Genomic DNA, 59,200 nt, shown 5'->3' on the forward strand with positions numbered 1-59,200 from the left:
CCCACTGTGGGAAGATGACATCTCGGAGCTGCGAACCAGGCTCCGCTACCTTCAAAAAAGGGGGCGGAGTCCCGTTGCTGCTGCCCCCCGGCGATCTGGAGCTTGTTCAGGCAGCCAACAGAGCAAGAACCACTTCCAGCAGCAGCATGGGCGGTTTGAGGATTACAGTGGTGGCAAACCCCTGCAGAGAACCAACCCTCTGTGCTTCCTTCCCGGGCCTATAGGCATTCGTCTGGTGTAACCGGTAGTGCTTATATGGCTTGCGGGGAAGCTTCTATACGCTATGGTGTTACTGCAGGTGCACCAGGCCAAGGCACTGAAGGACCTGCAACTGAGGGTGGTCAGGGCCAGGTGGAGAATCTGGAAATCTCGACGAGACAGCGGCGCTTTTTCTATTTCTGGGTCCCAGGAGGGCACGGAGAGTTGCGGACAGCTAATCATCAGACCTCACTCATCCTTCGCCTTTGCCAGTAGTCAGCATCAGGCGTTCGAGAGCATCAACAAAGGCCCTAATCACGCACCCTCTGCCAACCTATGGAACCCCACATTCACACCACACTCCGGCCTGCTCACAAGCCGCCCGATTTGGTTCCCTGTGTTCCACCTCGCTGCCCCACTGCGGGTACGGCTGTGGTTCTGCTGGTCCCTCTTGTTCAGTTTCTAAGCGCCTGGTCAGCGCTACCCAGCCTGTCTCGCCAGCTTCTGCGGACCATTAGCCTTGGCTATGCGATTCAGTTCGCCCCGCGTACCCCCAAGTTCAGCGGTATCCGCTTCACCACACTTAAATCAACCGAACCCAATAAACTCCGTACAGAGATCACAGTCCTACAGGCAAAAGGACGCGATAGAGCCGGTCTCCCCAGCCGATATGAGGACGGGGTTTTACAGCCCTTACTTCATTGTACCCAAGAAAGGCGGTGGGTTATGGTCAATCTTGGACCTGCGAGTCTTGAACCGGGCCCTTCATCAGTTACCGTTCAAGCTGTTGACGCAGAAACACATCTTCAGATGCACCCGTCCCCGAGATTAGTTTGCAGCGATTGACCTGAAGGATGTGAACTTTCGTGTGTTGATCCTTCCACACCACAGACCTTTTCTGCTGTTCGCTTTCGAAGGACGGGCGTATCTGTACAAGGTCCTGCCCTTCAGGCTGTCCCTGTCTCCCCATGTCTTCACAAAAGTCACGGAGGCAGCTCTTGCTCCCCTCAGAGAGCAGGGTGTTCGCATTTCTCAATCATCTAGATGACTGACTTATACTAGCACAGTCTCTGGATCAGTTGTGTGAGCACAGGGACTTGGTGCTCCTGTACCTCAGCCTGTTGGGCCTTCGGGTCAACTCGGAAAAGAGCAAACTCTCCCCGATGCAGAGGATCTCTTTTTTTCCGTATGCAGTGGATTCGATCGAACAGACAGCCATGCCTCACTTGAATATGTTCAAGGGCAGGACAGCGGCTGCAGCAGCACTTACAAACCGCTCGGACTGTTACATATGAGACCGCTCCAGCACTGGCTTTATGGCCCGAGTCCCGAGGTGGGCGTGGAAGCGCTGCACCTCACCAGTCCAAGTCACACCGGCCTGTTGCCAAACCCTCATCCCATGGTCAGATATTGCATTTCTCTGGGCAGGGGGGTGCCCCCTAGAGCAGATCTCCAGGCATGCAGTGGTTTACATGGATGCCTCCACCACCGGCTGGGGGGCCACGTACAACGGGCATGCAGTCTCAGGAGTTTGGACGGACCTGCAGCTGCAGTGGCACATCAATTGCCCAGAGTTGTTAGCAGTGCGCCTTGCCTTGAACCGAATACGAGGCAAGCATGTGCTGGTCCGAATGGACAAGACAGCGACCGTTGCGTACATCAACCGATAAGGTGGTCTGCACTCCTGACGCATGTCGCAACTCGCCCGCCACCTCCTCTTTTGGAGTCAGAAGGTTCTAAGGTCACTTTGTGCTGTTCACATTCCGGGCCTGCTCAACCGTTCAGCCGACGAGCTGTCTCGAGCAATGCTCCCGGGAGAATGGCAATTCCCCATACCCTGGCGGTCCAGCTGATTTGGAGTCGTTTTGGAGTCGCTCAGGTAGACCTGATTGCTTCTTCAGAGACCTCTCACTGCCAGTTGTTCTCCCTGACCGAGGGAACTCTTGGCACGGACGCACTGGCACACAGCTGGCCACGGGGCCTACGCAAATATAAGTTTCCCCCAGTGAGCCTTCTTGCTCAAACACTGTGCAAAGTCCGGGAGGACGAGGAGCAAGGTCTTGCTAGTGGTGCCGTATTGGAGCACCTCGGACCTGGTTCCCTGAACTAGTGCTCCTTGCGACAGCCCCTTATTGGCCGATTCCTCTGAGGAAGGATCTACTGACTCAGAGACAGGGCACCGTTTGGCACCCGCGTCCAGACCTTTGGAAACTACATGTCTGGTCCCTGGATGGGACGCGGAGGTTCTAGGTGACTTACCCCAGGAGGCAGTGAACACCATCACTTCGGCAAGAGCACTGTCTACGAGACATGCTTACGCCTTGAAGTGGAACCTGTTCGTTGAGTGGTGTTCTTCTCGCCAAGAAGACCCCCGAAGATGCCCGATTGCGGTCATTCTTTCCTTTCTGCAGCAAGGCTGGAGCGAAGGCTGTCTCCCTCCACCTTCAAAGTCCAGGTTACCGCTATTGCTGTGTACCATGACCCTGTGAATGGGAAGTCTTTAAGTAAGCATGCCATCGTCATCAGGTTCCTTAGAGGGGCCAGGAGGTTAAATCCTTCCCAGCCCCCCTCTATACCCTCTTGGGACCTGACTCTAGTGCTAAAATCACTACAGCAGGGCCCATTCGAGCATTTGCATTCAGTTGAGCTAAAGGTTCTTTCATTGAAAACTCTGCTCCTGCTTGCACTTGCCTCCATCAAGATGGTAGGGGACCTACATGCAATTAGTCGATCAACGACATGACGTCTCCATTCCCTCCTTCAGGGAACGAGGGTTACCATACGTAACTGAGATGTTTTCTGTTTACGTTCACTTAAGACGTGCAGAGTATGCCAGGCATATGGCCCCCAGACGCTATAGAGGGCCCCAAATCACAACTTCAACACAAACACGTTAATTAATAATATTGAAGTAAAATACAAATAAGAATCTGTAAATTATAGAAAGGCAAGAGTGAAGGAGAGCATGCTCTAGTTAGAAATATGTCACATAACTTTAAATGCAAAAAAAAAAAAAAAAAAAAAAAAAACATGAAAAGAATTTTACATTTATGCATTTAGCAGACACTTTCATCCAAAGCGACTTACAGTGCACATTCAGGCTAAAAAAATTTTTACCTAACATGTGTTCCCTGGGAATCGTACCCACAACCTTTTGCGTTGCTAATGGAATGCTCTACCACTGAGCCACAGGAAATATCAGGGGCACACAAAATCTCAATAACTATTATATATGACAATCAAACAAATGGTCGTGCATGCACTGAAAGCTGTGAAGTAAACTGACCTTGAAACAGAACCTGTCCCAGAGCAGGTCATGGTCAGAGAATCACCTGGTTTCTGGAAAACACCCAGCTCTGCAGTGAGCTAAATGCAAAAACCGGGGTGTGACTCCTGAGGCTCTCACTCAGGTGTTCACTGACATGATCGAGCGAGAGTATCTGAGGTGGAATGTGACATTTAATATGTGCTGCTGCCAGATGAACTGAATATCATTTGATCATCTCGCCTTGACTCTGTTTTGATCTGAGTATTACAGCAGAGAGAGCAGAGAGTCTGACAAAAGACTCAAGTGAAAACTTATTTATTTTAACGTTTCTGAACTCATAAGTGTAGTGACACAAGGGTTTATTTGTGTTTCCTATTTTCTACTATTCTTTGTGTTTTCTCTGTTTAATTAAAACACTGGGGAAATAAATCCAAACTTGTGTACATCATGTTCTGGAGCTTTATTTATCAGTCACTGCTACAAAAGAGTATAAGCTTAATTATCACGGCAAATAAAACATAGGCCTGCTTAAATAAGTACATGAATCAGTTCTACCAACTGAGGACCAAGATCCTGTCATTTTCCTAGTCGCCAAAGATATTTAAAAGCAGAAAGCTGCATCTAAATTGTAGTATTTGTATTTGACGTATTGATGTAACTTTGCAAATTATTCATGTTAAGTTATGTGCCATATTTCTAACTAGAGCATGCTCTACACTTTTATAGATAGATAGTTTTTATGAATCAATTTCTTTGACAAGTGAATTTACTGAAGACTAGCAGGTATGTAGTCTATTCAGTTAATTCAAAATATGTGCACATTTAAGCAATTAATCTTTCTGAAAACACAGTTCAGTTAATGTTTCTCTTGTCTCATTACATTGACAATTATGAATAAAATAAATCACGCCAGTCAAAGCCAACAAATTCAATACAAAAAGGTTCAGTTAGACAGAAGTTGGTTTGCAATGGAGGCCACGGTTCCAGTAAATCACTGAGGGTGCTTCTGAAATTACTGAGGGTTCTTTAGCCTAAATACACAATTATATTTTTGTCCCATCTTTTGCTAAGTTTATCACTATAATAATCATTGCTATTTTGAGAGTAAATCCCCAAAAATAGGTGTGTGAATGGGGCCAAAACACATAATGAAACATACATACACACAGACAACAAATTAAATAATGAGCGCTCATTTTATCATTAACAAGCTGTCACTTGTAACGAGGAGTCAAAGACATTTGGATCCATGTGCAATGTTTATTATGAACTCGTAGTGAAAACAGGCAGGGTTCATACTACAGCGTCAGAGATTTCAGAGACAGTCAATATCAAGGTCGGTTACCAGGCTTGAATAGGGGCAGGCGGCAGACAGGAGACAGGTCGTAGACAAAGCAGAGGGTCAGTAAGGCAGGCGGCAAAGGATCGTCAGAATCAGAACAGTTCAAGGTAATACACGGAAAGGCAGACAGGGATAAACGCTCAGAATTGCAAGTCAGGCTAAACAAGACTTCACAATGAGTGAGTGTTTGTCTTCAGCTTAAATAGGGCATGGAATGAGGAACACCTGGTGGTGATTAGTCTGAGGTACGGGGCCGCTGGGTAATGTAGTCCATGAGAATGTCAGTACTCAGGTGAAGGTGCCCTCCGGTGGCTGTCGGAGAGAGCCACAGAGGCCTGGGTCGTAACATCACTCATCTCAGTTAATCGCAGTCTCACAAAGTTATGGTATAATCTATAAAGATTATTTTTACATCATGTCTGCACTGAATATCGTTTGAATTTTATCAATTCCGATTCCAAATCGTTTGAATTTTATCAATTCCGATTCCAATTTTTATTTGTATTTTTCCCACTGTTTCGATTCCAATGTCATTAAAAAAATAAAGTCAAACATTAACGATCTAAAACGCAAAAGTGTAAAGCGCACGGCACAGGTGCACTCAGGGCGTGTCCAAATGCACTTTTTGCTATTTTAACGATGGAAAAACGGTTGGCGCGCCCAGGCGCATGGTCTAAACGGGTTGTCCCTATTCTCTTAATGAGTAATGGGTGTTTTTTGGGCGTAACGTGCAATAAACCAATCAGAGTCTCATCTTCCATTCCCTTTAAGAGCCAGTTGGGCTCTTGCCATGACGGATTTGCTATTTACACGGCGGAATTTGGCAAGCGCAAAGACAGGACGCATCTCCGAGATGAAACGGAGCTGTTTGTGTGCAAGCAAATAGATAGCCTAATTCTGATACATGCGATGACTATCCATTATGACATGTAGGCATTTTTATATTTAATTAGCCTTAAAAAAAAATCTTATGCATTGCAATCCTTTAATTTTTTATATTTGGCATGTTTGTGTGCTGCTGTGCGTCCCTGTGTTTAATAAGCACCGTGTACGCGCGTTGTGGATCCGCCTATACTAACACGCTCTTTAAATAACAAAGAAAAAGCATTGCGCCAGACTTTAGACCGGGTTTGAGTTGGTCTATTGCGCAGTCTATTTTCAGCTCCTTAAAATAGCAATGCGCCAGCAATGAGCCTGAACACACCTCTTTTTTAGACCAGCACTCCCATGGGCGCACAAATGGGCACAAATGCATTTGCTAATTAAACGACGTGGAGCTGGACGGGAAAATGCGAACGGCACCGGACTGAAACTAGCAAACACACTTGCGCTGCGCCTTGCGTCGCTTTGCGCCGGGTGTATGATAGGGCCCATAATGTTGTGTATTAAGACTAGAGCACCCTTAATTTTTTTTTTTTTTCTTAACAGATGTGGTCGTTGTGGTTTCTCTCATGGTTCTGAAAAAAAATAAAAAATAAAAAAAAATAAAACAAACAAAAAAAAATAAACAAACTTTTATAAAATGAACACTGGATGAATCAGTGTTTCTGAACGAATCTCTTGAATAATTCAAAGATAACACATCCCTCAGGTGCTTAAGCTGATGCACCCAAACACAAAACTTTGAATTTGGATGTACAATGAATGACATTGCAAAATAGCTACAAAAGTAAAACTGAATAAGTCTGTTTTCAAAGTCAAAAAGCAGACACACTAGAGCATTTGTTTAACGTTCATTTATGGAAGTGGTATTTACAAACTGAATAAATTACTGAAGAAAAAAAATACTGCATCCTCAATAAAAAAAAAAAGAGAGATTACCGGTCAAATGTTTGGACACATTACAATTTTTTATGTTTTTGAAAGAAGTTGCTTATGCTCATCAAGACTGCATTTATTTGATTAAAAAATACATAAATGAAAATTATGTTGTGAAATAGAAAAGTTAAATGAATGAATGAACAAATGAATGAATGAATGAATGAATGAATGAATGAAAGAACAAAATAATGAATTAATGAACAAATGAAATAACGAACGAATGAATGAATGAATGAATGAATTAATTAATGAAATAACAAATGACTGCATGAATGCATGAATGAATGAATGAATGAATGAATGAACGAACGAACTAACAAATTAATGAATGAATAGTAATCTTTTGTAACAATACAATTCAAAAGGCTGTAATTCAATAGAAGACATTTTAAGAAACCAATAGTTTCATTCATAAAGTGGTAGTAAACACTTATAAACACCCATCAACACTAAAACTTCAGTTGTGATCATTTTAAACTGCATCCCTACAGACTTCACTCTAACTGAAAAAAAATATATATATATTCTTATATAGCACGTGCATTGCTCAGAAAATATAAAATGCTTCAAAAACCTGTGCTTCTCCTGTTGGATAACAAAGATGATAAACCCAGCTCATTAAATATTCTGCTGTCAAAGCTTCAACGTGCTGATCAAGCTGACCATCCTGCATTCATCATTATCAGTGCTGTTATCATGAGAGCTGCTCCAGCAAAAGTTGATGTGAAGCTTAAAATGGAGCTCTTACCAGAGGAGAAGAAGAGGTTTGCTCAGAAAAGGCTTGAAATGGAACAAAGGAAAATGCCACCAAAGTTTCATGCCTTTAACATAATGCAGGGAGGTTTCAAGAAAGAGGATGCTGAGAAACTGATCACACAAGCAATGGTAAAATATGTTGAAAATCACAAGGAGTCCAGCAGCACAAGACTTCTCAGTTTTTTGGCTTTGATAAATTCATATGTCCAAGGTTCACACTTGTCAAAGCTTTTCTGCAAGGAATTCATGGATCAAACAAAACAGCCAACCAATGAGGAAAACCCCAAACTGAAAATGGATCTCATAGTCATTTTCTCAAAAGAAGAACAGAAAGGCAAAGGCATACGCTTGGCACATCCAATGATTGCTGATGCCTGTCTAAAAATGTTCACTGAGCACAAACTGAGAAGATCTGACATCGCTCAGGACTTCTTGAACAGTTTGGTAAAAGGAAAGCAGAGTGATTTTAACACAATTTGCAGTATAATGTTATCTGCACGACCTGAGGGACTGATGGAAAAACAGTTGTTTTCCAGACTGATTCTTGACATCATAAGAGAAAATAATACTAACCAGTGCATTCGTTTGTTGGAGCTGGCCTCAGATTTTTTCAACAGAAACCCTTATTATCCTCAAACACTTGCACGTGTGTATTACACTGAAGTGGAAGAGGACAACAAATATGAGGAGGCAAGAAAATGGGCAGAAGAGGCCAAAAATTCTAACGTAAAGGACACTTTGGGACAAGTTTACAAAAAACAGCTTATTCGGTCTAAATAAACTTTCCAAGACATAAAAGCGTGTTTTCCCGTTAATGCATTTAAAGATGAAGAGAAAGCAGCTGAAAATGACTCAGAAGACAACACCACATTCAATAGCAAGGGTCTTTTTGGGTTCCTCCAGGTTTACAAGATCATACATCCAAAAACACCTCTTGAAAACTATGATCAAGCATACAGTAAGTTCATCAGTGGTCTCAAAGGCGATGTGGAGACGAAATATGATTTCTTTGAATGGTACCTGGCATTCTCAAAACCAAGTATTGAAAAAGACAACCCAGAATTCATTCAGAAAGATGCTGAGGAGTGCTACATGCAATACAGGTACATCTAAAAAAGTAGAATATCATCGAAAAGTTCTTTATTTTTTGTAATTTAATTCAAAAAAGCAAACTTTCTTGTATTCTAGATTCATTGCACATAAACCTGAAATATTTCAAGAGTTTTTTTTTTTTTTTTTTTTTTTTTTTCTGATGGATACGACTTTATTAAATTTAAAAATCAGTATCTCAAAAAATTGAATAATTTTCTCAAAGATCAATCAAAAAAAAAAAAAAATTACAAAACAGAAATGTTCACAGTAGGTTTAATTATGCACTCAATACTTGGTTGGGGCTCTTTTTGCAGGAATCACCGCTTCAGTGCGGCGTGGCATGAAGGTGATCAGTCTGTGGCACTGCTGAAGTGTTACTGAAGCTTTGAATACAGAGGAGCTGAAGGTTTAGCGGCCTTCAGCTCCTCTGTATTGTTTGTCAGATGTTACTATCTTCATCTTCACAATACTGTTTTTTATTAATGGTCAATCTTCACATAATTATGTCCTTAACTCCAGCTCTGCTTCAATGCTATATTTGAACACTCTGTAGTATGAAACACATGAACACTGAGCAGTGTGGGGACTATTACATAATCTTACCTGTTTCAAAATTTGTATGTAATTGAAACATGACTGCATAAAGTTTAAATTTAGACCAAAACACTTTTTTTTTCTTTTTTTCTTTTTTTTTTTTTTTTTTTTTTTGAGTGTATTATTCATTCTTGCATCATGTCTTGTGCTTTCTCCAGTTCTCTTCGTGAATGATTTCAGTCACGTGTGCCATGAGCCCTCCAAAATGCATCTTGCTGTCATATGGTAAAATAACTCCCACAAATATGCAAAATAACATATGCAAATGTTTTATAGACAGGTAAAGAACTTAATCAAGCATTAAATCAATAGCTTACTTGTGATGGTTTTGTACTCAAAGTAAAAATTTCTGTGTAAAAATCCCAGTGAATCAGAGCTCTGCTGCAGATGTCATTGCGGATATCAAAGTCTTTCTTTTTCTTTCTTTCTTTCTTTCTTTCTTTCTTTCTTTCTTTCTTTCTTTCTTTCTTTCTTTCTTTCTTTCTTTCGCACTTAGTCTTGCTCTTCAAATCTTTGACATAAAAATCAGTTAGATCTAGCACAGTTTAATTCAAATACAGTGGGTTGCAAGACCCAAAATGGGACAGTGACTGCTGAAAATATACCTTAAGTTATTGTTTGTTTTTAATCGTTTCTAACAACACGCTTATTACTTGCCTTTATGTGTTTTAAACAGTTTAGGAAGAAGGCTAAAATGCAGCAAAAATCACGTTTTAAACTGTTTTTGAACACACAGAGGATGCGTTCCCTATTTTATTGGCTTTTGCGATGCCTGATGCTCGCCTTGGATTTGATCTGAAGGTGGCAGAATAAACATTTCTCTGTTGTGTATTTTAATCTCCAAATGACCAGAGCCTCTTCTTGGTGTTGACCTTGTTTTTACCACGTATGCTGCAGCTGCTAAGAAAGCGACGAAGAGCCCCAAGAAGGTGAAGACTGCCAAACCCAAGACAGCAAAGCCTAAAAAGGCACCTCAGGAAATAAAAATAAAAAATCTACTGTTTTAATTACCAATGGCTCTTTTCAGAGCCCCTCACTAATCGAATGAAAGAGATATAAACTAATCACAATAATCAAAACTCTTGGGCTGTGTTTCCCAAAAGCATTGTAAACCTAAGTTAAAACCATTGTTACCAACGGAGCTAAGATAAACTTGTTTACTTGTTTACCTTGGTCCTCTTAGTGTCTATTTATACGAATTTGAAGACCATTGCTTTATTGAAAAATCTGTGCAACTGTCTTATTACTTTTTTTTTTTTTTATTCAGTCTATTTAAGATCTAACGACTTTATTTCCCAAATGTTTTAAATGTTTCTTTTATCTCATTTGGCTTTAAAGTTTTGATTATTTCTGTCAAAGTTATAATAGATATACTCGGTTCACTAGAACAAAACACTATTTTAATACTACTTTAAATATATATATTTTTTTATGACAAAATATTTGTATTTTAATCAAGCAAAACAAAGCAGTTGTATTTTGAAATACTTTAATAATTATTGCTGCAACTAACAATTATTTTGGTAATCATGTAATCTACTGATTATTTTGACAATGGACTAATATTTTTAGTATGACTTACAATTATATATAAACTAATGATGAGACAAAAATAATTGTTTCAAATAAAGTTTTAAAAACAAGTTTTTGCATGGTTTTATTGAACAACACTTAAAATTCATAACATAATATTCATAATATGAACGTAACCAACTTAATACATTATGTATTATAACAAATACCTGCAGAGGGCGCCAACGGCCTGGTGATGTATTTTAAAATTGCGACGTACTACAAATTGCAAATTTAGAAATAAGTTGATTCATCCTGTGTAGGCATAGGTTTATAAATGATTTACACTACAATCTAGTGAGATAACAGTTTTCCCAGATGAACGTTAAGCATCCCAAACTCACAGCATATGCAGAAGAAGAGTTTGTGTACCAAGCTGCTGAGATGGAGACACATAATAACAGTGCAACAAAAAACACGTCCGACTTTAAACCCGAAAAACAGTGCATGCTATAAAAGATCGAACAATATAATGCAAGCACTATCAAAGGTTTTACCACAAACTCAACTTTATACTACTTTATATCGCGAGACCGCTTTTCACCTCGAGGAGTAATATCACAAGATGTCATGAGCTGCTGAAAGCTGGGCGAAACGGGTCTTTATTTATATCAGAAGCACTGCATCGTTAATTTTAGCAAGAAAAGATTGATTTTATTGAAAACACAAATGACCACTAATTTCAAATCTACTCCCTTTTACACATTCAAGTTGTTTTCATGTACCTTTGCATTGATATGGCTTCTTTAAAGGGCTTTCCAGGACTTCAATTTCAAAAAGTCAAATTCAAGTATTTCAAGCACCTTGTACGAACCCTGAATACATAATTTCAGAATGCTGAAAATTAGCATTTGTAGTAACTCATAATGTAATAACTGTACATAATGTAAAAACTGCACACAATGTAATAAATATTGCATTATTATTGTAATAAAATGTTCATAATGTAGTAATTTTCTTAAAATGTAATAAAATCTTGAGCTCATAATGCAATAACAATTATTACATTATGAGAAATGTATAACATTATAAACTGACCAAAAATGTCGTAATATTGTTATAATTATATAATTATACTTACAATAAAGTATAAGCAGCCCAGTATAGGGACAGTCAATATATATATATATATTAGTGGTGGGCCGTTATCGGCGTTAACGTGCTGTTACGTATGACAGAAACAGGATGTAATTGCAAGGCGTCTTTATTGTACACGGCAAGCCAGACAAGGAAACAGAGTCACAGGGAAACACAGGCGGCCGGACACAAGGCTGGTGGTATGGTGACGCAGGGACCTCGGTGGGCAACAGAAGGTGGTGCTCAATCCCGTGATGATCCCTCGAATCCCGGTGCGTGCAATCCTCGTGACAGTGCTATAATCCAGTGCAGCGTGAAGATCCCGGAACAACCGACGACGACGACAAGAAGACTCAGGCAGGGACTAACGGACACAGGAACAGGTACGGGAGCACACCAGGGAGAACAACGATCTGACAACATGAAACAACGGTTACTGAACTTATAAAAGGGAACAAACAATTGAGCCCAGCTGGCGCTGCTGATCATCGCTGATCAGTGACCACGCCCACAGACACACACAACAGCATGCTAGACGAGAGAGAGAGAACGAATCCATGAACCGTGACAGTACCCCCTCCCCTAAGAACGCCTCCTGGCGTTCCCAGGCGGACCTACCTGACGATTGTAATCATCGATCAGAGAGTGATCCAGAATGTCTCTAGCAGGCACCCAACTTCTCTCCTCCGGACCGTAACCTTCCCAGTCCACCAAGTACTGAAATCCGCGTCCCCTCCTTCTCGAGTCCAGAATACGACTAACCAAATAAGTAGGTTCCCCATCTACGAGACGCGGCGGGGGAGGAACCGGGACAGGCGGATTAATGGGTGCCCAAAACACGGGTTTAATCTTAGATACATGGAAGGCGGGGTGAATCCTCCTGTACGCTGGAGGTAGTTTGAGGCGGACTGCCACCGGACTCATGATCTTGGTGACAGGAAATTTAAGTAAAAGTTTAGGGAGCAAGTTTTATTAGAGACGGAGCGGAGAGGAAGGTTCTTGGTAGAAAGCCACACTTTTTGACCCACGACGTATACGGGAGGCTTTGACCGGTGGCGATCGGCCTTGGCCTTGGTGCGCGCCCCCACTTGGAGAAGAGTCTCACGGGCTCTAGTCCAAGTGTGGTGACACCTCTGGACGAAGGCGTGAGCGGAGGGGACCGCGACTTTGGATTCTGTACTGGCAAAAACTGGTGGCTGGTAACCTAAACTACATTCAAACAGAGTAAGACCTGTGGCTGATACTGGTAACGAGTTGTGGGCGTACTCCACCATAGAAAGTTGTTGGCTCCACGAGGAAGGATTCTTGGAAACCAGACATCGCAATACTCTCTTCAGATCTTGGTTGGCCCTCTCTGATTGACCATTGCTTTGGGGATGAAACCCCGAAGAGAGAGACTAACCGTTGCCCCCAACAATCTACAAAACTCTTGCCAAAATTTGGACACAAATTGGGGACCCCTGTCGGAAACCACGTCCATCGGGAGGCCATGTAACCGAAAGACGTGATCTACGACAGCCACCGCTGTCTCCGTGGCTGACGGTAATTTGGGCAAGGCGATAAAATGAGCCGCCTTCGAGAACCGGTCCACGACCGTCAAAACGACAGTCTTACACTGGGAGGGCGGTAACAAAATCTAGCGTGATGTGGGACCAGGGTCTCGAAGGGACTGACAGCGGTTGTAGTAACCCATCTGGGGGTCGGTTAGACGTCTTACCAGTGGCACAAACAGAGCACGCCAAAACAAAACTACAGATATCACGAGCCATTGACGGCCACCAGAATCGTTGCATAACCAAAAAATTGGTACGATTAACTCCTGGATGACAAGCTATACTGGAGCAATGACCCCACTGAATGACTTCAGACCGATACTCCTCAGGCACAAATAACCGGTTCGGTGGGCAATCGGGCGGAGGCGTTACCCCTTCTAAGGCCTTCATGACCTTCGATTCAACCTCCCATCTGAGAGTGGAGACCACTAATGTCTCGGGTAAAATACACTCAAGAGTGGACGGGCGTTCGGAATGGTCAAAAATACGAGACAAGGAATCGGGTTTGATGTTTTTGGACCCCGGGCGGTACGAAAGAGAAAAGTCAAAACGACCAAAAAAAAGTGCCCACCGAGCCTGCCTAGAGTTGAGTCTTTTAGCAGTTCTAATGAATTCTAGGTTCTTGTGATCGGTCCAAACGATAAAAGGTACCCCTGACCCTTCTAACCAGTGCCGCCATTCCTCCAGTGCTAACTTGACTGCCAACAACTCTCTGTTACCAATGTCATAATTACGTTCGGCAGGTGAGAAACGATGAGAAAAAAACGCGCAAGGGTGAATCTTATCGTCTGTGGCAGAATGTTGGGAAAGAACTGCTCCTACTCCCACCTCTGACGCGTCGACCTCCACCACGAACTGACGTGCTGGATCAGGGGCAACGAGGATGGGAGCCGAAACGAAGCGGCTCTTCAGTTTGGCAAATACAGCTTCCGCTGTATCGGACCACCTGAACGTCGTTCTGGGGGAGGTCAAGGCGGTCAGAGGAGCGACTAGTTGGCTGAAGTTACGAATAAAACGTCGATAAAAATTGGCGAATCCCAGAAACCTCTGTAGGGCCTTACGAGAATCTGGACTTGGCCAATCTATCACAGCCTTAACCTTGTCAGGATCCATACGCACTCCCTCAGACGAGATGATGTACCCTAAAAAGGGGACGGACTGTGCATGAAAAACGCATTTCTCCGCCTTGACAAAAAGCCCATTCTCTAGCAACCTCTGAAGCACTCGTCTGACGTGCTGAACGTGTTCCTGGAGAGACGAGGAAAAGATCAATATGTCATCCAGGTAAACATACATGAATTGATCAACCATATCTCTCAGCACGTCATTGACGAGTGCTTGGAAGACCGCGGGCGAGTTGGATAGCCCGAATGGCATAACCAAGTATTCAAAGTGCCCTCTGGGGGTATTAAATGCGGTCTTCCATTCATCTCCCTTCCTTATGCGAACCAAATGATAAGCGTTACGTAAATCCAATTTTGTGAAGATGGATGCTCCCTGCAATCGTTCGAAAGCTGAAGACATCAACGGCAAAGGATAAGTATTCTTTACCGTGATGTTGTTCAACCCTCGATAGTCAATGCACGGTCGCAGAGACCCATCCTTTTTCCCCACAAAAAAAGAACCCCGCCCCCGCTGGAGATGAGGAAGGTCTAATGAACTTGGATGCTAGAGAATCAGAAATATATTTCTCCATAGCCTCCCTTTCTGGAACAGAAAGTGAATATAACTTGCCCTTAGGCGGAGACTCACCTGGTACTAAGTCTATGGCACAGTCATAGGGACGATGTGGAGGGAGAGAAGCAGCACGAGACTTACTGAACACTTCTCTCAGGTCTTGGTACTCTTCAGGCACGTTAGACAAATTCACTCCCTCCTCCTGAAAAAACAGACACAGGTACAGACGAACACGCAGATACTAAACATGACTCATGACAAGTATTACTCCACATAGATATAGAATTGTGCCCCCAATCGACTCTAGGATTGTGCTGCGTGAACCAAGGATGACCCAGAACGACAGGTGCCAGAGGAGAGTTCATGAGGAGGAATGTTATAGTCTCGGTGTGGTTGCCAGACGTGATGAGGGTAATGGGTTCAGTGGCATGAGAAATACTGGGAAGCTGTTGTCCATTGAGAGCATTGACAGTTATCTTGTACCTGAGGGGGGGTGGTAGGAATGTGGAGGTGGTGAGCCAGTTCTAAATCCATAAAATTACCTTCCGCCCCCGAATCCAATAAGGCCTGGGTGTCATGAGTGTAGGTTGCCAACCTTAGTCTTACCGGAAGGAGAGTCGATGATGATGGTGAGGATGAGGTCTTCTCGGTGGAGATCCCACCCGACAGTAGCCTCATAGTTACTGTCGGGCTTGGTCTTTTACCGGGCATGAGTGAATGAAGTGGCCCGGCCTCCTGCAGTAAAGGCACAGTCCTTGGGATCTCCGCCGTTCCCTCTCCTCCTGGGAAAGCCGAGCTCTACCCACCTGCATGGGCTCCGGATCGTGTGGGGGACTGACCGTATCCCGGTACTCAGCACTTCTGGTCTCCATGCCGCGAACTGGAGGGTCATGTTGGAAGCGGCCCATTCTGCTCAACCGAGCATCCACTCGAAGTGCTAATTCGATCAGTCCATTGAGACTAGTAGGAAGGTCCAGCATATCAATTTCCCTCTGAATACGGTCAGCCAACCCATGCAGGAATCTGTCCCACTGCGCCTCCTCGTTCCATCGGCACTCGGCAGCCAGGGTGCGGAACTGGATGGAATATTCCGAAACCGAACCGTAACCTTGGCGGAGATCGGCGAGTAGTCTGGCCGCCTCCCTACCCGCCGCCGCCCGAAAACCCTCCTCATCTCCTCGGAGAGTGCCTGGAACGAGGCGCAGCATGGGTCTTGATTCTCCCACACCGCCGTTCCCCAGAGAGCCGCCCTGCCGGAAAGCAGCGTCAACACGAACGCCACCTTGGATCGTTCCTGGTTAAACGTCTGAGGCTGTAATGCGAAAATGCATAGAAACATCGGTTCAAAAAAGCTCTGCAAAACTCTGGTTCACCTGAATAACCTTCTGGTGTCGGCAGTCTCGGTTCTCGCCGCGGCTGCGGCTCTGGAAGAGGGGCCGGAGCTGGCGGTGTGGGTGGCGCAGTGGGAACTCGTAGCTGTTGTATCTGCTGGGTGAGCTCGGACACCTGCGTCACCAGCGCTTGGACCGCCCTCCCTGTGAGAGCGATGTTCTCCTCTTGGGCCACCATACCAACGATTCTACCAGCAAAAAAGCCCCACCCAGTAGCTAGAGCCAAATACATCATAAATGCAGACCGTTCGTTCTGTTACGTATGACAGAAACAGGATGTAATTGCAAGGCGTCTTTATTGTACACGGCAAGCCAGACAGGGAAACAGAGTCACAGGGAAACACAGGCGGCCGGACACAAGGCTGGTGGTATGGTGACGCAGGGACCTCGGTGGGCAACAGATGGTGGTGCTCAATCCCGTGATAATCCCTCGAATCCCGGTGCGTGCAATCCTCGTGACAGTGCTATAATCCAGTGCAGCGTAAAGATCCTGGAACAACCGACGAGGACGACAAGAAGACTCAGGCAGGGACTAACGGACACAGGAACAGGTACGGGAGCACACCAGGGAGAACAACGATCTGACAACATGAAACAACGGTTACTGAACTTATAAAGGGGAACAAACAATTGAGCCCAGCTGGCGCCGCTGATCAACGCTGATCAGTGACCACGCCCACAGACACACACACAACAGCACGCTAGACGAGAGAGAGAGAATGAATCCATGAACCGTGACACGTGCTGCGTTAACGTGAGACTCTTATCGGGCGATAAAAAAAATATCGCCGTTAATCTATTCTCAAAGTTGGGTTGGGAGCTGGGTCTATACTACGCAAGCTATGATGACTTTCACCGTGATAGTTTAGCGCGGATGTATACCTAGACGAATTGCACTGTAGGGGGCGAGAACGAGTCTTCGAACCTGTGTGTATGCCTACTGGGAAATTACCAAGCTTCCAAAAAAAAACCTCGACAAGACTCACGCCTGTTTTACACATACTCCGTCTGCAGTGCGTATGCAGTCCGTGTGTGTGTGTGATGCAGAAGCAGCACGGACTCATTGTGCTTTCACACAGGACGCGTTTGCAGTCCGCTACTGATCCGTGGCTGTTTATTCCACAAACACAACATTTGTTCATCATTCTATATTTCAAACCATGTAAAAAAAAAAAAATAATAATAATAATAATAATAATAATTGTGACTCTTATCAGAGAACAGTAACAATCTTTCATAATCGTAGACATTAGTTTAAACTTAATGAATATAAACAACGCATTATTCATGCATTTGACTTCTAGGTTTGTATAATAAGCTGCTCAAGCAAGCGGCAAAACATTTAAACACAACAATTAGCCTACTTTTCTTGTTGGGAATATCGCAAATATTTAAAATTAAAGCACCACTGACAGAAACAGTCGACTCTTGTGCCTTTTGCATTTAAATCTTTATTACAAGCAATCGCACGGTTCTTAATGAACTTTGCTTCCATAAAAGTGCATAGGCCTATATCATGTTGCCTCGTTTATCTAAACATGCTCTTTTTCTTGTTTTAAACCTAGCCAAAAACAATGTGTTGCGTGTGAAAAACAGTAGGCTTTAATTAGTATACATTTATTGTGAAATTACTGCATTTCCGTGTCAATCCATGTTAATTTTTACCGCGAACAATGCGCTATCACTTTAATTCAGCGCATGCAGCAGAGCAAAAATAGACTCGGTACGTAAACGTACAGACGCACCGCTCCTGGAACGCACTGATAGACCGCAACCGCGTGAACGCTGGAACCCGTTAACATGGGTGCTAAAAAAAAAAAAAAAATGCAACGCATACACACTGCAGACGGAGTATTGTAACGGCCAAAACTATGTATTTTGCATGCATCACATTATAGTGCGATGTGCCCTTTAAGAGACTAATCACTTGACTTGTAACGCACGCTATGTGGTGATGACGCAGAGGGACTATATGTGTGTGTAATGAGAACCACTATGGATGATACGTACGCTCTGCCTTCTCGTTATTATTTTTCTCTTTACTTTATTTGTAACGCCAAGAAAGAGTTAATCTCTCATGTATGAGAGGAGTGCGTTGCCGTGTACCAGCCATTAAATGTGTGGAACACCAACTCTGCGTTTTCTCTTTCACTTAATGCATTTAACGAGTTATCCGAGACGAAGCGTTTCAATTGGCGCCCGAACAACTGAAGCTGGATCCGTCATCTATGTGGGACCTACGGCGATGAAACCCTAAAACTAGTACGGGAGTTGGGGAGCCGTGAGAGTGTTCAATCGGCATCGTGGAAGCTGGTGAGATTAGCTTGCTAAATCTGGTTGCCATGTGCGCAAGGAAGGAACACCTGTATTTCTGCGTGAGTGGATGACGCAGTTTTTTGTTGACAGCGGATTAATCTGCAACATTTAGACTTTGTGCTTTATTGAACATTTTGATATTGTTTACAAGCTGGTGGTGACTTCTTTTTTTTTTTTTTTTTTGAACGAAATAGTTCAGTTGGAACAAAGGATTATTTTTCTTTTGAGGGAGTGATCTAATTTAAAAATTTTCCCTGCCTGTTTTCCAAGCACAGACTGATATTTTTTTGTATATAATCTTTTTGGGATATTTCAGCAAGGATTTTTGTGTGTGCGCGCGTTGAATTTGACTGCACAAGCGAACAGCAAAGATTTTTCTTTTCAAAGACTACTTGTGGTTTATTTTTTGTTGTGCATTGGAATTTCGTTTTGAACATTTTGAGGAAACAATACACCTGTTGGAACAGTTTTTCTTCATCGTGAACTGAATTTACTCATGCTGGACTGAGGAATAGTTTCAAACTCCGGACATTTTTCCGTGGTCAAGTAACATTTCATTCAATTTAAAGCAACATATTCTTTTGCTCTGGGCCTATTCTGTTACGAAAAATACTAAGCTCTTGCAAAATAGACTATAACTAACTCAAAGGAATTGTTGAATTTTTTTGAAGATTTTATTGATGGTGTGTGCATTTTAATAACGGGTTGTATTTTTCTGGGTTACATTTAGAATTTTTACAATTTCTAGATTGCTGGTTATGTAAATGCACATTAGCTGATATGGCTTCTCACCCAGACCTTAACACTGACTTGACTTACACATTACCAGATTCTGCCACCAGACAGAGACCAAAGTTACCAAAGCGTGTGAGCCTGGAGACTCAAGTGGAGCTATTACAAGCTGAAGTATCTGTGTTGCAACAGTGCCTCAACGATTCTCTCCAGTTGCAGCAGAGTATATTAAGACGTTTTGGTCCTCCTGATGTCAACAACCCTGCAGCACCACATGCGCAGCTCCCTCCTATGGCCAGCTCTACGCCACACATCCATATTCCTCCAGGCCGAATGCCATTACAAAGTACAACCACCAATAACTTTTCTCACGCAAACACGACTTTCTCACCACAGCCCAATTCTTCTGATGTGAGTAATACTAGTAGAATCCTCGCATCTGTACTGTACCAGTCAAGGCTTGAACCACCTGTGTTTGCGGGAGATGGACACGTTAGCCCTGAGGATTGGCTACAATCGGTCAATGTGTACAGAACCTCCCTTGATTTAACCGATGCTCAGATTCTTCTCGAGCTGCCACGGTTTTTAGCAAAAGAGCCAAAGAAATGGTTTTCAGTTCTTGACGCACATGTCGTTACATGGGCCCAGTTCTGTGATTTCTTCAGGAAAGTCTTTCTTCCTTCTGACAGCCAGGAACAAATAATGAGAGGTATCTTGGACCGTATGCAAAGCCCTGAAGAGCCCCTTCCTACTTTTGTGGCTCACATGCTAAGTGAATTCAGAAAACTGAAAACTCCTCCGCCAGAGCAAGAACAAATCGACCTTATTTGTAAACATGCTCTTGAAAAGTATAGAGTGGCTCTCTATGGAACTTCTGTTTCCTCTGGTATGGATCTTCTGCTGAGGGCTCACGAGCTCCATGTTGGTCCTGGGACCAAGTAAATGTTCATTGCCTGCAATGCAGAATAAAGCTAAATTTGTCAAAGAAACCTACTGTTACAAGTGCTCACGCCCTGGCTTCACTTCTCGTACATGTCCAGACTGCAACTCACTTTCTGGAAATGGCTCACAACAAAGTGAGTCCCCTAATGCACATTCGGAACCTGCTCTTGATGCAAGAGTTACAAACGACCCTGAAAGTAGCAATGCAGGGGAAGGAAATTCATTTGTAAGGCACAAGGGAAACTCCAAAGGGGGGAGGATGATTCGCAGAGGCAATCCTCCCTCCAGAAGATAATTTTGCCTCAACCGTCTAATGCTGCTGTTCCAGAACATCCTGTCCTTTGCCATGTGGAAGATCCCACATCACCTTCCTTTTGGAACACTCCATTTAGAGTCAAGATTAACCTACATGGCCAGGTGTTAGATGCTACACTTGACACAGGCGCATCACTTTCTGCGGTGCAAGCGGACATTGTTCAGAATCAAGCCAAACTGAAGGTTAACATTAAACCATGGTCTGCTCCCCCAATTCAACTAGCAGATGGTGGGGCATGCCAACCCTTAGGGCTGACATGGTTGGCTTTTGGCTTCATGGGACAGCGTTTTTATCACAGGTTTGCCATTGTCCCACGCTTACCCTCAACCTTGGTCTTGGGGATGGACTTCATGTTGCGTGCCTCCATCACCATTCACATCCCATCCAGAACTGTTGTCATAGGCAACGATCCTTTATTAATAGAGGAGATGGAAGGCAGGGAAGTGCAGGAGTCGGAAAGCAGTTTGCTATTTATGGAAGTCCTATCTTCCGCACTTCGAGAAAAGGTTGAAGAAGCATGTCTGAGTAATGCTGAGAAGGAACAACTGTCAGGGCTACTTGAAAGTTTTTCTGATCTCTTTGACGGTCATCTGGGTCGCACATCACTAATTGAGCACTCCATTGACACGGGGAACGCCAAGCCAGTCCACCTTCCCCCTTATCGAACCTCCCCAGCTAAAAAGCGTTTGATTGAGGATCAAATAGGAAAAATGTTGAAGGATGGCATCATTGAACCGGCAACAGGTCCTTGGGCAGCCCCCGTGGTGATTGTTCAGAAACCTTGTGGTGAACCACGATTTTGTGTGGACTATCGTGGGTTGAACCAGCTTACTGTGAAGGACTCTTATCCATTACCAAGAGTCGATGAGTCCTTAGACTTCCTTTCTAGAGGAAAATTTTTGACCACGATCGACCTTGCTCGGGGATACTGGCAGGTCTCCATGGCAGAAGACTCTAAATCTAAGACTGCTTTTGTTTCACATTGTGGGCTATTTCAGTTCCGTGTGCTTCCATTTGGTCTGTGCAATGCACCAGCGACCTTTCAAAGACTAATGAACAGTGTCTTGGCTGGTCTTATTTATAGGTGCTGTGCAGTCTACTTGGACGACATTGTTGTGGCTTCGCCCACTTTCAAGCAACATCTCAATGACCTCAGGGAAGTCCTTTCACGGCTCAAGTCTGCCGGGTTGACCATTAAACTGGTCAAATGCCAGTTTTGTCGCAGAGAGCTCACCTTTTTGGGGTACCGCGTCTGTCCAAGTGGCATCCTGCCGGACCAGGCCAAAGTGAAGGCTGTTATGGACTTTAAAACCCCCATCAATGTGAAGCAAGTGAGGCAGTTTTTGGGCCTATCAGGCTATTACCGACGGTTCATACAGGACTACGCCCACCACGCTGAACCACTGTTTGCGCTCACTAAAAATGATGCTCCTTTTGTATGGGACACTGCATGCCAAGACGCCATGGACCTTCTGAAACAAAAATTAACTTCGGCACCAGTGCTAAGTTTTCCTGACTTCTCTTTACCTTTCTTTGTTCATGCCGATGCCTGTGATGCGGGACTAGGAGCTGCACTGATGCAGAGAGATCTGCATGGCAGGGAAGTTGCTGTGGCGTATGCTAGTCGTGCCCTGCATAAATCAGAGAAACCTTATTCAACGCCCGAGAAGGAATGTCTGGCCGTCATTTGGGCCCTTGAGCACTTTAGGCCTTACATTGAGGGTCTCCATGTCACAGTCTTCACTGACCACAGCGGGCTCAGGTGGTTGATGTCCCGTCCCAACCCCACTGGCCGCCTTGCTCGTTGGTCTATCCGCCTTCAGGACTTCGATTTCAATGTTGTCCACAAGCCTGGATCTCGAAACAAAGTCCCTGATGCGCTGTCAAGGAATCCTCTAGCAGATGATGTGCCACCAATGGACCTTCTTCCTGACTACGCTGTGATTGGTGGTCTTGATCTCCGTACGCTACCTTCAGTGACACTTACGGATCGCTCTAATGTCAGACAATTACAGCTTGATGATCCAATGACAGGTGATCTCCTCCGTAAAATGGAGGCCGCATTTCAACAGGACAGTGAGATGGATGATTGCTCTCAGTATTCCATTCAGGATGGTCTGTTGTACTTCCAAGATCCCAAACCTGCTTGCGGCATCCACCCCTTGAAATCTTTAAAGCTGTATGCTCCTGCTTCTCTCAGAAGTACTTTGCTGAGATACTACCACGATCACCCGACTGCGGGTCACTTAGGGATAACCAAGACCTTGGCCCGACTGAAACACAGGTTTTTCTGGCCTAAAATGGCATCTGAGGTGAAGAAAATATGTAACCTCTTGCACGGTTTGCCAACTGACTAAACCAAGTCAGAGAAAACCTGCTGGTCTAATGGTCCCAATTCGTCCCCAAAAACCTTGGGAGTATGTTGGGGTGGATTTCGTTGGCCCTTTGCCACGTACTCCCAGTGGAAATTCTTACATTTTGGTTTTTGTCGATTATTTTTCAAAGTGGGTCGAGATCGTGGCAGTGAGAGAAGCTACTGCTCAAGTGGCAGCAAATAAACTGCTAAGTGAAGTGTTTTCCCGTCATGGGGCCCCCACATATCTAATTTCAGACAGAGGTTCCCCTTTCGTGAGCGACCTTTTTGAACGGGTGCTCACTCTTCTGGGAACAGAACATCGCCTCACAACGGCGTATCACCCACAGACAAATGCCACAGAGAGGGTGAACCGGACTCTCAAGACAGCAATTCGAGCATATGTGGATGATAAACATACAACCTGGGACCGATATATTCCACAAATTTGCTTTGCACTACGAACAGCACCGCATGAGAGTACAGGTCAAACCCCGTCCATGATGTTGTATGGGAGGGAGTTGAACACTTCATTGGACCTGGTGACTCAGCCTGTCTGGGATGGAATAGAGGAACCTGAAATTCCTTATCCTGAGAGCTTACGTTTGACATTGCAAGAGGCACATGACCATGCTAGGGGCAGCCCTGGAAACCAGTCACAACAAAAGGAAGCAGCACTATGACAAAAGACGTCGCTCTGTTTATGTTTTGCCATTGGTGACCTTGTCAGAGTGAAAACCCACCCTAAATCAGATGCTCTGGCCAATTTTACAGCAAAACTGGCACCCTTGTACTCTGGTCCATACCGTGTCACTCAAGTTTTGTCTGATGTGAATTACAGACTTGCGAAGTTGGACACAGGACAGGATGCTGGTGTCTATCATGTGGTCAATATGCAGCCTTTCCACACTTGGAACGCATGCAGCAGCCATACGCCAAATGGGTTTCAGGATGAGTCTGAAACACCCGATGAGGGGTTGGAGGACACGTTGCTGGTGACACAGAGGGGTGCGGACCAACCTCAAGACGCATGCTTTTCTCTGCCTAATGAGGCTGATGTTAATTGTGACGATCCTATTGACAATTCACATGACGTGACCAAGCATAACATGAGCAGTTGTCCTCGTTATGCTGACGCTGATGCTAACACATCTTCACAACATACACATCTTCCTGACTTTGACATTGATCTTGAAGGTCATCGCTACAATCTCAGACCTAGACTGGCACCTAGAATCACCTCAGGGTGGTCAGACAATAGATGGACTAACGAGTATCATACTAACAGATTGGATCCTGAAGTAGTAATGTGTTTGCTTGTTTGAATTTCTCCTGTATTAAAAGTTACTAATACGCTTTACTTTCCTTGCGTAGCAGTGGGAATCTAGAAAGCATTGTTCTAATTGTTATAGTTTCATGTGTTGTGTTGAGAAAAAAAAAAAGAAAATTGTTTTACACATATGGGTTGGTTACACAAACGTTTATTTTTTTTATGTGATATGCCGTTGAAATGCATACTGTATAATGTGAAGCTGTACTGACATGTATGCCAGTTATTGCCTTCTGTATGTAAAATATGTTATGGGTTGAAGGATTTCCAAGTTTCCATGTATGGAGCTGAATTTGACCGTTGTCCTTATGTTGTGTACGGCTGGGGACAGCCTTTTTCTTTCCGGTGGGGAATCTGTAACGGCCAAAACTATGTATTTTGCATGCATCATATTATAGTGCGATGTGCCCTTTAAGAGACTAATCACTTGACTTGTAATGCACGCTATGTGGTGATGACGCAGAGGGACTATATGTGTGTGTAATGAGAACCACTATGGATGATACGTACGCTCTGCCTTCTCGTTATTATTTTTCTCTTTACTTTATTTGTAACGCCAAGAAAGAGTTAATCTCTCATGTATGAGAGGAGTGCGTTGCCGTGTACCAGCCATTAAATGTGTGGAACACCAACTCTGCGTTTTCTCTTTCACTTAATGCATTTAACGAGTTATCCGAGACGAAGCGTTACAGTATGTGTGAAACAGGCATAAGGTTGTTTGCACCTTGTGCAATGCGGAATTAGTTTACTGTAGGAGTTCTTCCAGTCTAGCACCTAAACGCAAAGCATCCCTTAGCTAATGCGGAAGATGCCGGGCCAAGCAATGTAGCGCAGGGGAAGAGTCGTCGTCAAACTACTATGTTTGAGTGCAGCACAGCTCTATCAGTACTAACAAGTACATCTTATTGAACATAATTTGAATGCCTTCGGCAGAAATCAAATGAGCCATTTTAATCTAGATTAATTCCAAGATTACAGTGAGATTAATCTAGATTAAAAAAAATAAAAATCTATGCCCACCACTAATATATATATATATATATATATATATATATATATATATATATATATATATATATATATATATATATATATATACATATGTCAGTGGCCCTTGGCTTGGTATTGTTGTCAGAATTCGGCCCTTGGCCCTTGATAATTATGATATTGTAAAGAATAATAATTGTTTTAAATTATGTGCTGGTATTAACTTACGAACAGTTATTACATAATAAGTTGCCACAGTGTGTTCATAATGTAATACATTTCTCATACAATAGCCTACTACATTATGTGAAAAAATATTACATTTAAAAATTATTATTACATTATGAGCTCAAGATTTTATTACGTTTTGAGAAAATTATTGTATTATTAACATTTTATTATAATAATAATAATAATGTAATACTTATTACATCATGTGCATTTATTACATTATGAGTTGCTACAGCATTCTTACACAAAGCTTTTTTAACTAATAATAATAATAATAATAATAATAATAATAATAATAATAATAATAATAATAATAATCATAATAATCATAATAATAATAATAACTATGCAGCCATTTGCATGGAAATTAATTTCTCTATCCAGTGCTGTCACGTGACAAAATAACGAAGGATTCTACCCAGACAGCAAGCAGTTTCGGCCCAGAACCGGCACATATCTGGCCCGCATGGATTTCATGCGGGCCAGATGTGGGCCGGTTCTGGGCCGAAACTGCTTGGTGTCTGGGTAAAGACTCGAGAGATGAACTAATCAATTCTGTTTCCGCCTCAGATTGTATAGGTACATGCTGTGTCTGAAATCGCTCACTCGTTCACTCATTCACTAATCCCTATATAGTGTATAGCAGTTGAGTGGACTATAATCAGAAAGGAGTGAATGAAATAAGTGAACGGATTCGGACGGTGACCTGTTTTTTTTATACAGTCTATGACGATGACGTATCGCTGCGCGTGAGACTTGGAGCGGTTGCAAAACATCGTCACATATGCAATTTTATATTACATGTATATAGGCTACTATTAATACCAATAACACTTTATTGTAATTATACATACCTCCCCGTCAGCTTTGTGTTTTCATTGATGGTATATTATTTATTTGTTTTTAAATGCTTTTATGTTCATAGTCAGATTATTAAAATATGGAGAACAAAAATAAACACACATTAACACGTTCATAATTTTATGTAATTATTTTTTTAGTATCCTGAAACTCTCCCGAGCAGTGTTTTGAGCTCAGATAAGATAATGTTCATAGAGCGTCCTCAGGCGACCGTTAATTTTACACCAGAATGAATACGCTACCTACAGGTGATTTTACGAACATTTTTAAATAGCCACCAAATTATCATCATTTTTGTAAGTTAACAACGATGCCACCTCAGTAAATTAGTAAAATATTAAACTGAGTTATTGCCTACATAACATATTTTAATATAAATGATTGTATGAAATAAACGTAACAGAAATAATAAAGATGTAAACGGCATCTCTCATTCAAACTCGCTCACTCCCGCTCTGGCTTCCAGCTACTTCGCATTGTAGACTCGATATCGGTTGTACACTCGATATCAGAATGAATTGTGGGTAAAAAGTAGTGGACCAATGTAGGGAATAAAGTCGTTCACTCAGAATTCGGACAGCACTACAAAATGGCTGACACCCGATATAGTGCACTATATAGTGGATAGGAGCGGTTTCGGACACGGCAACAGTTTATGGGTCTGTCACGTGATGAAGAACGACTCAAACCGGAAGACTCGTCAGAGAAGAGGTGAGGTGAGCTAATCATAGACTGAAGAACCGGGTAAACAATGGCTGTTTCTCAATTCCAAGAACGCAAAGAACGGACTTGTGTTCTCGTGGAGACCGGTCTTGCTAAGCTTCCTTGGAAGAACGAACTCGGAAGGACGCGAGAACACACCATTACGAGTATTGAGATGTGCTGCGTTCTTGCTTAACGGACCGCATAATCACAGCATAAGCAGCGGCCAATGAACCATAAATATAACATAACATTACAAACAAATTTCATAACTTATTAAAACATTTATACTATTATAGATATCATTTACATATAATTGTATAACGTTTTATTTTACAGTGTTATTTGTTTAACCATGACTATGTTAAGATTCATTTTATTGTGCCAATAAAAAATACTGCAGACTTTCTCCAGGTCTCATATCTTTATTAAAATTAAGTAAAACAAAATGATAAATGTTTATTTTTAAGAGCCGTCAAGCATTTGCGAGAGCGAGTTTTAAAGCTTACAGGCTTCCGTACACCGGCCGCGCGCAGCGTCTTCTGTGATTTCTAACGGCTCGATTCTATCAAGTCTGCACTCGATGCATCCTCGATATCAAGAACACATCCTGGCACTTCCATGCGTCCTCTGTACTTGCGTTCTTGAGAATTGGAATTGAACTTCGACGGTTAATGATGACGTATAGCGAGAACACAAGGACGCAAGATCGCTAAAGAACGCATATTGAGAAACAGCCAATTAATCATTTCTGTTTCTTATAGCATTATAGTTTTGTATTGTTTGCAGTGTGATCAACATTTGCGTAAATACTAGAAGTGTTAGGGAAGTAACACGTAACAGTTTAATTATATTTTGCTAAAATGAACGAAATGACTCGAAAAAAAAAGTTTCGTTCATTTTGCTGAACGAGACTCAAAGGTCCGAGTCGGTAAAATTATCCAAACTTCCCATCACTAGTGAGTAATAGGGATGGGCGTATCGATCCTGAAGTATGGATATATCAATACTGATGCGAGTATCGAAAGTATTGATACTCAAATTAAAAATATCTATACTAAGGTGTTTTATTTGCCAGTAATTTTATTTAACAAAAAATAATGCATGCAATAAGGATTAAATTGGACAAACAACCTATGTTAGCAAATAATTGTGTAGGAAATAACTATTTTCCTGCTCTTCTGAACACACGCAAATGTTGCAAGTCAAAATCAATCGATCACAGAGAGAGCGTCCACTCACTTCTGACAGGGCTGTGTTTCCCAAAAATATCATAAAGCACTGATCTTCATTGGGAACGGCAGCCCAGAACAGAACAGAAAAAAAAAAACAAAAAAAAAACAAACAAACAAAAAAAAACATATATCCTATGTTTGAGTTATTTCACAATAAACAAAATAAGATTGTAACCTACATAGTTTGTGCAAATACTTGTATTAAGTAAGAAATAATTGGCTCCGGGCCGTTGAATTATTAGAAAAAATAATGCACACCCGAGGTGGTGATGCGGCCACAAGTTTTCGCTTATTTCTCTAATAATTCAACGGCCCGGAGTCAATACGGTTACCACACCTCATGACATCGATCCAATGATTTATTTAAAGGGATTCGTCCGGTTTTTGTACTTAAATCGCTATTGTGAGTAGGACTATTTCTTCCGCATCTCATCAAAAGCCTCTTTTGCTAGTACCAAAACATCATTTTAAAGCTGGTAATGGAGGCTTGAGCCGTTGATAGCATTCTACTGCAGGTATTAATGAAGTTATTAGAAAAAGAGAGAGAGAGAGAGAGAGAGAGAGAGAGACAGATTGTCTGAATTAGGCTTCCTCTTTGTGTCCCTCAACAGTGTTCTGCAGGCAGCGTCTCAAACTGTGTTACCTCGCTGGTGAGAAATGTCATGTGTATTTTTAATTTTGGAAAATTCGGCCGTCATGTTGTTTTTGTTAGTCCTGTAATTCCCGTTATTACAATTTTACTATGCGAAGTGATATGGAACTGTGATGCGGTCAGGAGAGCTGCCTGGAACTACGTTCGCCGTGCGTTTCCCAGAAAATAATTGCACACCCCAGAACGTTTCACAGCCAATCAGATTCAAGCATTCAACGGCCGTAGTATAAAATTGAACATGAAATGTTCATGTTAAATCATGTTCTATTGTGTAATGTTTATATAAATCATAAATTGTCAGAACAAAGGTTGTATTTTATGCATGCATCAGCCGATCACTCCAGCTGATGAAAAGTACCACAGTTTAACTACAGCGTTTGTAGATTGCCAAGATTACTACTACAGTAAACATTTTAACCATGTGTAAATAAGAAAAAAAATATAAACTGAAATTTAGGTACATTGATAAAATGAGTTTCAAATAATAATAAATATACATATATATAAAAAAAAACCACTTTATTTTAAAATATTAAGACTACGTTTAAGCTCTTCCTAAACACCGTATAATTAAGTATAAAGCAGCTTAGATTTACAGACATTAGAAGCTCTTTCAGTGAGAAGATGGGCGGCTCTTAAAAGAGCCTTTGGGGTGTTTCACAGCCTCCGACTGTTCTACTTGGAGCTGGTATACTTGGTGACGGCCTTGGTGCCCTCAGACACGGCGTGTTTGGCCAGCTCCCCGGGCAGCAGCAGACGCACGGCGGTCTGGATCTCTCGGGAAGTGATGGTGGAGCGCTTGTTGTAGTGAGCGAGACGAGACGCTTCACCGGCGATGCGCTCGAAGATGTCGTTGACGAAAGAGTTCATGATGCCCATCGCCTTCGAAGAGATCCCGGTGTCAGGATGAACCTGCTTCAGCACTTTGTACACGTAGATGGCGTAGCTCTCTTTCCTGGACTTTCTGCGCTTCTTTCCTCCTTTCGCGGCGGTCTTAGTGACGGCCTTCTTGGAGCCTTTCTTCGGCGCGGACTTTGCTGGTTCAGGCATGACGACGACGTTTCCGATTAAACTCTCAGAAATCAGTAACTATCTGATCTCATACAGGGGTATTTATTCACTCGCCTATGGTAATTCTGATAGCGATACTGGATCTTGTGATTGCTTGTTTTCATTGGTCAAACCTATATAAACTCGTATTTAATTGGACCATTCGAGGCATCACGAACTGAAACGAGAGCCAATCACAAGCGCATAAATTATAGCTCCACCCACCCGACTGGGTTTCCTTTGTTTCATTTCCCGCTATTTTTATAGTAATATTTTATAAAAAAAAAAAAAATAGTTCTAGAAAAATATCATGCACAAATGTTTAATTATAAACCATTATAAATCCATTAAGGAAATCACAGAGGAAAAATGGCCATAAAGCATCTATTGCTTAACTGAAAACGGTGTCTACTATTGTGCTTTTACATTATTGACACTATTTTCCTTTTTAATACTGTAAAGCTGCTTTGACACGATCTACATAGTTAAAAACGCAGTATAATTAAAGGTGACTTGACAACCTAGAACTCTGTTGCTATACAGTTTACAGAAAATGTCAATGAAAACATATTTTGTGGAAAACATAACATTAGCCTTTATCTTCTGCACCAGTCTGATCTATTTATTTTTCTTTATCGTTACTTTTATTTTTTTTAAAGGCTTGAATCAATTACCATTTAACTTTTTAAACTAACAAAACCAGATATTATACCAGATACCATATATATATATATATATACATTTTTCTAATTATTTAAATGAAAACATATTGGCTTATTTCAATGTCCTGCTTTAAAGCAGCTTCAAAATAATAATTCTGTAACGGAATTCCACTCGCTCTATAACCAACAGTAATTCATTTGTTTGTAAAGAGTGTAGTAAGGAACATATTAGTTCTCATGTAAAGCACGAAACAGTATGATTATCTCTTTATGTGAGAGTGTGGGTGGCTCTTAAAAGAGCCGTTGGGTTTGTTCTCCTGATTTGAAGGCGTTTATCCTCCGAAGCCGTACAAGGTGCGTCCCTGTCGTTTGAGCGCGTACACAACGTCCATAGCGGTGACGGTCTTTCTCTTGGCGTGCTCGGTGTAGGTGACGGCGTCGCGGATCACGTTCTCCAAGAACACCTTCAGCACCCCGCGGGTCTCCTCGTAGATCAGACCGGAGATGCGCTTGACTCCGCCGCGGCGAGCGAGACGACGAATAGCGGGTTTGGTGATTCCCTGGATGTTATCACGCAGAACTTTACGATGACGCTTAGCGCCTCCTTTCCCGAGTCCTTTGCCGCCTTTACCTCTTCCAGACATGATCAAGATGAGTTCTGTTTCAGTCAAGTGACGAAAACGAATATGATCGAACTGTTCCAGGGAAGCATTTTACAGTTGCTTACAGGACCTAACTGAAACCAGCTCTGCGTCACATGGTGCGCAGCCTCCTGCTAGTTAGAACGGGAAACAATGTGGTTTGACATTGACCCTGATCTAATGTCTTGCGTTTCGCATAAAAATTCATATTTTAAAATGTTAATTTGACTAAGACTATTTATAAAATCAAAATCATATCTACCTAATATTTACATGTATTTGGCAGACGCTTTGACTTTCATATCATCTTTATGGTTGTATAGAGGGCGCGCTCCATAATTTGAGCTGCAGGAAAGTTAACTTAATATTTATTTAATTGCACTTTGTACTATATGCACAAGTATATTATAAGTATAATATCTTTTTTAATTTAGTTAAATGTGAGCCTCATTGCGAAACGGTGATTGTCATAGCAGTATGTATAGTTTAAATACAATTAATTTTACAGACAAAAGCTACATTATATCCTATTTATTAGTGTTACAGTGGAAATTGTCTCGTTCAGTGTAGTGTTGGTGGCTCTTAAAAGAGCCTTTGGGGTGTGACGCAGCGGCGGGTTTAAGCGCGCTCTCCGCGGATGCGGCGCGCCAGCTGGATGTCTTTGGGCATGATGGTGACTCTCTTGGCGTGGATGGCGCACAGGTTGGGAAGCCCGGAACAGGCCGACCAGATAAGCCTCGCTGGCCTCCTGCAGGGCCATGACGGCGGAGCTCTGGAAGCGCAGGTCCGTCTTGAAATCCTGAGCGATCTCTCGCACCAGACGCTGGAAAGGCAGTTTGCGGATCAGCAGCTCGGTGGACTTCTGATAGCGGCGGATCTCCCGGAGAGCCACGGTCCCGGGCCTGTAACGGTGGGGCTTCTTGACGCCGCCGGTGGCTGGGGGCGCTCTTCCGGGCGGGCGGCTTTAGTAGCGAGCTGCTTCCTCGGGGCTTTACCACCGGTGGATTTACGAGCCGTCTGCTTGGTTCTTGCCATCGCTGAGATCAACTTCTTTCTCCGTTCAGTACGTAGAAAATGCCTTTTCTTTCTTCTGTGTCTGCTTTTAAACCATCAAACGGCCACGAGCTAATGATGTCATGAAGGAGCAGAGGCTTGTGATTGGCTGATGTGTGACGTCTGCGCATGACTGCTAGCCAATGACTGCGCAGCTTCTGTTTTCAAACTGGGCTGTTTGTGTTTCCCGCTCAAAGTGCTTTGTTCTGTTTATTCTGTTTATTACTTTATGCATTATTCATTCATACAAATTCATCTTCAGAATCAAGGTCCATTAGCAAAAAACACAATAATAAACAGTGCAATAACATTAAAAAAAAAAATCATACCAATGTTTTCTCATTGGTGACTGATAGCGCACCGCTGCAGGCCTAGGATCTAACAACAGCATTATAATAGCATGCTGTGAATCATCCAATCAGCAAATACATTTTTACATTAAATATCTCATTAAAGCCTGAAAGCCTCACAGAGATCACTTGCACTACATCTTGTGTTTTCAGCAGGATCCTCATACAGTCATTGTAAGCATCCTGAAGCTTACATACTCTCTCTCTCTTTAAACTCAATCCAAAGGGAGCAGTATAAAACCATGTACTATGCTCTAATAAGGATTATCTTTACCTGATCCAAACACAAATATAATTTTCTCAGCAACATATTTGCTTGAGAACAAGGGTCACAGAAGCGGGGGTCCACCCAGGCACCTGTTACTTTTGAGGTCTGGTACAAATATGACATAATACATAGACTTGTATGTGTGCACGAGAAGATACAGACTGATGCTGTGGCAGTCACAATCAAAATGAGTAAGTGACCTATGGGACGGCTGTTACGCTTCAAATAGAGATTGTGTTAAATTATGCCGTTAAGAGACGAGCAGTGACTGTTAAAATGTACCTGATGTCCGAATCATTCACTGAAGAGGATCGTTCAAACACTTTGGATGAAAACAAGTCTTCGTCATTTTTCACACTATTTTACATTAATTCATTTAAATTAATGAATTTTACAACTAATTGATAACATTGCAGACATTTTATAAACATTTTATAACATTAAATAAAACATTAAGTCAGAAACAAGTAAATTAGAATACATATGATTGTTTGGTTGACTGATGTTTTTGTTTTCAGAATTGAAGCCCAAAAGCATATACATTAACAACAAACTCATCTGTACAACAAAACACCAGACAACTTCAATCTTAATGATAGATGAAGTCCAACTTTTACACCACAAACACACTCTGCACATGTTTCACACTAACACTCTATTTGTTGCTTAAGAGCTTTATTTCATATATATTTTTTTTTTGAAGGGATCAAGTATTGTGCAAAATTAGCTTCAGCTGTGTATTTTATTTGTATTTACCCACATTGTTAGTGTCATTTTTTTTGGTTTATCTTTGTATATTTAAGCTTGAATGGCTGAGCAATATTAAAGAAACAGAATGAAAAGAGCTCTCCATCAGATCGAGTGGGTGGCTCTTAAAAGAGCCTTTGTGTTTGCGGAGCAGAGCGGACTCGGTTTACTTGGCTTTGGCGGGTTTCTCGCTCTTCTTGGGCAGCAGCACGGCCTGGATGTTGGGCAGCACGCCGCCCTGAGCGATGGTCACTCGGCCCAGGAGTTTGTTGAGCTCCTCGTCGTTGCGCACCGCCAGCTGCAGGTGACGGGGAATGATGCGAGTCTTCTTGTTGTCTCTTGCGGCGTTTCCCGCCAACTCCAGGATCTCAGCGGTCAGATACTCGAGCACAGCCGCCAGATAGACGGGAGCTCCGGCACCGACGCGCTCTGCGTAGTTCCCTTTGCGGAGAAGTCTGTGAACACGACCGACGGGGAACTGCAGCCCTGCTCTGGAGGAGCGAGTCTTGGCCTTCGCTCTCGCCTTGCCGCCGGTTTTGCCTCGTCCACTCATATTCGACTGTAAACTATGTCTTCGTTTACAAAGGAGAAATAGTAACTTCCTGAACTCCGCTATGCTGCTTTTAAACGAGTATGCCAGTCGCCCATTGGTTTAGAGCCTGGTAATATTTTAAACCAATCACTGAACTTCCCTCCAACAGCCAAAGCCACGCCTCCACAGCTGGCGCGCTGATTGTGCTGCACTTTAATTAAACATGACAGAAAATAATAAAGAAATTGTGATTTTTGATTTGATTTGATTTATTTGACCATTTTGTTTAAAATACGATAAATCTTTGCATCATACAGTGAAAGAAACAAACAAAGTCAGGATAACAAATCCCTAGGGCTTAATTTCCATTGGGGTCCTGAATGATGGGGTGTTTTGAATAAGTAAAACAGATATATCTATGCAAAAGGCATTAGTAAATATTGTTTTTAATCAAATAAATTTAGATTGGTGATCCATTAAAGCTGTTCATATTAATAAACGTGAATAACTATTTTTTCTAAATGCTCAGTCAAAATGTAAAACATAAGTCGAAGTAAACTCTGATACAGTTTTATAATAATTAACTTACATTTACATTTAGTAATTTAGCAGATGCTTTTATCCAAAGCCACTTACAAATGAGGACAATAGATCAATCAAAATCAAGAAAAGAGCAATGATATACAAGTGTTATAACAAGTCTCAGTTAGCTTAACACAGTAAGTTAGAGGTAGCAGGTTTTTTTTTTTTTTTTTTTTTTTTTTTGCATTATAAAATTAAAAATAAAACAGAACATATATATATAGAGAGAGAGAGAGAGAGAGAGAGAGAGTAAGCTGGTGTTGAGGACTTTTTTGTTGTTGTTGTATTGTGCAATAAATAACAAGAAAAACAGGTAGTTACAAAAAAGATTAGAGAAGCTAGTGTTATTTACAAATTTATTATTATTACTTACACTAAGACTGAAAGTGCTGGTGTTTTTCTTTTGCTCTCTGTAGAGTTTGTGGGTGGCTCTGAAAAGAGCCGTTGAGGAAGAAAACAGAAGATGTTTATTTCTTCTTGGGAGCTGCCTTCTTAGGCTTGGCAGCTTTAGGCTTTGCCTTCTTGGGTTTGGCAGTCTTGGCCTTTTTGGGGCTCTTGGCTGCTTTCTTGGGCGCTGCTGGCTTCTTCGCCTTCTTAGGGCTCTTGGTCGCCTTCTTGGGGCTCTTTGTCGCCTTCTTGGGGCTCTTGGTCGCCTTCTTGGCGGCGGCGGTAGGTTTCTTGGCCTTCTTGGGTGATTTCTTAGCGGCGGGCTTCTTTGCCGCTGCGCTCTTGGGCTTCTTGGCAGCAGCGGGCTTCTTGGCTTTAGGAGCCGCCTTCTTGGCCGGTTTATTCTTGGGCTCGGCTTGCTTCTTGCTGATCTTGAAGGAGCCGGAGGCGCCTGCGTTCCTTTGACCTGCAGCAGGACTCCTTTAGTCACCAGGCTCTTGATGGCGAGCTTGACGCGGGAGTTGTTCTTCTCCACGTCGTAGCCGCCGGCGGCGAGAGCTTTCTTTCAGGGCGGCGAGGGGACACGCCCGCTCCTCTCCTTGGACGCGGACACGGCTTTGACGATCAGCTCACCGACGCCGGGACCTGCTTTCTTGGCTTTGGCGGCGGACTTCTTCTTGGGCGCTTTGGCCGGCGGAGCGGCAACAGCTGGAGCGGTTTCTGCCATTTCTCTAAGCCGAGTTACAGTCTTTCAAACACTGAGTTCAATGAGTGTCGCTCGAGCAGCGCTGCGCTCTTAAACCACACATGAGAACCTTATAGACTCAACCCGCCCGCTCGGTGTCTGCGCGCCTCAGCGAGCCGCTCGCGCTTGTGTTTTCTTCTCCTACATTTAAGAGCAAAACTAGAGAGTTAAAACAGTTTGACGCAGTAGAAACAAAGTGAACAGCAAGCAGAGGTTCTTGTCTTTCTGTAGAGACTAAAACACGCGGCGAGGAAATGTTTGTTTTGCTCCGCGCAGATCAAACTCGAGGCGAGCATCAGACACGGAACAAAGCCGCGTGTAAATCTAAAGCCTTAATTAAGTGTAAAAGTCTATAACAGATTAAAATCATCCTCTGTGTGTTTCAGAAACAGTTTGAGAGTGGATTTAATGAAATGAGCATCAGTGAAGCGCGAGTGCAGTGTATCATACAGCTGTTGTTTTGGGCAGATTGAAGCACAAACACCCGGAGGCTTCGAGACGGTTTGTCACTCATGTCTCAGTACTTTGGTGTAAAATAATAATAATATTAGTAGCAGTAGTATCTCGGAAAGTGATTAATGCATTTATATGACTCCATAGGAATTAGCCACCACTTTCACAAAAATAAATAAATAAATTGGCGTGATTTTTCTTGTAATTCTATCTTTAAAGTTCGATTAAATATATGTTTTGATTTGCTCTTTGTGCTATACAGATGAGGAGAATGTCTTTGTTTTTTATTCTTGTTTGTCATATTAACCCTTTGATGCACAACAAAGTGACCCTACTGAGTTTATTTTATTTTATTTTTTTTCTATATCTTTGCAGTAAATTAATTGAATTATTCTGGATTCCAGGAATTGCTCCGTTTTCATTTTTCCCTTTCTTATTTTTGGAATAAAATTCGTTTTTTGTATTACTATCATTCTAATGCACAACATGGGTCTAAAATGACCCGTATTCAGTCCCTATGTTTTCAATCATGGCTGAGTGTTTATTTACAGAATCTCTGAATGTCATCATTTATTCCAAGTATTCATTTATATATATATTGTTTTATATATATATATATATATATATATATATATATATATATATATATATATACACACACATATACATATATTGTTTTTGGTTTGCACAAATCATTGTTTGGTTTACCTTTTTTTTTTTTTTTTTTGAAAAATAAATGACACATATAGAAACCTTTAAAATTTGCTCATTTTTGCAAGTACAAACATATTTACTGCTGAAACATATTTATTGCCACAACTCAACAAGCTGCTTTTGTATATTTGATGCATGGAAGTCTCTTCTATTTGCACTTTAACATTCAAAGTCTTACATTAGTGGCATACTTAATGTGGTTTACTGAAAATTAGCTAAATCAGACCTGGGCATTGTAAAGCTTTCAAGAAATGTGAGTTTGCTGTTAGCCCTTAAATATGTTAACTAACGTTTAAAAAAAATAAATATTTTTTGTCTAAATATTTTTCCTCATTGCACGTCTTGTTTAGTTTTATTTTTATATCATTGCATGTTAAAATAAATTACTTTGTTATGCAGATGCAAAACATGAAACTTAAGTTAAACTTAAACTTAAGTCTTATTTGCAGTCTAAGCAAATTTATAAATATTTGTACGATAGTATATATTCAGCATATTTTACTTAACCTGTTTTGTATCTAAAAAAAAAAAAAAAAAAACTTTTAATGACAATGACATCCTTTTAATCTTGATAGTGACGTGACATTCAGCCAAGTATGGTGACCCATACTCAGAATTAGTGCTCTGCATTTAACCCATCCGAAGTGCACACACACACAACAGTGAGACACACACACACTGTGAACACACACCCCGAGCAGTGGGCAGCCATTTATGCAGCTGCGCCTGGGGAGCAGTTGGGGGTCCGGTGCCTTGCTCAAGGGCACCTAAGTCGTGGTATTGAAGGTGGAGAGAGAACTGTACATGCACTCCCCCCACCCACAATTCCTGCCGGCCCGAGACTCGAACTCACAACCCTTCGATTGGGAGTCCGACTCTCTAACCATTAGGCCACGACTCTGTTGATCAAACACAACTAATTATCAACGGATTGGAGAGGCATCTGTCTGTTAGACCATTTTAAACCATCAAATAACCTACAATTTATAGGTTATAACTACATCCGTCTTGGATGTAAACTGGTGAAGATTTATTTTAATAAACCTATAAACATGCTCTATTATTTGCCCATATGCAAATGTTTGTGAGGAGTGTGGAACGCTCTTAGCTTACTGCATAACATGGTACCAACATAACAGGGAAACAACTTTAAATCAGTTTAAAGCTGAATTTATTTCTCCAAACTCAAAATAACAACACAATGCTGTGCTTTTGTAAAATAATGAAAATAAACAGGACACGCTTTCTGCCATCTCTGTTTCACTGAAGTGGAGTGCGTCACAAAAAAAGAGCCAAAACTCAACGTATGGCTGAGACATGAGAAATGTATCTATAAAGCTTGAAATGTCTACCTTAAAATTAGCCAATTCAAAACGAATCAAATTCTCCATAATGAAATGCAATCTGTATGAATCCAGTACTGTGGAGTCAGCATTGTGAATTTCATATTTTATCACACTTTAAAAAAAAAAATACTACTTTTGCCTGTGCTCTGTGGCAAACCTTATGTGTGTATTTGAGCGCATAATATTTTAAGGTTCATTTTGGATTATTAGCTATTAATGTAACATAAACATGCGATAAGTTAACAAGTAGTTAAGTTGGTGGGGGCAGCACAATAAATACTCATTAGACGTCTCTGTTAAACTGTTTAAAGCATTGTACACTTTACATAGTCGGATAAATTCCACTTTTAAAATTGTCACATCCATGAGTTTTCCTCTAAAACACACACACACAAAAAAAGAAAACACAGTTGTAGTTGAACAGGCCACAAATCGTCAAATAAACTGTGCATTTATAATAAAACATGCCTCACACCACTCCGGGGGGTGAATAAAGGCCCCCTGTAGTGAATCCATGTGTTTTCGTAAGAAAAATATCAATACTTTGAACGTAATAAACACTTTTCTCTCGCTTCCGCTGAAGCTGTTCCGCCAGACATTTATATGTGAAAAAATTTCTCCTAAACAACAGAGAACAGGCATTTAACATTTTGTTTTTACAAAATATACTCTTACAGTTTGTTTCATGAATAGAGATCAGGAATCTTTGTCAATTTTCATGATCTCTTTAGAATAATTGATGTAGTCATGAAGAAGCCCCATCAGCACAGAAAAGCCATGTGACATCTTCTACATCATCCAGCGTCCTCCTTTAAAACCATTGTTGCTTCAGTTTGGAGGAAAGGACATTCTCCTCGTTGACCAGCATTCATCACTGTCACCACCTGCTCTTCATCAGTGGCCTAAAAATATATTTGATAGATAGATAGATAGATAGATAGATAGATAGATAGATAGATAGATAGATAGATAGATAGATAGATAGATAGATAGATAGACAGACAGTCAGGTAGGCAGACGGATGGATGGACAGGCAGACAGACAGACAGACAGGCAGGCAGACAGACAGATAAATATTTACATGTAATCACATTGTTGTTGCATCAAGTAAACAGTGAAGTAAACAGGCAGGTGACAACAGAAACATTTATTTTCTAAAAATAACAAAATAATGATATTCTCTTATATCTCTGGCTTTCAACATATACAAAACAAACATTCTTTTACTCTTAGTAAAATAAAATAAAATAAATAAAAAGTGATGTTTTGTGGAGTGATCGCTGTAGTGGAGCACAATTCAGTTCAATAAAAGCGGTTCTGATCATCTCCTCCACATTAATACCAGTTTCAGCACAAAATAAACATGACTCAACATCCAAAGTTAAGTTTACTTTACAATCCGTATCCAGTCTCATGTAATCTCTCAATCAGTGTTTCAGCAGCGCAAAGACATCTATATAACGGCTTGTAAACCTTGTCATGTCACATTTACCTCAGAAAAACATATTCGTGACCATAAACTCATTAGTCAGATAGAAAAATAAACTGTAGATAGGGACATTTTGCTAATTCACCATATTATATATTCATTATAATTTTACTGTTCTTCAAAGTTTAATTTATATTTTTAATGATGACACCATTTAAATGTTTATATCTAAAAAATAAATAAATAAAAAAGTAGAAATAGTATTATCTAATTGTAACTTTTATTATAAAATACTTAATTAAGTGTAAATAAGTAGTTTTATAGCCTAAAAAATCAGTTAGTTTTGTAGTAGCCAACTGACTCTAATGTATATTCTGCAGCATTAGTTAAGAGATTTGTTTTTCCTTGAGCAAATTGTGCATGTGTACCAGATATATATCCAAAATAATCGATATTGAATCAAATTGGGAATCGAATCACAAGCTTGTGAATGATAATCAAATCGAATTATGAAATATGTGTCAAAATCCAGCCCCAACCAACATATTTAACACTTTAAATATATTTATTTGCCACTTTGTCACACATTACATTACATTTTAGCACATTTACACACATAACAAATATCACCGATAACACTGGAATCAAACTGTTTGTAGTGCAACTGTAGTCAATTGTAGTGAATGTGGCCAAAAAGAGGAAAATAAAACTAACAGAATAAATCACACAGGTACAGCTCAGTGCTTACATGCCTCACAAATGACAACTAGAGGTTTGTGCTCCTTGCACACAGGTCTGACACAGAGTAATAGATTCCAAGGTCAAGGTAACCTTTAGCCTTCAAATATGTCCAGTAATCTTCCACAGTGTATCAAATACTTTCTGTGGAAATAAATGATAAAATAAGACTAAATGCATGAATTATACAAATGTAGCCATGCATGCTGAGTTGTGCAATGTAGGGCAGGTGAAAACTTTTCTGTAGTAAATGTTCGTACATGCAAAAAAAATAGCAAATATCAAAAGTCTCTATACTGGTCATGTGTGTAAAATTGAAGTAGAAATACAAAATCAGTGTTTTTTTGTTGTTGTTGTTGTTGTTGTTGTTGTTTTTATAAAGTGAATAAACAATGATTTGTGGAAATTAAAAACAAGATATTTAATGAATAAATAATAATAATTTAAATTCCATCTGGACTTACAATTAAAGACTCAGCTACGTCCAGTCACTGTTTAGACAAATACAGTCTCCAGACTTCCATTTTTAACACTTTCAGACCTGATTTTTATTTTTTTCTCCAATATAGAAATTAGTCTAAAAAAACAATGCAATAAGAATGTAGACTAGGCCTAACTTTTTTTTAATTTATTTTTTTTGTAAAACCATCGTTGACTTTCGTAAGGAGAAAGAAAGAAAGAAAGAAAGAAAGAAAGAAAGAAAGAAAGAAAGAAAGAAAGAAAAAGAAAAGTAAAGAAAAGAAAGAAAAGAACACACTGCACTCGCGCTAGAAAGAAAGAAAGAAAGAAAGAAAGAGGTCTCCAACCCTCATGGTGTTTGTGCTTCAAGCTGCACAAAACAACAGCTGCACACAACACTGCACTCGCGCTTCACTGATGCTCATTTAATTAAAATCACCCTCAAACTGTTTCTGAAACACACAGGCGATGATTTTAATCTGTTATAAACTTTTACACTTAATTAAGGCTTTAGATTTACACGCGGCTTTGTTCCGTGTCTGATGCTCGCCTCGAGTTTGATCTGCGCGGAGCAAAAAACAAAAACATTTCCTCGCCGCGTGTTTTAGTCTCCCACAGAAAGACAAGAACCTCTGCTTGCTGTTTAACACTTTGTTTCACTTTGTTTCTACTGCGTCAAACTGTTTTATTCAACTCTCTAGTTTTGCTCTTAAATGTAGGAGAAGAAAACACAAGCGGCGAGCGGCTCGCTGAGGCGCGCAGACACCGAGCGGGTCGGGTTGAGTCTATAAGGTTCTCATGTGTGGTTTTAAGAGCGCAGCGCTGCTCGAGCGACACTCCATTGAACCTCAGTGTTTGAAAGACTGTAACTCGGCTTAGAGAAATGGCAGAAACCGCTCCAGCTGTTGCCGCTCCGCCGGCCAAAGCGCCCAAGAAGAAGTCCGCCGCCAAAGCCAAGAAAAACAGGTCCCGGCGTCGGTGAGCTGATCGTCAAAGCCGTGTCCGCGTCCAAGGAGAGGAGCGGCGTGTCCCTCGCCGCCCTGAAGAAAGCTATCGCCGCCAGCGGCTACGACGTGGAGAAGAACAACTCCCGCGTCAAGCTCGCCATCAAGAGCCTGGTGACTAAAGGAGTCCTGCTGCAGGTCAAAGGAACAGGCGCCTCCGGCTCCTTCAAGATCAGCAAGAAGCAAGCCGCCGCCCCCAAGAAGAAAACCGGCCAAGAAGGGTGGCTCCTAAAGCCAAGAAGCCCGCTGCTGCCAAGAAGCCCAAGAGCGCAGCGGCAAAGAAGCCCGCCGCTAAGAAATCACCCAAGAAGGCCAAGAAAAGGAACCTACCGCCGCCGCCAAGAAGGCGACCAAGAGCCCCAAGAAGGCGACAAAGAGCCCCAAGAAGGCGACCAAGAGCCCTAAGAAGGCGAAGAAAGCAGCCAGCAGGCCCAAGAAAGCAGCCAAGAGCCCCAAAAAGGCCAAGAATCCCAAAACAAAAAATAAAAATCCTAAAGCTGCCAAGCCTAAGAAGGCAGCTCCCAAGAAGAAATAAAAATCTTCTGTTTTCTTCCCCAACGGCTCTTTTCAGAGCCACCCACAAACTCTACAGAGAGCAAAAGAAAAACACCAGCACTTTCAGTCTTAGTGTAAGTAATAATAAAAAATTTGTAAATAACACTAGCTTCTCTAATCTTTTTTGTAACTACCTGTTTTTCTTGTTATTTATTGCACAATACAACAACAAAAAAGTCCTCAGCACCAGCTTACTCTCTCTCTCTCTCTCTCTCTCTCTCTCTCTCTCTCTCTCTCTCTCTCTCTCTCTCTAAATATATATATTACATTACATTACATTTAGTCATTTAGCAGACGCTTTTATCCAAAGCGACTTACAAATGAGGACAATGGAAGCAATCAAAAACAACAAAAGAGCAATGATATATAAGTGCTATAACAAGTCTCAGTATATATATATATATATATATATATGCTCTGTTTTATTTTTAATTTTAAAATTGAAAAAAAAAAAAAAAAAAAAAAAACCTGCTACCTCTAACTTACTGTGTTAAGCTAACTGAGACTTGTTATAACACTTGTATATCATTGCTCTTTTCTTGATTTTGATTGATCTATTGTCCTCATTTGTAAGTGGCTTTGGATAAAAGCATCTGCTAAATTATTAAATGTAAATGTAAGTTAATTATTATAAAACTGTACATTTGGACTGAGCATTTAGAAAAAATAGTTATTCACGTTTATTAATATGAACAGCTTTAATGGATCACCAATCTAAATTTATTTGATTAAAAACAATATTTACTAATGCCTTTTGCATAGATATATCTGCTTTTACTTATTCAACACCCCATCATTCAGGACCCCAAATGGAAATTGAGCCCTAGGGATTTGTTATCCTGACTTTGTTTGTTTCTTTCACTGTATGATGCAAAGATTTATCCTATTTTAAACAAAATGGTCAAATAAATCAAATCAAAAATCACAATTTCTTTATTATTTTCTGTCATGTTTAATTAAAGTGCAGCACAATCCGCGCGCCAGCTGTGGGGGCGTGGCTTTGGTTGTGGCTGTTGGAGGGAAGTTCAGTGATTGGTTTAAAATCTTACCAGGCTCTAAACCAATGGGTGACTGGCACACTCGTTTAAAAGCAGCATAGAGGAGATCACAAGGTTGTTATTTCTGTTTTGTAAAGTAGACGTATTTTTTACAATCGACGATGAGTGGACGAGGCAAAACTGGCGGCAAGGCGAGAGCGAAGGCCAAGACTCGCTCCTCCAGAGCAGGGCTGCAGTTCCCCGTCGGTCGTGTTCACAGACTTCTTCTCCGCAAAGGGAACTACGCAGAGCGCGTCGGTGCCGGAGCTCCCGTCTATCTGGCGGCTGTGCTCGAGTATCTGACCGCTGAGATCCTGGAGTTGGCTGGAAAAGCCGCAAGAGACAACAAGAAGACTCGCATCATTCCCCGTCACCTGCAGCTGGCGGTGCGCAACGACGAGGAGCTCAACAAACTCCTGGGCCGAGTGACCATCGCTCAGGGCGGCGTGCTGCCCAACATCCAGGCCGTGCTGCTGCCCAAGAAGACCGAGAAACCCGCCAAAGCCAAGTAAACCGAGTCCGCTCTGCTCTTCAAACACAAAGGCTCTTTTAAGAGCCACCCCACTCGATCTGATGGAGAGCTCTTTTCATTTTGGTTTCTTTAATATTGCCCAGCCATTCAAGCTTAAAATATACAAAAATAAAACCAAAAAAAATGACACTAACAATGTGGGTAACTACAAATAAAATACACAGCTGAAGCTAATTTTGCACAATACTTAATCCCTTCAAAAAAAAAAAAAAATATATATATATATATATATGAAATAAAGCTCTTAAGCAACAAATAGAGTGTTAGTGTGAAACATGTGCAGAGTGTGTGTTTGTGGTGTAAAAGTTGGACTTCATCTATCATTAAGATTGAAGTTGTCTGGTGTTTTGTTGTACAGATAAGTTTGTTGTTAATGTATATGCTTTGGGCTTCAATTCTGAAAACAAAACATCAGTCAACCAAACAATTATATGTATTCTAATTTACTTGTTTCTGACTTAATGTTTTATTTAATGTTATAAAATGTTATAAAATGTCTACAATGTTATCAATTAGTTGTAAAATTCATTAATTTTAAATGAATTAATGTAAAATAGTGTGAAAAATGACGAAGACTTGTTTTCATCCAAAGTGTTTAAACGATCCTTTTCAGTGAATGATTGGGACATCAGGTACATTTTAACAGTCACTGCTCGTCTCTTAACTGCATAATTTAACACGATCTGTATTTGAAGCGTAACATCCGTCCCAAAGGTCACTTACTCATTTTGATTGTGACTGCCACAGCATCAGTCTGTATCTTCTCGTGCACACATACAAGTCTATAGTCTATGTATTATGTCATATTTGTACCAGACCTCAAAAGTAAGAGGTGCCTGGGTGGACCCCCGCTTCTGTGACCCTTGTTCTCAAGCAAATATGTTGCTGAGAAAATTATATTTGTGTTTGGATCAGGTAAAGATAATCCTTATTATAGCATATAGTACATGGTTTTATACTGCTCCCTTTGGATTGAGTTTAAAGAGAGAGAGAGTATGTAAAGCTTCAGGATGCTTACAATGACTGTATGAGGATCCTGCTGAAAACACAAGATGTAGTGCAAGTGATCTCTGTGAGGCTTTCAGGCTTTAATGAGATATTTAATGTAAAAATGTAATTACTGATTGGATGATTCACAGCATGCTATTATAATGCTGTTGTTAGATCCTAGGCCTGCAGCGGTGCGCTATCAGTCACCAAAGAGAAAACATTGGTATGACTGCCTTTTTTAATGTTATTGCACTGTTTATTATTGTGTTTTTTGCTAATGGACCTTGATTCTGAAGATGAATTTGTATGAATGAATAATGCATAAAGTAATAAACAGAACAAAGCACTTTGAGCGGGAAACACAAACGGCCCAGTTTGAAAACAGAAGCTGCGCAGTCATTGGCTAGCAGTCATGGGCAGACGTCACACATCAGCCAATCACAAGCCTCTGCTGCTTCATGACATCATTAGCTCGTGGCCGTTTGATGGTTTAAAAGCCGACACAGAAGAAAGAAAAAGCATTTTCTACGTACTGAACGGAGAAAGAAGTTGATCTCAGCGATGGCAAGAACCAAGCAGACGGCTCGTAAATCCACCGGTGGTAAAGCCCCGAGGAAGCAGCTCGCTACTAAAGCCGCCCGGAAGAGCGCCCCAGCCACCGGCGGCGTCAAGAAGCCCCACCGTTACAGGCCCGGGACCGTGGCTCTCCGGGAGATCCGCCGCTATCAGAAGTCCACCGAGCTGCTGATCCGCAAACTGCCTTTCCAGCGTCTGGTGCGAGAGATCGCTCAGGATTTCAAGACGGACCTGCGCTTCCAGAGCTCCGCCGTCATGGCCCTGCAGGAGGCCAGCGAGGCTTATCTGGTCGGTCTGTTCGAGGACACCAACCTGTGCGCCATCCACGCCAAGAGAGTCACCATCATGCCAAAGATCCAGCTGGCGCGCCGCATCCGCGGAGAGCGCGCTTAAACCCGCCGCTGCGTCACACCCCAAAGGCTCTTTTAAGAGCCACCAACACTACACTGAACGAGACAATTTCCACTGTAACACTAATAAATAGGATATAATGTAGCTTTTGTCTGTAGAATTAATTGTATTTAAACCATACATACTGCTATGACAATCACCGTTTCGCAATGAGGCTCACATTTAAGTAAATTAAAAAAGATATTATACTTATAATATACTTGTGCATATAGTACAAAGTGCAATTAAATAAATATTAAGTTAACTTTCCTGCAGCTCAAATTATGGAGCGCGCCTCTATACAACCATAAAGATGATATGAAAGTCAAAGCGTCTGCCGAATACATGTAAATATTAGGTAGATATGATTTTGATTTTATAAATAGTCTTAGTCAAATTAACATTTTAAAATATGAATTTTTATGCGAAACGCAAGACATTAGATCAGGGTCAAGGTCAAACCACATTGTTTCCCGCTCTAACTAGCAGGAGGCTGCGCACCATGTGACGCAGAGCTGGTTTCAGTTAGGTCCTGTAAGCAACTGTAAAATGCTTCCCTGGAACAGTTCGATCATATTCGTTTTCGTCACTTGACTGAAACAGAACTCATATCTTGATCATGTCTGGAAGAGGTAAAGGCGGCAAAGGACTCGGGAAAGGAGGCGCTAAGCGTCATCGTAAAGTTCTGCGTGATAACATCCAGGGAATCACCAAACCCGCCATTCGTCGTCTCGCTCGCCGCGGCGGAGTCAAGCGCATCTCCGGTCTGATCTACGAGGAGACCCGCGGGGTGCTGAAGGTGTTCCTGGAGAACGTGATCCGCGACGCCGTCACCTACACCGAGCACGCCAAGAGAAAGACCGTCACCGCTATGGACGTTGTGTACGCGCTCAAACGACAGGGACGCACCTTGTACGGCTTCGGAGGATAAACGCCTTCAAATCAGGAGAACAAACCCAACGGCTCTTTTAAGAGCCACCCACACTCTCACATAAAGAGATAATCATACTGTTTCGTGCTTTACATGAGAACTAATATGTTCCTTACTACACTCTTTACAAACAAATGAATTACTGTTGGTTATAGAGCGAGTGGAATTCCGTTACAGAATTATTATTTTGAAGCTGCTTTAAAGCAGGACATTGAAATAAGCCAATATGTTTTCATTTAAATAATTAGAAAAATGTATATATGGTATCTGGTATAATATCTGGTTTTGTTAGTTTAAAAAGTTAAATGGTAATTGATTCAAGCCTTTAAAAAAAATAAAAGTAACGATAAAGAAAAATAAATAGATCAGACTGGTGCAGAAGATAAAGGCTAATGTTATGTTTTCCACAAAATATGTTTTCATTGACATTTTCTGTAAACTGTATAGCAACAGAGTTCCAGGTTGTCAAGTCACCTTTAATTATACTGCGTTTTTAACTATGTAGATCGTGTCAAAGCAGCTTTACAGTATTAAAAAGGAAAATAGTGTCAATAATGTAAAAGCACAATAGTAGACACCGTTTTCAGTTAAGCAATAGATGCTTTATGGCCATTTTTCCTCTGTGATTTCCTTAATGGATTTATAATGGTTTATAATTAAACATTTGTGCATGATATTTTTCTAGAAGTATTTTTTTTTTTTTTATATAAAATATTACTATAAAAATAGCGGGAAATGAAACAAAGGAAACCCAGTCGGGTGGGAGTCGTTCAAACATGGAGCGGTGGGTGGAGCTATAATTTATGCGCTTGTGATTGGCTCTCGTTTCAGTTCGTGATGCCTCGAATGGTCCAATTAAATACGAGTTTATAGGTTTGACCAATGAAAACAAGCAATCACAAGATCCAGTATCGCTATCACAATTAGCATAGGCGAGTGAATAAATACCCCTGTATGAGATCAGATAGTTACTGATTTCTGAGAGTTTAATCGGAAACGCCGTCATCATGCCTGAACCAGCGAAGTCCGCGCCGAAGAAAGGCTCCAAGAAGGCCGTCACTAAGACCGCCGCGAAAGGAGGAAAGAAGCGCAGAAAGTCCAGGAAGGAGAGCTACGCCATCTACGTGTACAAAGTGCTGAAGCAGGTTCATCCTGACACCGGGATCTCTTCGAAGGCGATGGGCATCATGAACTCTTTCGTCAACGATATCTTCGAGCGCATCGCCGGTGAGTCGTCTCGTCTCGCTCACTACAACAAGCGCTCCACCATCACTTCCCGAGAGATCCAGACCGCCGTGCGTCTGCTGCTGCCCGGGGAGCTGGCCAAACACGCCGTGTCTGAGGGCACCAAGGCCGTCACCAAGTACACCAGCTCCAAGTAGAACAGTCGGAGGCTGTGAAACACCCCAAAGGCTCTTTTAAGAGCCGCCCATCTTCTCACTGAAAGAGCTTCTAATCGGTACTGAGGCTTTATTAGACTAATTTTAACAAATTATATAACTTTTGTCTTTCTCAGTTTGAGCAGGGCTTTATTTTTACAGTTTTTATTGTAAGTTTCTGTTTTGCAAGACTGGATTTGTGCACAACAGCACAATTGTGGTCATTTGTTTTAACAAAGTGATTTAATGAGCTTGTGTTGAGAGTTGTATTTATTGATGCATATTTTTGATACAAGATTTTGAAAGCTTAAGACTCTTGCTGATCAACGCAAATACAGTGCAGGAAAAATTCAAGAGTTATTTTGCTTAGTTCCATAATTTTGTCAGTGGTTTTGTCAAACAGATGAAAATGACTGACTTAGACTGGATAAGAGAGGGTGAAAGTGATTCATGTGGACTACACAGAGGAGCGGTTAAAAACCGTATTTCTTCCACTGTCTTCAGTCGGTTACGCCAAAACTGAAGCCTTTCTCAGAGCACTGCAATCAAACATCACTTCACTGAACCCTGTTGATTATTCACAGAAGATCACAGAACTTACAAGAGTTATGTAAAGTTTAAACATCTGTGTCAGCAGCAGCATCCCCTGGTTCTGCATCAGGTCAGACCTAATATTGTGAACAGGGTCGCTGTGGATGTCCGTTTAAAAACCTCTTCTGTGGGTCTGAGCAATACATGTTAATAGACGATTCACCTAAAAAAAAAAAAAATAAGAAAGCAACTTGCATGCCAATACATTACGTTTTTAAAAGTCAGGTTCAGTGGAGACAAACTCTTACATTGTTATTAGATTTTCTGGTTTGTATTTTCTGAAAATATGTCTCTCATTATCTAGATTTGTGATTTACAACCAATAGCCTTTTGGAGACTTACTGAACCTGCCTCAGCAAAAAGAAAAATTGACTATGAAAATCGTGTTTTCCAGTCAAAATGGGAAACAGATGAACCTTTTACAGAGTTCAAGGGAGCACAAATGTGCTGTTTGTCTGGAAAAAAAATCTGCAATGAATCTGCCGTTACACCACAAAGAGAAGTGTGAATAATACACCGGTGACGCCAGCATTGCTCTCACATCACACACAAAAAAGTAAAATAAAACCTCAACAAAACCTTTTTGCAAAATGCCTTAAAATTCAAAAAACAACAATAAAATATATCTTATGCGGTTTCACTTGTGCTTGTGCAAAAGCAGTGCACGATTGAGATGCTTAATCATTTGAAAACAAAGAAAATGACCAAGAACTTTGAATCAGTATCTGTGTCACGCCAAACACTAGCATGTCGAATTACTGACATCCAATATCAAACCAAGGAAAGCTGAAACACACAATCAACAATTGTAGATAGTTTTCTCTCGCGCTGGATGATAAGCTCCTGATCTTTGCGGGAACGATCACAGAGAACTTTGAAATGCATAGGAGCTGTTAGACTTAGCTTTCATTCACCACAAAGTGACATGACAACCTCACGCACTCATTTCTGTTGGTAATCACAGTAAAATCACTCGAATGTGGTACACAGAGTGTGAATCTGTAGATTTATTATGGCAAACCTGAAAATCTATTTAATACAATTATCCCCTTCAATTTAATTGTATAATTATTATATCAAATCTATGACACTTCTTTTCTTCTCACTACATCTAAAACAGTGTCCACAGAGAGAGGGGTTTTGCTGCTTGATATTCAAAATTGGTGTGTCACATTATTTTAATAGTCTTAAATATGAACACACTGGCTTGTAGTGCAAACAGTTTTACCATTTACTGCATGTTGTTCTTCTCGTTATTTGCTGGTTTGAATCCCTTTTCACTGGTAGGTCTTTCAGGGTGTCTTGGGGAGGGGAGGTATCCAAAGCACATCAGCTGGTCTCTGGGGTTCCTCAGGGATCCGTTCTTGGACCCCTCCTCTTCTCCATATACACGACATCAATGGGTCCCATCATACAGGCACATGGCTTCTCCTACCATTGCTATGCTGATGACACACAGCTCTATCTTTCATTTCAACCAGATGATCCAACGGTAGCTGCACGGATCTCAGGCTGCCTGGTGGACATGTCAGCATGGATGAAAGAATATCACCTACAGCTCAACCTGGCAAAGAGAGGAACTGAGCTTCTTGTCTTCCCTGCCACTCCCAAACTCTACAGCATGATTTCTCCATCCAGCTAGGTCCTTCTACAGTTACTCCATCAACTTAAGTCAGAAATCTTGGTGTAATCTTTGATGACCAGTTGACATTCAAAGAACACATTGTAAACACTGCTCGATCTTGCAGGATTGCATTGCACAGCATCAGAACGATCAGACAATTCTCGTTCACCATTCCTGGCTGGTGGAATGATCTTCAAGCCCCTATCCGGAATGATGAATCCCTGACAATCTTCAAGTGACAGCTGAAAACTCATCTCTTCCGAAGCTACTTGACTTTATCATAAACGTTCTTTCTCTTTATTTATTCCTTCTCTTTCTAGGTTATTTCTATTTGAACAATGTCTAGCACTTCCTGTGTCTGTTTGCCTCTTTAAGATGAATCACTTTATATATTCCCCAATTGTAAGTTGCTTTGGATAAAAGCGTCTGCATAATGACTAAATATAAAGTAATGTAATGTTATTTTCCTATAGCGGCTGATGAACCGGAGGTCTCGCCCACAGGCTTACTTCTGCAAAAAGGTGGATTTTTTTTTTTTTTTTAATGATAAAAAGAGATTGTTTTATTAAAGGCAACACTTAATAATACCTCAAGCAAGGTTGTTTTTCAAGGACACGTGTGTTTCATAAGGTTTTTGGAGTTGATGTAGCAGCAGATTTGTTTTCTCTGTAGACGCTAATAGAAGCTGCTTCAGGAGAATATAATAATCCAAACATTTCAAATCATTTCCTCAGAAACTGGAAGATGCTGTTGACATATCATGGTTGTGACACAGGAAATATTAACATTAGGATTTAAAATCTTCTAAAACTATAAAACTGAGCAGAGCCTGTGTGCTGCACTGATGTACTCTGCACGAGGAGGAATGTGAAGAGGGTCCTTCAGAGTCACAGCTGCCCCTCATATTCCCTGATGCTTTTACATTTTAATGAAGCTCTGACGGTGAGGACAAACAGTGAGGACACAACTTTAAAACCTCACTTGTGAGGTTATATGATGGTGGCTTCACTCTCTTTCTGATGGCCCTCTCCCTTTGCGGCACTGAGATCAAGTCAGTGAATGTGGCAGCCTTTGCCCAAGCCCTGCTGAACACCGCAAAGAACTCCATCCTTGACATCTTCTGCCCAGCCAACATCCTCGTACTACTTCCTCCCTTCCTGGTCCCAGTGGTGTTTTAGACTCTTGCAGAGGTAGGATGTCCGCCTGTTTGAGCACATGGGTTGTGTGGGCAGGTAGCACATGATGTGCACATTCTTGCTCTTCAGGAGCTTAATAAACTCCAGGTTTCCCTCCCTGTTTTATCTTTGTATCCTTTCCTCTCTGGTCCTTGCTCCTCCTCTCTTTTCTCTCTTTCTGTCTCCTCTCATTTCCTCTGCATTCCTTTCTCCTCTCACTTCCTCTCGCTTCCTTCTCGTTTGCCATACTCACTGTAAATAAAATGTCTACTGCCATTATTACTGTTGGGGGGGGGGGGGGGTCATGGTGTGTGTGTGTGTGTGTGTGTGTGTGTGTGTGTGTGTGTGTGTGTACTGTGCGTGCCGTGCGTGCGGGTGTGTGTGTGTGGTGTGTGTGAGAGAGATAGTGTGACACCCATCACACTCACCCACACACTCAACACATGTGTAGTGTGTTTGTGAGTGACACAGATGAGGCCCATTTCACCTCAGTGGGGTTAAGTTAAATTGGCCGCAAAGAAAAACATCCACTTTTTCAAAAAAATATGTTCCTATACCAAACTAACAACATTATTTCTGATTGATGCCATCAAGACAGATATTACACATAGTTATTTTTTTTATTAATAAATTTATCATCCTTATAATAGTTTAGTTAGATTTGGTATGCCAGGCTACTTACCGTGCAGCTTTCTGGTGCAGGTCTTGATAAGAATTATTGCCCCGCCCCCACCATAGCAACCATAAAACCAATCAAATCACCTGTTACTTTCAAGCAACATGTTATGACAACAGTTTTAAAATCCTTTGTAGTCATTGGTTCTAAATTCCAGAGGGCTGGGAACCCCAAACCTTAAAATGGCCCATTTTACCTGATATCACTCATATATATATATATATATATCTATAGATATATATCATATATATAATCATCATATAATATATATATATTATATATTATATAGATTGTTTTTTTTTTTTTTTTTTTTTTTTTTTTTTTTTTTTTTTTTTTTGTTTTTTCAAATAAAGAAGTTGTGTGGTATGGAAATCAGCACTTATTTCAATTTTAATCTGATGTTTTTTTTTAACGAAGTTTATGGATCGGATATAATCGATCTGAAATGCAATGAAATGCACGTTTTAATAGAAGTTTACATTGAGAGTCGGTGTGTCCGTTGAGCTTGCTCTTGCGCGTGAGGCCGGGCGCGCGCGTCGGGAGCGGGGCATCATGGCGAGGGCGAGCCTGGACGTGGATTTCTCTGATCTCCAGACTGCTGGAGGGTGAGTGAGTGGCCTTCATCCTCATCTTCATCATCATCTCCCTCTCCGCGCGGTTCGCATCTGACTCCGCGCGTCGAGTTTACTGCTGCGGGTTTTATTGCAGACTCGCGATCGTTCTCGCGCTTTCTGACCGAGGAGTCCTGTGGTTTGCGCGCGGCCTGCGACAACAAACCGACGGAAAACAAACACGACTAGAGCCTTATTCTTTCGAGTAGATGCTGTCGCTAAACACGGACGAGCCGAGTCTAAACACTCCGCTGAACCATCCATAAAGATTAATAACAGCATCTGAGAGCTGAATAAATAATCTTTCCATTGATGTATGGTTTGTTAGGAGGACAGTATTTGTCTGAGACACAACTATTTGGAAATCTGGAATCTGAGGGAGCAAAAAAATCTAAATATTGAGAAAATCATCTTTAAAGTTGTTCAAATGAGGTTCTTAGCAATATCAAATCAAAAATCTAATCAAAAATTACGCTTTGATATATTTACGGTAGGTATATGATACTGTAGGTAATGATTTTTGTCATAAAAGAGAAATGTATAATTGTGACCCATACAATGTATTGTTGTCTATTGCTACAAATATACCTGTGCTACTGATGACTGCTTCTGTGCTGCAGGGACACATGTATACGCTGCTAGATTTAGACACTATTCAGACTACCCTAGCAACTTTATTTTTTTCTCTCTCTCTCTCTTTTTTTTTTTTTTTTCAAAAAGCACCTAAAAAAAAACTTATTTTAGCTTGTATGCATAATTGTTGTTCAGTTAGGTACACTGTAAGGAGAAAGAAAAACAGCAGTACACTGCTTAAATCTAGCTGTTTTAACTAGTTAATAGAAAACACATGAAATGTGTAACCGTTAATAATTCAGTGTTATAAAGAAATTCAGTCATACGAGCTGTTACTTTTACCTAATTTAAAATAGTTTGTTTATAATATTTTTATGAACAAATACAAAAAAAAAAAAAAAAAGCTTTTAGTTGAGATTTGAGTAATCTGGTTGTGTATTCTACATAAAAAGCACAGTTTTGTGTCGTGGTTATACGTCTGTTAGCAACAAATGATCTGCGTTCAGCTGCTTCCCTGAAGATGACACGCAGCAAAACCTCACTGTGATGCTTTCTCCTGAATATGAAACACAGTCGAGGAGTCTTAGGAAGATCTCAAGGCAGACTTTTAGGAGTTTTACAGTAATACTATTTTAAAAGCTGCAGAGAAACACAAAAGCACTCGTGAGATTTATTAGAGCTGTGGATTATTAGAGTTGAGTATGGATTGAATTTGATCAGTTCTGATTCTGCTTATTGATTCAGCTTCTCAGTAAGATTAAAAAATAAATAAATAAATCAGATTTAAAAAATAATGAGTAAAACATTTAGATGTCAAACATACTTATTCTGTATTTTTACAAAGTTTGGGACTTTTGCAGATGGTTTAAAAAAAAATACCACAGCCAGAACATCGAATATACATCTCAAACATGAGATAAGACATGTAAAGAGTCAGCAATAAATTAGCAGTAGCATAAATAACACCACACAGCAATTAGCATAGCATAAATAAACAACAACTGAACACATTCCAGGTGCAGAAATTGAAATCAAAAGATCAGAAATAGGGCCTATCGAATTTTTGTATTTTCCCAAATAAAAAAAATCTGGATGGATCCTCTGATTAAAGTTACAAAAGAGGTGAAGTGTGCTCACTGAGCTGCTGGGAGTGTCAGACTCGGATTCAGACTGAAGCTGCTGCTGCTCGAGTTCATTTTTCAGCGGCTCGCTGATCGCTGAAGGCTTATTGAGTTTCATTGGCATAACAAAATAATCTGTGACTGTGAATTGTGTTGACAGAAACACACAGACGTTTCTCTGAATATCTGCTCGTAAGATGCGAGCTGAACAGGTTTGAATGAGAGTAAAGAGACAGAGGTTGTGTTCACTTTTAATGTGTTTTTTATATTAACTTTCGAGTCATAGCTCATTTACATAGAACAAATACGTCACTGAGGAACAATAACGTGTATGCCTCTTGATCAATGCCACGGTATTTTAAGATTTATGCAGGTTTGTGTGTATATGTGATCTACTATCTATGAACACACCACAGAGTCTGGTATCCTCTGTGTGAAGTGTGTTGTGTGTGTGTTTGTGTGTGTGTGTGTGTGTTGTGTGTGTGTGTTTGTGTGTGATTCGCCAGATATGGTGAAAAAAAACCTTCATTTACGAAGACCCCAAATTTTGGTTCGTCCACCCCTGGAAGAAAATGTCTTTAAATAGTCAGGATGGTGTTTATCAGAGTCAGAACCACACACACACACACACACACACTTTCTCTCACAGACACTCTCCTCACAAACACTTCTCATCTCTCACAGACACACACATGATCTTATCAATACAAATACTAAATCTGATACTTGTCCCCGCGGTCTTGGTGATTCAGATGCTGATACCGGGGAAAGATGCATTTTTTTTTGCAGCTGGGTTGGGGCGTTAAAGCAGCCAATCAGAATGCAGCGTGTGAGTTCTGTGTGTGTGATAAACATCAGATGGTCTGGGCTGAACTCTCTGTGTGTGTGTGTGTGTGTGTGTATGGTGTGGGTGTGTGTGTGTGTGTGTGTGAAATTTTATAGTGAGGTGAGTGTAAATGTAGGGATCTTCTAAAATAACGTCCAGATGGCGTGCTAAAGCGAAAAATGTGAAGTTTGGTCGAGTTGGAAGAGATTTTGGGGTTGTGTGTGTGAAACGCTGCTGTGTGCTGTTTCCCGTGCGAGGATGCCGTCCCGGGAAATCGTTCAGATGACGAGGCGGATTCGGGTTGTCATTAAATCACGCGAATCTTCCTCCAGCAGCCCCTCCTGCTGAGCTGGAGCTCCCCTCAAGATCTCGTGAGCTGACACTCACACACACACACACCACACACACATCACCACATATACACACATATACACCACATGCTCACACACCTCACACCCCACACGCTTTACTACACACTCACACACATATACAACATGCTCCACGCTCACTCACACTTTTCACACAAAACCTCACACTCTCACACACACAGCTCACACACACACTCACACAATATCCAAAAGCTCCACACTCACACACAAACGCTAAAACTTCACACCAGCTACATACACACTCACACTCTGTTTCACTCACTCCAAACACACACACTCCACTCTCGCTCACACACAACACACATGCTCATCACATCTCACACAAACCGCTCACACTCTCACACACACACACCACACACACACACTCCACACATATACACACTGTCACACATTCCAAACACACGGCTTACTCACACACTCACACACATATACACACATGCTCCCGCTCACTCACACTCTCCACAAACACGCTCACACTCTCCCAAAACACGCTCACACACACACTCACCCCATATACCACTGCTCACACACCAACCCCACGCTCACCTCTCACACACCTCCCATCACACTCACACTCTGTCTCACTCACTCCACACACCCCACACACTACACTCTCGCTCACAACACCACACACATGTCACTCACACTCTCAACAAACACGCTCACACTCTCACACCACACCACACCCCACACACTCACACACTATACACACATGCCCCACACACTCACACACAAAACCTCTCACTCACACACTCACAACTCCACATGTCACAAAGTTCCACTCACACTCTCACCCTTTACCCTCTTTTTTCACACACCGATCACACCCCCACCCCCCAACCAACCTCCTTTCTCCCCTCCACACACAACATCCTCACCACCACCCATACCACCCCCCCCCACCCCCCCCCCCCCCCCTTCCCAAACGACACACAACCCCCAGCCAATTTTGCCCACCCACCACCCCCCCACACCCATCCCCACCCCCACCCCAATTCTCCTTTTCTAACAACCCCCCCCTCCCATTCCCCCCCTCTCACAACACCCCAACCACCCACCCACCCCACCCCCCCACCCCCCCCCCCCCCCACCCCACCCACACCCCCCTACCCAAACCCCCACCACGCCCCATCCCCCACCCTCCCTCACCCCCCCCCCGCCCCACTTCAACCACAACCCCCCCTACCTCTCTACCTCCACATACCCCCCTGGCGTACACCCCTACACCCACCACCCCCACCCACCAAAACACCATCACCAACCCAAACACACGGGACGTCCTCCACTCCACACAAAACCGCTCACCTCTCACACACACCGCTCCCCCACAAACACCAACCATATACACACATGCTCACACATCACACACACCGCTCTCACTCACACACCACACACTTTTCAAAAATGCTCCCGCTCACTCAACTCTCACCCCCAGCTCACACTTCACACCCACCACCCCCAAAACCCCACAACATATACACAATCTCCACCCCCCCTCACCCCCCTCCTCACACACTCACAAACACACATTCCCACCCCGCTCCCTCCCCTCTCACACAAACACGCTCCAAAATCTCACACACACCCCCCACACACAACCACACAATACACACATCTCACACCCACAACACACGTAAAACCTACACACGTCACTTAAAACTCACACTCTGTCTCACTCACTCACACACACACACACACCCACTTCCTCACCAAAACCCCAACAGCTCACTCACACTTCACACAACCGCTCACCCCTCCACACACACACCCACACCCCTCACACAATTCAACAGGTCACACTCACACACACCGCTCTCACTCACACAACCCACCACATATAAAACACAATCTCACCCTCACTCACACTCTCCCAAACCCCGCCCCATCTCCCAAAACCCCACGCTCCCACCACCCCACACTAACCACATGCTCACCCACTCCACACACGCCACACTCCAAAACGCTCACATAACACTCCCCCTCTGTCTCACCACTCACACACCCCAAACCCCTCTGCTCACCAACACACAACATGCCACTCACCTCTCCACAAACCCGCCACCTCTCACACACAACCACACACACACACCCCCTCCACACCAGCTCACACACAACTCACAAAATCACCGTCACACTCTCACCCCGGCTACCCCACCCCACTCGTTCTCACTCCCAACACACACCCCCACCTCACACTCGCTCACACACCACACAAAACTCCTCACACTCTCACACAACCGTCACCTCTCAACACACAACACAACACCGCTCACACCCGCTCACAACACAACACAAAACCCCACCACAACGCTCACACTCCACACCTCAATACACACTCACTCCCTCTGTCTCACTCCTACCACACACCACCAACACTCAACACGCCACTCACACTTCCCAAACACACACACTCCCACACAAACCCATCTCACACACACCCAAAAAACTCACACTCTAAAACACGTCAAACCCCCCCCCTCACTACATCTGTCTTCCCCACACACACACCACACCCACCACACTTTTACACCACACAACCCCACCCCCACACAAAACACATCACACCCCGCATGCCCTCACCCCGCGCTCCCCTCACCGCTACTCACCTCCCGTCCCAAAACACCACATACAACTTTTGATAAAGATATATTTAGGGGTGCAAAAAATTAATCCACCAAAATAAAAGTTTTGTTTTTCATAATATATGTGTGTATACTGTGTTTTTTATTTTGTAATATAAAAACAACACATGAGTATATATTAAAAAGAAATGTTATGTTTATATTTAAAATTTTATTATAATATAAAAAAATAAGAAAAAATATATAAAGGGAATAATGTAAATATTTTTTTAAAAATTAATTTATTGTCGTTTATATATACTAATAAAAAACCCCGTACACTCATATATTTTGTAAACAAAAAATTTTTTTTTTTGGATTGATTAATTGAAAATCATTTTACATAATATATTATATTATAATAGATTATAGAAGTTTGAAGGATATATATATATATATTATATAATATATATATATAATATATATATATAATATTAATATTATA

At 41.7% G+C, this 59,200-nt stretch overlaps 7 protein-coding genes and 3 pseudogenes across 7 annotated transcripts; 5 read left to right on the plus strand and 5 right to left on the minus strand.

The window, feature by feature from the left end:
- Nucleotides 1–29,658: 29,658 nt before the first annotated feature.
- On the minus strand, nt 29,659–30,063 carry LOC109053539 (histone H2B-like). The gene has a single exon (XM_042754334.1). The coding sequence runs from the start codon at nt 30,046–30,048 to the stop codon at nt 29,674–29,676; it is 375 nt and encodes a 124-aa protein (XP_042610268.1). The 5' UTR covers nt 30,049–30,063; the 3' UTR covers nt 29,659–29,673.
- A 902-nt stretch (nt 30,064–30,965) lies between these two features.
- Nucleotides 30,966–31,405, minus strand: LOC109107514 (histone H4). Its single transcript, XM_042754337.1, has one exon. The coding sequence runs from the start codon at nt 31,352–31,354 to the stop codon at nt 31,043–31,045; it is 312 nt and encodes a 103-aa protein (XP_042610271.1). The 5' UTR covers nt 31,355–31,405; the 3' UTR covers nt 30,966–31,042.
- Nucleotides 31,406–31,872: 467 nt separating this feature from the next.
- Nucleotides 31,873–32,406, minus strand: LOC122143728 (annotated as a pseudogene).
- Nucleotides 32,407–33,884: 1,478 nt separating this feature from the next.
- Nucleotides 33,885–34,373, minus strand: LOC122143732 (histone H2A-like). The gene has a single exon (XM_042754331.1). It carries the CDS (start codon nt 34,320–34,322, stop codon nt 33,936–33,938), a length of 387 nt encoding a protein of 128 aa, XP_042610265.1. The 5' UTR covers nt 34,323–34,373; the 3' UTR covers nt 33,885–33,935.
- An 871-nt stretch (nt 34,374–35,244) lies between these two features.
- LOC122143727 lies at nt 35,245–36,210 on the minus strand (annotated as a pseudogene).
- Nucleotides 36,211–42,017: 5,807 nt separating this feature from the next.
- LOC122143734 lies at nt 42,018–42,909 on the plus strand (annotated as a pseudogene).
- A 957-nt stretch (nt 42,910–43,866) lies between these two features.
- LOC122143731 (histone H2A-like) lies at nt 43,867–44,264 on the plus strand. The gene has a single exon (XM_042754330.1). It carries the CDS (start codon nt 43,873–43,875, stop codon nt 44,260–44,262), a length of 390 nt encoding a protein of 129 aa, XP_042610264.1. The 5' UTR covers nt 43,867–43,872; the 3' UTR covers nt 44,263–44,264.
- A 1,514-nt stretch (nt 44,265–45,778) lies between these two features.
- Nucleotides 45,779–46,256, plus strand: LOC122143730 (histone H3-like). Its single transcript, XM_042754329.1, has one exon. It carries the CDS (start codon nt 45,834–45,836, stop codon nt 46,239–46,241), a length of 408 nt encoding a protein of 135 aa, XP_042610263.1. The 5' UTR covers nt 45,779–45,833; the 3' UTR covers nt 46,242–46,256.
- Nucleotides 46,257–46,838: 582 nt separating this feature from the next.
- Nucleotides 46,839–47,246, plus strand: LOC109053515 (histone H4). Its single transcript, XM_042754336.1, has one exon. The coding sequence runs from the start codon at nt 46,858–46,860 to the stop codon at nt 47,167–47,169; it is 312 nt and encodes a 103-aa protein (XP_042610270.1). The 5' UTR covers nt 46,839–46,857; the 3' UTR covers nt 47,170–47,246.
- Nucleotides 47,247–48,124: 878 nt separating this feature from the next.
- LOC122143733 (histone H2B-like) lies at nt 48,125–48,599 on the plus strand. Its single transcript, XM_042754333.1, has one exon. It carries the CDS (start codon nt 48,177–48,179, stop codon nt 48,549–48,551), a length of 375 nt encoding a protein of 124 aa, XP_042610267.1. The 5' UTR covers nt 48,125–48,176; the 3' UTR covers nt 48,552–48,599.
- The last annotated feature ends 10,601 nt before the right edge of the window (nt 48,600–59,200 follow it).

This window comes from Cyprinus carpio, unplaced genomic scaffold (assembly GCF_018340385.1).
Source record: "Cyprinus carpio isolate SPL01 unplaced genomic scaffold, ASM1834038v1 S000006494, whole genome shotgun sequence".
Classification (NCBI taxonomy): Eukaryota; Metazoa; Chordata; class Actinopteri; order Cypriniformes; family Cyprinidae; genus Cyprinus; species Cyprinus carpio.

Coding starts and splice junctions, on each gene's coding strand:
- LOC122143733 (XM_042754333.1), top strand. CDS start 48,177: ATGCCTGAACCAGCGAAGTCCGCGCCGAAGAAAGGCTCCAAGAAGGCC.
- LOC109053515 (XM_042754336.1), top strand. CDS start 46,858: ATGTCTGGAAGAGGTAAAGGCGGCAAAGGACTCGGGAAAGGAGGCGCT.
- LOC109107514 (XM_042754337.1), bottom strand. CDS start 31,354: ATGTCTGGAAGAGGTAAAGGCGGCAAAGGACTCGGGAAAGGAGGCGCT.
- LOC122143732 (XM_042754331.1), bottom strand. CDS start 34,322: ATGAGTGGACGAGGCAAAACCGGCGGCAAGGCGAGAGCGAAGGCCAAG.
- LOC109053539 (XM_042754334.1), bottom strand. CDS start 30,048: ATGCCTGAACCAGCAAAGTCCGCGCCGAAGAAAGGCTCCAAGAAGGCC.
- LOC122143731 (XM_042754330.1), top strand. CDS start 43,873: ATGAGTGGACGAGGCAAAACTGGCGGCAAGGCGAGAGCGAAGGCCAAG.
- LOC122143730 (XM_042754329.1), top strand. CDS start 45,834: ATGGCAAGAACCAAGCAGACGGCTCGTAAATCCACCGGTGGTAAAGCC.